Source organism: Solanum verrucosum, unplaced genomic scaffold (genome assembly GCF_900185275.1).
Source record: "Solanum verrucosum unplaced genomic scaffold, falcon-dt-bn FXZP01000147.1, whole genome shotgun sequence".
Lineage (NCBI taxonomy): Eukaryota > Viridiplantae > Streptophyta > Magnoliopsida > Solanales > Solanaceae > Solanum > Solanum verrucosum.
In genome coordinates, this window is record NW_026020343.1 from 1,670,703 (window position 1) to 1,742,791 (window position 72,089).

The 72,089-nt window shown below is 33.6% G+C and overlaps 1 protein-coding gene across 1 annotated transcript; it reads right to left on the reverse strand.

Annotated features, from left to right (window-relative positions):
• Window positions 1-24,869: 24,869 nt before the first annotated feature.
• Window positions 24,870-28,511, reverse strand: LOC125837359 (tubby-like F-box protein 8). Its single transcript, XM_049516494.1, has 5 exons — window positions 28,226-28,511; window positions 27,372-27,841; window positions 27,188-27,275; window positions 26,706-26,838; window positions 24,870-25,796 (listed from the first exon to the last, which is right to left on the reverse strand). Exons 2-5 carry the CDS (start codon window positions 27,717-27,719, stop codon window positions 25,085-25,087), a joined length of 1,281 nt encoding a protein of 426 aa, XP_049372451.1. The 5' UTR covers window positions 27,720-27,841; window positions 28,226-28,511; the 3' UTR covers window positions 24,870-25,084.
• Between the last annotated feature and the right edge of the window lie 43,578 nt (window positions 28,512-72,089).

The following is a 72,089-nucleotide window of genomic DNA, read 5'->3' on the forward strand; positions in this document are numbered from 1 at the left end:
TTTCCCAATTCTAGTTAGGTTTTCTTCCATTGTTACGGGTTATGATGAATGGATTATGATTGGTTATGATTGAATTGAGAGAATTTCATGTATTTAGGATGAAATTACATGTACGCATGCCTATCCTATGATTTTAGGGTTGAATTGATATAGTGGGTTTGATGCCCTGTGAAGGAAACTCTATGGGTTAGATATATATCCTTATAGGGTTGATGAATTATGAATATAATTGCTCTAGATTGAAGCATATCTGATGAATATGATGTTAATTTCTTGAGAGTAAAGCATGGATGATGATCATGAGATGTAGTGCTTTGAGAGTAAAGCCTAGACTATGCATTGTTGATTGTAAATGTTATGATGTGGAAGAGATACTTCCTATAATGAATTGATAAACATGATTGAATGAATGTGAAAAGTTTACTCACATGAATGGGTCTAGGTTGAAAGGATTGCTCACCTAAAATGAATCTAGACTAAAATGCTTAATCTATGATGAGGCTAGAGGCGATTACCCTTGACCTCCATATGAAACGATAAGAGGTGATTCCCCTACTCCTTAGACTTGAACAAGAGGTGAGTCCCCACATTCTTACTATGATGAATGGACATGGAGGCCAGTACCCATGCTCCTTATGAAATGATGTGGAGGCGAGTACCCGCATCATATGATGAGGTTGTGGAAGCGAGTACCCGCAATCTAAAAGTAAGTAAGGCAAGAGTCAAATACCCATTAGGCTTTATGAACTAGGCATTGAGGTGAATCCCCATGTATTTAAAAGTAAGTATGATTAATGAGATTATGTTATGAAATTGACTTGTGTGGAGTGTTGTTAAATATGCCTTCCATGATGTAAGCTTGACTAGAGGTGGATGACCCATGTCTTGGCTAAGCTTAAGTGAGGTTTCTTAAAGGAGTATTCTTTTTTCATTATGATGTTTTATATATATTGATTATGTTTATGTCTTATGTCTTATGTTGACTAATGCTTATGTTTATGTTGTTCATGCTAGCCATCATATTTAGTACTTGATTGTACTAACGGATACTCTTGCCTACATTCAATGTAGGGTCCGATGTTCCCGATTCACACACTTGTGGCTAGGTTCCTAGAGGATTGTGAAGTGGAGCTTTGGTGAGTCTTCATTGTATTCGAGGATTGGATCACCCTATCTCTTTTATGTCTTTTCTTTACTTCTGAGACTATTGTATGGGCTGTGTCCCAAGATTTCTATTTCTTATGTTTAGATGGTTTGAGACAATGTCATGTTAGACTTCCGCTCGGTTTTACAAAATACTTGATGGTATTCGAAAAGTTTCAATGCCCGCACCTTTTCTATTACTTTATGTTATGATATGTTAAGTGGCTTGTATGAGGCCTCTCGGGGTCTTATACGCCTTGTTACATCTAGGGGGTACCCCTGGGTCGTGACACCAAATTTCTCAAGAGGGCTCGGAATTAGCTTAGAAGCCTCGAGATCTGCACGAAAGGTCGTTCTAGACCAAACTCAACATTCCAGAGTTATCAAAATCGTAAGTATTGCATTCTAAGGCCATTCTCTTAAATTTTTGACCGAAGTCAGCCGTTCAAATTTCAGAAGCTTCAATTTGCACATAATCTAAATGAACGACCAGATAACTGAGCTATCAGTCCCAGCAAGTCATAAATGACTTGGGATCACTATGTGAATGCTCTAAATGATGAAAGAGAATGCTTTTACACATAAATGACCATAAGGGTCATTACATAAGGTCTATAACCACAAGAAGAAGGGTGAAAATAAGGTTTAAATGTAACTATTTTATTTATTAATTATTAGGTATATGTAATTCTAGTAGTTACCTAGCAGTTTAGGTATTTATTTTGTTGTAAATTGTACTGGGAGGAAGAAGGTCAGTTTTTGGGGTAGGATTTTTTCTAGCAAATTTGGATTTTAAGGTTCTTCGAAATACCTTGATTGTTAGAAGTATTCTCTATTTACTATCAGTAAAACTTATGCTATTTGTTGGTAATAGTAAATTACAGTTGAAGTTGTTCCTATTTCAATATGGCATTTCGTAGTGTACAGATTTGTTGTCAGGAGAGTTATGGGTTCCTAACAAGTTTGCATACCTATTGAGAAATACTATTAATATGAGTATTTTATCAATTACCATAATATCCACATTAAGTAATATAAAGTTTTAAATTTTGAATAATAAGTGATTAATGTTGAGCATAATATATGAAAATATATATTTTCTCTTGACATACTAAATATGATAAATAAAAAGAAAAATATATTTTTAATATAATGAACTACTAAAATTAAATAGAGAGAGTGTTATTGATGGACTTCTTAGAACTATATTTCAACAAAATAGCTCAACATCAGATTACGTATTTCAAGATTATCCTCTTGATATATAAAAGAAATATTGTCAACGTGCCAGCCAAGTTATTTATCCCTTTTAACATCTTATTTTGATGATAATTAAATGTAAGTATGGTAATAATGTGACTATGATAATTTGTATATCATGATAATCTGGCCTAATAGGTCATGGTTAATATTGTGGACCTAGTAAATTAAAACTGATAGTAAAACTGATCATTCTCTTATAAAAAAATATATATATTATATTTGTAATTTGATAATGATGTGTGTGTGTAACGACTTGGAAAAAAATGATAGGTTAAGCAAGAGCCTATGACTTTGTGTTGACTTTATAATGAGGTTCTATGAGGGGTTTATATGTAATTTCGTTTTAATTGTGTAACTCCGACAATTTAAAATGAATAAGAAGAAGCTTGAAATTGGAAGTAGTCATTTTTGGAAAAAAATTCAGAATCTGGAAATTCGGCCAAGTGTGGAAATCAGTGAGTTTTTGTCCAACTTTGAGCAGTCATAACTCCTCGCTCAGGATGATCCAGGAGTAGTTCCAGTTATGTTTGGAAAGCCCTTGGAACTATCTTTCCAACGCCACCGAGTTTGCTCGATTCCGAGTTCGTATGAGCGAGTTATGCCCTTTGAAAGTTGGGCAGTTGGCAGGGAGTCCGTCCGGAAATTTAAGGGCATTTCGGTCTTTTCACAAATCTTTTCTTTTGAGGTTATATTGTTGTGTTAGGCTGTTTGTGGATCATTTTTGTTCCATTTTAAAAGAATAAGAGTTAGGGTTCTTGAGTGAAGAAGAGAAAAAGAGAGGAAGAAGAGGAGTTGGAGCTAGGGTTGAAGATTTCTTGGTGTTTCTTCTTCAAATTTCGTGGGGAATTCATCTTTAAGGTATGGGGATCCTTTATCCTTGATCATTCTTTCTTTCAAGGAGCCCAATCAAAAGGTTTTCAAGGTCTTTCAAATACACCAAAATCCTATTTCGAATTCTAAGCATGGGTCCTTGCATTAAATGATTTCCAATGATGTTTTATGTTGTTATTAATGATTATTGATGGTTTTAGGAAAGAAATCTTCATGAACCCATGCCTTTACAAATTCTCTAAATTTGGCCTAAAGTGGGTGTATTGATTTTGTGTAATTTGATGGACGATTATTGTGTAAATTGTTGTGGGCTGTTCATGTATGTATTTATCTATGTTGAATTGTTAAGAATTGTTATTGAATTGAAGGACGTGGGATGTTAGCCTTGAATGGGCAAAATTGTGAATTGGTCTTCATGTTGATTATGGGCTTATGCTTAGCTTTGTTTGTATAGTTGAATGTTGTTATTATCATTGTTATTGTATTGTTAATTGTTGAAATATGAGGATGATGAAGATTGTCATGGAAAGAGGGTAAGTTGATCAAACTTGATAAATATTGTATAATTGGCATGAAATTGAGTATTGTGGCTTATGGCCTTTGAAAAGGGTGGTAAGATGCCTTGATCTCTTAGTATTAATATAATTGTTATTGGTTGGTTTGATCCACCTTTGGTGGAGGTGGTTATTTGTTGTATTATTGTGAATTGAGGCCATGAAGGGCATTATGTGAATGTTATTATATTGTTGTATTATTATACACATATGAGGCTATATGTAAAGTCCTATATGAAGCTATATGTAGAGTTTGATGTGAAGCTATATGTGAAGGTATGATGTGAATGAGTTTTATATGAAGCTATATGTGAAGGTATGATGTGAATGAGTTTTATATGAAGCTATATGTGAAGGTATGATGTGAATGAGTTTTATGTGATCTTGTGATGATCCTATGTAAAGTGGATAGCATTGTGAGTTAAAGTATGATTTCTTATGATGTATATATGAAATAATGTTGGATTATGAAGTATCCTTAAATGAAAATGTTGTGACTTGGTTGGTAGACTAAAGTGTCCCTCCTTGTTACTTAAAGTCTTGAATGCATGAATGTGTGAAATGGGCAGAACTAAGAAATGGTACCCTTTCTATAAATGCTAAAAGAGGAATTCTAGGCCAAGACTTGAATCGGCAAAACTAAGAAATGGTGCCCTTTCATAAGTCTAGCTTTCCCAAGTAAATGTAAAACCATGAAATCGGTAGACCTAATGGTAGTAGCCCTTCTCATGTGTGAAATGATGAACCTTGGACCGGCAGGCTTAAGGCACCCTTAATGAAAAATCGGTAGGCCTAAGGCACCCTTCCAGGGGGATTTAATGAGCTATCCTTATGAACCTTGATTGGCCATGACTAAGAAATGGGGCATTTCTTGGGAAGAGGTACTATGAGTTGGTTGAACTAGAAAAGGAACCTTCTCTAAGTACATATGTGATTGAATACTCTATGGGAAACAAGGCTAGCACCGAGTGGATGTGGTTAGGAAGGTGGCCTAGTTGAGTATGAGATTAGGCACAATGAACTTCCTTGGACATCCCCTAAACCATGTGCCTACATGGGTTGCTTACTAGTTCTACCTTTGTCAAGTAGAACAACCTCCACGGAGTAGGATAGACTCCGGATTCCATACCTAGCTAGTATGGTCTATGTCGGTTACGCCTATTCCCATCATGTGGGATGTGCACTCTAGTTATCGGATAGGTTCTACAACGTGTAGGTAGTAGTATGGGATGCTATCTACACATGGCACGAGTAGGCTTTGAAGATACTAAAGTGAGTTCCCTAAGTCTAACGACTATTATGTGAAAGTCCCCTTATGTGCTTGAATGTCTCCAAAATGGTTTCTTAAAGAATGTTGGCCTATTGATGTTATGTTGTAAAGGAAATGTCCTTATCTAAGGTAATCTTGAGGAACACTTAAGTGTGCTTGAAGAGGTTGTATGGGCGGTCACTTCTTGTCTTACTCAAGTGTGTCTTAAGATTATATTAGGTAGAGGTCCTATGGTAATGAAATGACATGTGTTCTTTTAAAGTTAAGCATGAGTTGTATATGGACATATGTTGATTATATGTATGGTGGGCTATGGTCTTATATGTTAATGATGAGTTGTATATGGACATATGTTGATTATATGTATGGTGGGCTATGGTCTTATATGTTAATGTTGACTTGTATTATGTCTCTTATACTTGTAAAGGAAAGGTTTTATCAAATTGATATGAAAGCATTTATTCTTTGAAAATGTCCTTTTTGACATGTTTTTGCATGGTCTCCATACTTAGTACTTAATTGTGCTAACCCCTTTCTTTCCCTTTTTTGAACTAAAGTGTAGGGATTTGGAGAAGATGACATGTCATGGCTTTGATAGGTTTCTAAGTGTTAAAGATGAAGACTTGGTGAGTCCTCATAGATTCGAGGACAATACCCAATACGTTCTTTTATGTCTTTTAGTATTGTTTAAGTTGTGTACGGGATTACTCCCGAAATTTGTACTCTAAAGTATTAGATGGTTTTGAGACATCATGTATAAAGTCTAGAAAGTCTTCCGCTTGCTATTGTTTTTTTTAATGAAATGTTTTCTTGGTAAAGAAAGTTTTTAATTCCTTATGGTTTTAGTGTCTATGCGATGAATGAATGCTAAGAGGCTTGTATTAGACCTCTTCGAGGTCGAGTACGCCGGTTACGACTAGGGGGTGATCCCGGGTCGTGACAAACTTGGTATCAGAGCATAAGTTTCCGGGATGGTCTTAGGTTGTCTCAAAACCACATCTAGTAGAGTCTTGTTCATAATGTGAAGCGCGCCACATTATGAATAGGAGGCTATTGGGTGCTAAGAAAGTTTCACTTCTACATTCTTTTAGTCGTGCCATGGAGTTTCTCTCTATAATGTCTTCCCTTTTTCCGTAGGTGATGGTCATTTGAGTGTAACCTTTGAGGAAGTTTAATGTTGCAAGGATTGAGGGAGAGAGAATGTTGGTTGTGATGCCAACTATGACTTGGTGACTTAGTAGGTGTGAGGTGAAAGATTGTGGTGATGACTTTAGTATGAATGGGATTCCTTTGGTTATGCGTGTTGTTGGTAGTATCCGGCTTAGTCATGAGGAAGTTTTGTGATGTGTTGAAGGAATTTGTGAAATGTGTGGTGATTTAGAAATGCTAGGTGTAATGAGTATAAAAGCCTAGTGTTGTTTTGATCCGACCTTAGGATGGAAGGAGGTGAATTTGAAAGAACTAGTAAGAGTTTCTCCTAAGTGGGGGAAATATGTGGTTAGATGATAAGGTCTTTAAGTGTGGTTGATGTTTATGAGTTAGGCTTGAAGGATGTTTTCATTACAAGAGGTTTAGTGAATTAAAGAGTTGGGTAAAAAAAATGGTTTTGGTATGTTGAGTAGTGAAGTTGTTGAGAAGTGTTGATATCCTTACCTACTTCTTTATGTGCTTACTCAAGCCTAAAACAAAGAGTTCCTAGAAGCTTGGTTCATGTTTTGGAGTCTTATGTGAAAAAGAGTTTTCCATGGTTTCCTTATGTCATGCATGTTTTAAATGAATTCTTATTAAATGAGAAAATGAGTTTTCATAAATTTATGTTCCTCATGTTGATGTGCATCTATAATGATTTGCCTAAATGTTGCATGAGTTGACTTATGAGCATGTTTAAAAGTGTTTTGATGATGTTGCCTAAAGTGCTTTTATGAGAAAGTTGCATAATGTTCATTTAGCATAAGTTGTCTATTTGCTTTATGAGGTGATAATGTGAGCATGCTTACTTGAGTTTTGGAGAAGGTTGCATGATGTGCTTTAATGAGAAAATTGCATATTGTGTCCTTTGATGTTATGATGAGCATGAGATGATTTGGAGAAGGAAGTACCTCCAATGAAATGAAATGAGAAATAAGAAAAGGTAAAGATGATGCATAAGGAGTTAGTAGATGTTGTGCCTACTTTCTTGAATTGCATGAAGTTGTGTGGGACTTTTTATGTGGAGTTGATGTTTCCTCCAATATTTATGCATTTGTATTGATGTTGTAGGCATGTTGATGGGCTGTTTACTTGAGTCGTTACCCCTTATGTGTTTAAAGTGTCATTCGAGGACGAATGTTCCCAAGTGGGGGATAATGTAACGACTTGGAAAAAAATGATAGGTTAAGCAAGAGCCTATGACTTTGTGTTGACTTTATAATGAGGTTCTATGAGGGGTTTATATGTAATTTCGTTTTAATTGTGTAACTCCGACAATTTAAAATGAATAAGAAGAAGCTTGAAATTGGAAGTAGTCATTTTTGGAAAAAAATTCAGAATCTGGAAATTCGGCCAAGTGTGGAAATCAGTGAGTTTTTGTCCAACTTTGAGCAGTCATAACTCCTCGCTCAGGATGATCCAGGAGTAGTTCCAGTTATGTTTGGAAAGCCCTTGGAACTATCTTTCCAACGCCACCGAGTTTGCTCGATTCCGAGTTCGTATGAGCGAGTTATGCCCTTTGAAAGTTGGGCAGTTGGCAGGGAGTCCGTCCGGAAATTTAAGGGCATTTCGGTCTTTTCACAAATCTTTTCTTTTGAGGTTATATTGTTGTGTTAGGCTGTTTGTGGATCATTTTTGTTCCATTTTAAAAGAATAAGAGTTAGGGTTCTTGAGTGAAGAAGAGAAAAAGAGAGGAAGAAGAGGAGTTGGAGCTAGGGTTGAAGATTTCTTGGTGTTTCTTCTTCAAATTTCGTGGGGAATTCATCTTTAAGGTATGGGGATCCTTTATCCTTGATCATTCTTTCTTTCAAGGAGCCCAATCAAAAGGTTTTCAAGGTCTTTCAAATACACCAAAATCCTATTTCGAATTCTAAGCATGGGTCCTTGCATTAAATGATTTCCAATGATGTTTTATGTTGTTATTAATGATTATTGATGGTTTTAGGAAAGAAATCTTCATGAACCCATGCCTTTACAAATTCTCTAAATTTGGCCTAAAGTGGGTGTATTGATTTTGTGTAATTTGATGGACGATTATTGTGTAAATTGTTGTGGGCTGTTCATGTATGTATTTATCTATGTTGAATTGTTAAGAATTGTTATTGAATTGAAGGACGTGGGATGTTAGCCTTGAATGGGCAAAATTGTGAATTGGTCTTCATGTTGATTATGGGCTTATGCTTAGCTTTGTTTGTATAGTTGAATGTTGTTATTATCATTGTTATTGTATTGTTAATTGTTGAAATATGAGGATGATGAAGATTGTCATGGAAAGAGGGTAAGTTGATCAAACTTGATAAATATTGTATAATTGGCATGAAATTGAGTATTGTGGCTTATGGCCTTTGAAAAGGGTGGTAAGATGCCTTGATCTCTTAGTATTAATATAATTGTTATTGGTTGGTTTGATCCACCTTTGGTGGAGGTGGTTATTTGTTGTATTATTGTGAATTGAGGCCATGAAGGGCATTATGTGAATGTTATTATATTGTTGTATTATTATACACATATGAGGCTATATGTAAAGTCCTATATGAAGCTATATGTAGAGTTTGATGTGAAGCTATATGTGAAGGTATGATGTGAATGAGTTTTATATGAAGCTATATGTGAAGGTATGATGTGAATGAGTTTTATATGAAGCTATATGTGAAGGTATGATGTGAATGAGTTTTATGTGATCTTGTGATGATCCTATGTAAAGTGGATAGCATTGTGAGTTAAAGTATGATTTCTTATGATGTATATATGAAATAATGTTGGATTATGAAGTATCCTTAAATGAAAATGTTGTGACTTGGTTGGTAGACTAAAGTGTCCCTCCTTGTTACTTAAAGTCTTGAATGCATGAATGTGTGAAATGGGCAGAACTAAGAAATGGTACCCTTTCTATAAATGCTAAAAGAGGAATTCTAGGCCAAGACTTGAATCGGCAAAACTAAGAAATGGTGCCCTTTCATAAGTCTAGCTTTCCCAAGTAAATGTAAAACCATGAAATCGGTAGACCTAATGGTAGTAGCCCTTCTCATGTGTGAAATGATGAACCTTGGACCGGCAGGCTTAAGGCACCCTTAATGAAAAATCGGTAGGCCTAAGGCACCCTTCCAGGGGGATTTAATGAGCTATCCTTATGAACCTTGATTGGCCATGACTAAGAAATGGGGCATTTCTTGGGAAGAGGTACTATGAGTTGGTTGAACTAGAAAAGGAACCTTCTCTAAGTACATATGTGATTGAATACTCTATGGGAAACAAGGCTAGCACCGAGTGGATGTGGTTAGGAAGGTGGCCTAGTTGAGTATGAGATTAGGCACAATGAACTTCCTTGGACATCCCCTAAACCATGTGCCTACATGGGTTGCTTACTAGTTCTACCTTTGTCAAGTAGAACAACCTCCACGGAGTAGGATAGACTCCGGATTCCATACCTAGCTAGTATGGTCTATGTCGGTTACGCCTATTCCCATCATGTGGGATGTGCACTCTAGTTATCGGATAGGTTCTACAACGTGTAGGTAGTAGTATGGGATGCTATCTACACATGGCACGAGTAGGCTTTGAAGATACTAAAGTGAGTTCCCTAAGTCTAACGACTATTATGTGAAAGTCCCCTTATGTGCTTGAATGTCTCCAAAATGGTTTCTTAAAGAATGTTGGCCTATTGATGTTATGTTGTAAAGGAAATGTCCTTATCTAAGGTAATCTTGAGGAACACTTAAGTGTGCTTGAAGAGGTTGTATGGGCGGTCACTTCTTGTCTTACTCAAGTGTGTCTTAAGATTATATTAGGTAGAGGTCCTATGGTAATGAAATGACATGTGTTCTTTTAAAGTTAAGCATGAGTTGTATATGGACATATGTTGATTATATGTATGGTGGGCTATGGTCTTATATGTTAATGATGAGTTGTATTATGCCTCTTATACTTGTAAAGGAAAGGTTTTATCAAATTGATATGAAAGCATTTATTCTTTGAAAATGTCCTTTTTGACATGTTTTTGCATGGTCTCCATACTTAGTACTTAATTGTGCTAACCCCTTTCTTTCCCTTTTTTGAACTAAAGTGTAGGGATTTGGAGAAGATGACATGTCATGGCTTTGATAGGTTTCTAAGTGTTGAAGATGAAGACTTGGTGAGTCCTCATAGATTCGAGGACAATACCCAATACGTTCTTTTATGTCTTTTAGTATTGTTTAAGTTGTGTACGGGATTAGTCCCGAAATTTGTACTCTAAAGTATTAGATGGTTTTGAGACATCATGTATAAAGTCTAGAAAGTTTTCCGCTTGCTATTGTTTTTTTTAATGAAATGTTTTCTTGGTAAAGAAAGTTTTTAATTCCTTATGGTTTTAGTGTCTATGAGATGAATGAATGCTAAGAGGCTTGTATTAGACCTCTTCGAGGTCGAGTACGCCGGTTACGACTAGGGGGTGATCCCGCGTCGTGACAGTGTGTTATAGAAACTGAAAAGTACAAGGGGTGAATTTTCTCCAATGATTTTGTTGGCATTCCTTTTCTAGCACAATTATAATGTATACCATATTTGAATTCTGTAAGAATTAGAATGATTGAATAAAATTTACTTGTTTGAATTTATTCTTCTTGATTCCTTATGTTAAACTAAACTTTAATCCTTTTGATAGTTTTCCCTGTGATCACGTAGTGATATAGATCCAATCTTTGAATGCAGATTCTTTCCAATATATAGATTGTAATAAAGATCATGACAATAATTTGAGCTACCTTGGATCCTCCTTTTTTTTATTTTGGGAAATGGTAATCTCTTTTCATATATATATATATATATATATATATATATATATATACTAGTTTTCGGATATGTGTGTTGCACGTGTAATCACACAAGTAGTGCATGCGGTATGAATCATTTTAAAACTACAATATAATAAGTAACCAAAAATATAATTGAAAAAGTACAAACTGAAAAAGATGAATAGTCAGTATGTTCATGTGACCAACGAGGGTTGTAGTGGAGTGGTAAGTACTCCTTCATCCTTAACCAAGAGGTCTCGAGTTCGAGTCCCCTTCACTACTAAAAAGTTGCCAATAAACGACGGACGGCGTCGCTCCGAAAAGCAACACCAATTGCCACACTGTCCGTCTCTTTTGAATAAAAATAATTTTAAAAGTCCGTCGCTTTATTTCGCAGATTTTTGCGCCAAATAGATAGATATATATATTTAATATTTAATTATAAAAAATAGTTAGAGATGTTGTCCATCACTTTTTATTAAAAATAATTATTTATAAAATAAAAAATAACAACGCCGTCCGTCACTTTTTTTTAATTTAAATTGATTAATTATTTTTTAAAGAAGCGACGGACAACATCTCTTAGTCCGTCGCTTTGTGGTCAAAATACTGGTCAAATCATTAATAAAAGTGACAGACAGTGTCTCTTAGTCCGTCGCTTTTTGGTCAAAATGTTGGTCAAATATTTTTTTAAAAGCGATGGACAAAGAGACGTTGTCCGTCGCTTTTGTTAAAATATCTTAACAGCAGACGCGAAATTCCCCATTTTTCCATCTCTCTTCCTTCTCTCTTCTCTTCCTTCTCTTTTCCTCTCTCTAAACGCCGACGCTGCCCGTCACCGCTTTCCACTGCGCCGCTGCCCACCCCCGACCCCGACCCCACTATCCTTCTCCTTTAATTCATGGTTAGGGTTTCATGAAATTATTTTTAATTTCTTTCAATTTGAGTATTGAATTTGTTAATTAGTGTATTGAATTAGTTTTTTATTATTGATTGTTAGTTAGTAAGTGAATGATTTAGGGTTTTTGATTTTGTTAATTAGTATTGAATTTGTTTTTTATTGATTGTTAGTTAGTTAGTGAATGATTTAGGGTTTTTTATTTTAGTTAGGATTGATTTATTGTTATAAGTTAGTGGAGTGTTGAAATTTGATGAATTGAAGTTAGATTTAGAACTTAATTTAGAAATTTGAATATAACTAATTAATTCTTGAGTTAGAATTTTATGTATAGCTAATTTCAGAAATTGGATATATATGATGAATTTAATTAGAACTTGAAGTTGTTGAACTTAATTAGAACTTGAATATAACTAACTATTCTTGACTTAAAATTTTATATACGGAAAAGGGTCAAAATTGCCCCCGAACTATATGAAATAGACCATTTATACCCTTCGTTACATTTTGGGATCAAAAATGCCCCTATTGTTATCCTAAGAGACCACAAATACCCTCAAGAGTTAACACTCCAAATTTTTGTTGACGTGGCAAGTCACGTGGGACTAATCCTTCCACCTAAGCGTTGCCAACTAGGATTCACTACAAAAGAACTAGACCTTTAGCGGCAACAACAGTCGCCACAAAAGCCCAGAAAATCGTCACTAAAAGTTTTTAACATTAAATTCTAATTTTGTGTTTTTTTCTTCATTGTTTTTAAAAAACCAAATATGATATCGATTAAGTAGGAGTTTGAAGACACTATATGTTTTATTTTTATGTCATATGTAAACGTATAAAATGTACAATGATGCATTATATATATATAGTAGGAGATTTGAATCGAGAAGTAATTTTGATTATTTTTCGTAATAATATTGGATGTTTTTAATATGGATATTCCAAGTTATTTATTTTAGAAAATTAGGTCGCAATCGAAAATTAATTATCATATTTTTTGTTGAAAAAATAGGTTTTACTAGCGAATGGTTGTTGGAGCCTTAATCGCCACTAAAAATCACTCATAACCTTTAGTGGCAATATTTTGGGATTTTGTGGCGACGCCACTAAAAGTCAAGTTCTTTTGTAGTGAATCTTAGTTGGCAATGCTTAGGTGGAGAGATTAGTCTCATGTGGCTTGCCACGTCACTAAAAAATTGGGGTGTTAACTCTTGAGGGTATTTGTGGTCTCCTGGGATAACTGCGGGGGTATTTTTGATCCCAAAATGTAATGGAGGGTATAAGTGGTCTATTTCACATAGTTCAGGGGCAATTTTGACCCTTTCCGTTTTATATATAACTAATTTTAGAGATTATATGAACTTGAATTTAGAAATTGATTTGAACTTAGAATTTGAATATAACTAATTTTTGGATTGGAAGTTTATATATAACTAAGTTTAGAAATTATATATGAACTTGAATTTAGTTATTGAACTTAAAATTGAATATAATAACTAGCTAATTTTTGAATTTGAAATTTATGTATAACTAATTTTAGAACTTTGATATGAACTTGAATTTAGAACTTGAACATTGAACTTAGAACTTAATAACTAATTCTTGATGACCTCAATTAATTAGAACTTAATAATAGAACTTTGAAGTACTTATTAAAATCTTATTGACCTTAATATATTTGAACTTAATTATAACTTTCAATTTAATTTATAATAAGTTAAACTTAATTAGAAATATAATTAACTATTTAATAGCTTAAACTTAATTAAAATTTATGAATTAATTAAGCTTGAACTTTGTAGATCTTGAAATGTAGTATTTATGAACTAATTAATTAGGTATATAAGTAATAATAAATATAATTATTAAGTAATTATTATAAATATATATTAACAATTAATTAATGTAGTAAAATTATTATTAAATTTAATTTATAATATAATTGAATATCTATATTTTGTAGATGGATCATCGTTTGTGGATGTATAATATGCATTATGAAACTGGTGCTAGTTTGAAACGTGAGTTTATTGACGGTGTTAGAGGTTTTATTGAACATACAATGACACTTGACATTTTCAAGAATAATGGATTGGTTAGGTATCCTTGTAGCGCATGTAAGTGCTTAAAATTTCTTACCCCAGATACAGTCATGGTTCATTTGTACCGTAATGGATTTAAGCCTAGATATTTTGTATGGGTTGATCATGGAGAAAGAGATGGATTGAATGGTATGTTTTATAATTCAATGCCTGTGAATGAATATAATATGTTTGCACCACATGGCCAAATTAGGGTTGAACGTGATGATAGGGTTGAACATGATAGGGTTCATGAAATGATCAATAATGCTTTCGGGGTTCAAGGTGGGATGGATCCCGAACAATATTTTTATGAAGCTCCTAATGAAGAAGCAAGACGCTTCTATGATCAATTAGAAGAGTCTAGTCATCCATTGTGTGAAGGGAGTCCGCATTTTGCCTTGTCAGTTGCAGTTAGATTAATAAATATTAAATCAGATTGGAATGTTCCTAATGTGGCTATGGACTCAATGGTTGATCTTTTGGGTGAACTAGTTAATCCGGAGTTTAACCTACCTAAGAACTTCTATCAGGCAAAGCGTTTGGTGTCGAAGTTAGGATTGATGTATGATAGAATTCATTGTTGTGCTAACGGTTGCATGTTGTTTTACAAGACTGATAGTGAATTAGAAAATGGTAAGTTTTGTGGACATTCTCGTTATAAGAAGACTCCGGCTAGAAAGATGGTCCCAGTTAAGGCGATGCATTATCTACCTCTCATTCCTAGGTTAAAGAGGTTGTATGCATCGATGAGGTCTGCCCCACATATGAGATGGCATCGTGAATATAGAAGGTTGTCGGGTGTCTTGTCTCATCCATCTGATGGTGAAGCATTGAAGAATTTTGATAATGTATATCCTGATTTTGCTAGTGAACGAAGAAATGTTAGATTGGGGTTGTGTGCAGATGGCTTCACACCATTCTCAAATGTTGTTTCACCTTATTCATGTTGGCCGGTATTTCTTACTCCATATAATATTTCTCCTGAAATGTGCATGACCAGTCCCTACATCTTTCTAAGTTGTGTTATTTCAGGTCCCCGTAATTCAAAAAAGTTTGATTGATGTCTATCTACAACCATTGATAGATGAGATTAAACAATTGTGGTTTGAAGGCATTTTGACTTATGATATATCAACAAAGCAGAATTTCGTTATACGTGCTTCTTAAATATGGACTATTAATAATTTTCCTGCATACGGGATGTTGTCTGGTTGGATGGCAACTGGAAAGCTAGCATATCCGTATTGCATGGAAAATAGTAAGGCATTCACTTTAAAGCATGGCAAAAAAAATACATGGTTTGATTGTCATCGCAAGTTCTTGCCAATGGACCATGAGTTTAGAAAGATAAAAAATGCATTTAGGAAAAATAAGGTTGAAAGTGACCCCCCACCTCCATTACTCACAGGGCATCAAATTTGGGAGAGAGTTTCTCAATTACCTAAAGTTACAGAAGCTTCACCTTCTAGACTTCCTGGATATGGTGTTGAACATAATTGGACCAAACAAAGCATATTTTGGGAATTGTCGTATTGGAAGGACAATCTGTTACGACATAATCTTGATGTGATACACATTGAAAAAAATTATTTTGACAATTTATTTAATACAGTGATGGATGTTAAGGGTAAGACAAAAGACAATCTAAAAGCAAGAATGGACATAAAGGAATATTGTAGGAGAAAAGAGTTATGGCAGTAGGAATTACAGAATGGTAAAATAGTTAACCCAAAGCCAGTTTTTCATTCACATTGGATGAGAAACGTGAAATTATTGAGTGGGTTAAAAATTTGAGGAAGTCGAAGGGCTATGCTTCGAATTTAGGAAAGCGAGAAGATATGAATGAAGGAAAATTGATAGGTATGAAAAGTCATGATTGTCATGTGTTCATGGAAACTTTAATTCCTATTGGTTTTAGCCATCTACCCGAAAGGATATGGAAATCAGTCACAGAGATAAGTCTTTTTTTAAAAGATTTGTGTTCTGGAAAGTTGTAGGAGAGTAGTTTAGACAAGATGGAGGAAAATATTATTGTTACTTCTACTAAGTTGGAGAAGATATTTCCATGTGGTTTCTTTGATGTGATGGAGCATCTTCCAATTCACCTTGTACAAGAGGTCCACCTTGGAGGTCCGGTTCAAACAAGATGGATGTATCCATTTGAGAGGTATCCATTTGAAATATTCACTAAGTTATATTTATTAATCAAGTCTTTTATTAACAAGCAAATGATTAAGCAAAGGGGAAGGATCGAAGGATCAGTTGTTCAAGGTCATATTGGGAGAGAAACTGGTGATTTTATTCTTATTACTTTGGTGATGATGTGACATGTAGGAGAAACAAGCCCAATCTCAATGATGAAGGCGATATTGATCCTTTATTTCCATCGATATTAATTTTTAATCAAAATGGTCGAGAATCTAAAAAGCGTGAAAAGAGAGGCTTCACTGATATGGAAATGCAATCAGTTGTGACACACATTTTGCTTAATTGTCCAGAGATTCAACCATATGTCAAGTAAGTGTTAAAAATATGTTATCAAATTACATACTAATAAGTGTTCATTAACTAACGAAATACTTGAATGTAAACTGATCAGCTTGTTCGTAAACACATGGGGTAATGAAGCCATCTATACAGAATTTTCCAAATGGTTGAGGAAATATGTAAGTGTGCAATCACTAAGTATTTAATAATATATTCATGTTATACTAAATAATATTACTTGAAATAACAATCACGTAGGTTTACGATGAATACTCAAGTGTTCAATATTTGCAATTAGTGAAAGAAGTAGCACTTGGACCTGAATCTCAAGTACTGACAATGAATAAGCATTGTGTCAATGGTTTTAAGTTTCAAACTGAAGAAGTTTCTAGGAACAAGAAAACAAATAATAGCGGTGTCTACATACAAGGTGATGTTGATGGTACTGGTCAAACTATTGAATATTATGGGGTCATTCATAAGATTATTGAAGTGACGTATTCAGGTTGACCTAAGAATAAGATTGTATTCTTTCGGTGTGAGTGGTTTGACCCATCACATAGAGGCACAAAGGTGGACCATCAACATAATATAATTGAAGTTAAGCACACCAGAAAATATAGAAGTTATGATCTTTTTATCATTGCACAAAATGCTAAACAAGTGTATTACGCTCCATATCCATTGCGTAGAGACAAAGCTAATTGGTGGGTTGTTATAAAAAGTAAGTTTGTGGGAAGAATTGAAATTAACAATGTCTTAAATGTGGCGTATCAAAATGATGTTGCAATTGTTCAACAACAAGTTGATGTTGAATTTGAAATCACACTACAACATCCTCAACACATATTAGAAGAAGTATCTGATGATGAGATACTGAATGTTGAGGAAGAAATATCCTAAAATGAGGAAAATGAATCATTTGATGACGAAGAATGGGACAATAATGAAAATGAAACAACTGAGGAGGAAGAATGGGAGAATGATGGAATAGAAACAAGCGAGGAGGAATAGTGTAGAATGAAAGCTAGCTAGTATATATGTAAGTTAGTGTATTTTACTAATTTTATTTAATTTATGATTTTTATATATATTATACATGTAAATTTGCATACATATGTCATCAGGCGGTGACGGTGATAGACATCGCGAGCATCTGGGAGTTAGTCAGACTAAACAGGCTAAAAAGAAGTCTAGGAGACCCATAGATTTTGAGGATATTGCAAGATCTATTTCTTCTACGCCAGAGCGCATCAACCATGATACTCATATATTTACTATTTTGTTTGGTACAGTGGATCCTCGGCAATATTATCCTAATTATTGTCGACCAGTCGGTGCTTCCTCTACTTCACAAGCATTGCCTCCACGATGCTAAGAGGACCTACCTTTGCAGGCTATTCGTCGAGAACGACCCTTATCGGAAGGTACTCCATCTCCCACAAGTACATCTCATCAGTTATCTGCCATGAGGATTGGAGATTCTAGTAGCGAGCAGTCAGATGCTATGGCCAGTATGCCTCCATTGACTCAGTATTTTGTGCATCATGATGTATCACCTTCATCTACATCTGGACCTAGTGCTACACCAGATGATGAGATGCCTGCTCTAGCTCCTGGCCAGAAGGACAGACTTGATAGAGTCATGATTGAGCCAGATGGATCATCGTATGTTTGTTTTGTTATCTATTTGTTAGTTTATTTTATTTATTTCTTATACTTTAGTATATTATTCATGAACTAACATATTTATTATGTGTTTTGCAGGTGGCGTCCTGCAAAGGAAGCTGCCCAGGCTTTAAAAGACTGTGTTAGAAGACTTCATACAGGCTTATCAATCTTGGAGTGAGATTCCAAACAGTATACGCCAGGCGATGTTTAATGAATTTAAGGTATATATTTTTTAGTTAAGTTTAGTATACTTTACTTCTTTTTACTATCGATCTAATTAACGTTATTCAAATTTTTTTCAGACTATGTGTACTTGGGAGGCGAGGTATAATTTGGCCATTACGACCACATTTGAGAGAAGGGCATCCACCAGACTGTCTAGCAGGCTAAAGAAAGTTTGGGATAGTGGTGAACGTTCGGATTGGATGTTGCCTCATGTTTTTGATGAATTTGGTCTGTATTAGAACACAGACAAGTTTAAGGAAATGTCAGAACAAGCCAAAAAGGCTAGAGGCAGTCTTAAAGGTGGCTCATTGCACACCGAAGGTGCAAAGACCATTGAAACAATTGCAAGAGAGATGGTAGGTTCTAATTCAAACTTTTAAATAAATAATTAGTTGATTCATATATATCATTATAAATTTCAGTTTTTATTTATAAGAAAAAGAATTGGGATGCACTCCCATGGGATCGGAGGTTTTCAAGAAGACTCATGTCAGGTTAAAAGAAAATGAGTCGGGTCCGGATGTGTGGGTGGAGGAAAGGGCTGAATAAACTTTTGTAAGTTATTTAATATGAATAATATATATTAATAGTGAATATATTTATGATATGTATATATATTGTTGTCAATTTTTATATTTAATATGTAGAATGAATTTCATCATTACATCGCTGAGAATCATAATAGTTCGGTCGAAATGACACCAGAACTGTCCACCCAGATTTGGAAAGAAAAAGTGGTAGAGGGACACACAAGGGTAGAGTCTATGGTCTAGGCTCTCGAAACGATGAGACGACTCCAGTTAGGCTTAGAAGGTATTGGATCGTCACGTCAAGGCGAGGCACTTGACGGTGTTTAGATTGTTGTTATGTCGGCTCAAATAGCACAACTTATATCGGCACTAATAGAGTCGGAGCGGAGAAGAGTAGCTGAACAACAAAGCATGAGTGAGACCGTTCAGCAAATCAAAGAATAAGTGATGAACCTTGCTCGTCGACCTACTACTTCGGCTCTCGAGGACACCGACGACGATAATGATGAGGATGATTATGTAGATCCCACTCCATAATTTAGATCACTGGACATTTATGAACTTTCTGAAATTTTGAAACGAATTTTGAAAGATTTTATAAGTCTTTAAATTGTGATTTAGATACTTTTGACTGTTATTTTAAGTTTGTTGTTTTATGTTTTGTGTAGATTGTTTATAATTGTGTGTGTTTGATTGGGCTAAATAGTGTAGAATTGAATTGAATTGCATTTGCAGGTGGGCAGCAGAAACTGTCAAAAAAATTGTAGAAAAAGCGACGGACAGTGTGGTTTTGTCTGTTGGTTTTCTGGGTTTTATTTCTTTTAAAAACCCAGAAAAGCGACGAACAGCGTGGTTTTGTCCGTCGCTTTTCTGGATTTTCCAAAAAAATAATTTCCAGAAAAGTGACGGACAGTGTCCTTTTGTCCGTCGCTTTTCTAGGATTTTCAAAAATAAAATTTCCAGAAAAGCAACGGACTCCGTCGCTTTTGTTTAAAAAAATTCTAAAAAATATAGTCAAAGAGCGGCACAGTCCGTCGCTTTTTGAAAAGCGTCAACCTAAAAAGCAACGGAAGTGACTACGTCGCTTTTCCGTCGATATTGACTAAAACAGCGACGCAGTCCGTCGCTTTTGGCCGTCGTTTTTTAGCAGCTTTCAATTAGTAGTGCTTGGGTACGAAGTCGCCTTTGTTTGGGAGCGATTTATCCCCCAATGTGGGACTTCCCGGCGCGAATCCGGATTTAGTCGGGCTCCAATGTAGATACCGGACACCGGATGGGAAACCAAAAAAGAAAAAAGTATGTTCATATGACTTCTTTGTTGAGTGATAATGAGTAAATAGTTTTTTGAACATGCAAAATTGAATAATCAAATATAGTTAGATAGTTAAAATGTACCATAAGTTACATTTGACGTAATTAGGTGTATATATGTAATATTTCCGTATGTTACCTAATATTTTTTTTGTTAGAGACGATGTTTTGGTATTCCACTTTATTATTTGATTATTAACTTTTTCTATTTATTTCATTATCCACAACTTTTATCCACTTATAGTTATGTATAAAAAAAACATTAACACAAATCATCAAAATACTATAAAATAAAACCTTACTAAATTAATATAGGTGGGATCATGAAATATTATTATTTTATAGAGATATTATTTAATCAATAAATTAATATTTATTAATTTAAAGAATGTTTCGACACCACAAATTCGTTTGAGGATGAAATTCAGAGAATTTAAATAAATTCACTTGTGAAAACGTCATTCATGAACTTGAAGTCATGATTAATGATCTCGATTACCACAATAAAATAGACGTTAATAACTTGTTGAATGGGTGAAAATGATACATGTTCATAGGTCCAGAGCTTAGAAGAAATTGTGGATACCATTGAAAAAGATAATGTTGATGATAAAGTAGAAGATGATACAATACATTTGAAATCAGATACGGTCAGGAAACACTTATTACATTTAGAAATCTTCACAATTATACGGTGCGGTTCAAAAAGACAACACTGAAACTTTTAGATGCAATAAGAAAAGTTAGAGATGAGCTTCAACAAGATTTAAATTTTAACACAAAAAAAAGAACACAATAGAATCATGTTTCACTAAATTGTCTTAGATATATTTGTACTTTTAACGAATTATTAATTTATAATATTAATGGGACCATATATTTATCTAGGGATCTTCAAAAAATATATTATTTTATTATCTTATCAAAATGAGCGATTTTTTTTCATTGACCCGAATCGGATCGGAGAAAAATAATATCTTAGAGAGGTTATTAATTAATCTAATATTAATTTAGTGAGGTTTTACCTTATATGAATACTTCTCTTGTTCATTTATCCACTGATCTTACCAACTTCGAATTTAAGACATTAAACATTAAAGTTCTTATTAGAAACTCCAAACAAAGACTTAAACTAATGTCGAGGGCTTGAGGCATGAAATATAAGAGGATTAAATGTTAAATCTCTTAACACTTCTCTGTAGATCTATCGATAAGTTTAATGTGTGAACTATGTGCTTGTGTTGATAAGATATATATAAAAAAATAAAAAAATAAAACGTTGGGGCCTAAAGCTCATTGCCTCTATTGTGGATGCATAGTAAGACTTCTTAAATTTTGTGTGCATTTATCTAGTGAAATAGTGCAATTGCGGTGGTTAATATATATTGCCAATATATTTAAAATCCCCTCCTATGATCTGTATTTGTCGTAGCAGCGGACCCACACCCTTAGGAGAACTTCCGAAATTTATATATATATATATATATATATATATATATATATATATATATATATATTTATTTTAAGAAACTGGCAGAAACTAAGATAAAGTGAATAATGCACTCATAAAAGGGATAGGAGTATCATTGTGTTGTTGGTATAAGCTAGAAAAATCACCTGAGATCAGGGTTCAAATCCAGCTTAAATCATTTTCATTACTTTTATTGGTCATATTGGTGCACCCGAAGTTTTCAAATCCTGGGTTCGTCTCTGGTACCAGATAATATATACTCCCTCCGTCCCATTTTATGTGAGGTAGTTTGACTCAGCACGGAGTTTAAGAAAGAAAGAAAGACTTTTAAAACTTGTGGTCCAAAATTAATGATAGAAATTTGTGTGTCTATAAATCATTTCATTAAAGGCAAAATAGGCATTTTATAGTTAAATTGTTACTTAATGTAGAAATGTGTCATTCTTTTTGAGATTAACTAAAAAGGAAAGTAAGTCACATAAATTGGGACAGAGGGATTATATATCAAATTCACTTTTTAAGAAAGCTTATTGGTAAATATCTCTTTGATAACCTAATAATGTAAATTTTTGGGATAAGGCACAAGTACCCTAGATTATAACCGAAATCTCAGCTATACATTTATATTTAACTAAGGTTCTATTACTCCCCTCCCCTAAACTAATTTAAAATGGAATAAATACACCATAAATGTTGACATGGCATAGATAGTGTGCACTCTCTCTTGAAGGCAAGCGATAAGTGCACAAATTGGATGCATGTCAATTTTTGATTGTTAACTTTATAATTAGTTAGTACACATATTTATTGATATTAAAACTTATATATATATATATACAATTATTTTTATTTCTTGGCTTTGTAAAATATTTATTTTAATTTCTTTTCACTTTAAAATTAATTTATTATCTTTTCACTTTTACACATATTAAAAAAATTATGTGTATTTTTTAAAAAAATATTAAAAGTGTCCTTTAATTTTGACGCTTTAATTTTTTTATGTTTTATTTGATTTTCTTCACTTATTTTAATATCCGTTCAAAATTAACTTATTTTAAATAGAAGACAATTGAAATTAAATTTGAAATCAAATCAAAACGAAAGACAAAGAAAATAAAATCAACAGAAAAATAAAAGAGAAAAAACAATGAATGAAGGTAAAAAAAAAAGTTCCAATACAAGGTAAAAAAAAATGTGTATTGCCTTAATTTAAATACAAGATAAAGAAAATAAGAATATTTTTTTAAAAAAATAAAAATAAAATATTTTAAAATATGTGTACAAACACAACCAATTTGGGTGGTTGAAGGTGTCACATCAGCACAAAATGTGCACAAAAATACGAAGAAAAAATGAGTTCATGGGGTAATAAGGCCCTAGTTAACCTTAAGTATACCTTTGTGATTTCAATTATAGTCTAGAGGGTACTTATGTCTTATCCCTAAAATTTTATTTACATTTACGAATGTTATCACTGTGTCAAGATTTTCACTGAAACATGACCTTATAAAAAATACATTTTTATGAAATCTTATAGAAATAAAGAACAAAAGGAAAATGAACTTACCGGTGAATTTGTAGCTTCCCTCTATTATTTCTTATAATGGTGAGAATTATACATATTTTTCAATTTTTTCTTTCTAATCCGGCAAAAATGGCCGTTTATTGTAGAAACAAAACTGAAATATCAAAAAGCCAAAAAGAATTAGCAGAAGATGAAAAGCTCTTTCCATTTAAGTAGTATAGAAAATATTAAGTAGCATATAAAATTATTTAATAAAAAGTAATTACTTTTAGCTAAGAGATAATTTGAACCGTTAATTTTTAAGGGGTATTTTTGTAATCCAATTTTTAACTTGGAGGCTTTTCACTTATAATATAGTAAGTATAAGTATGATGATATATGATGTTGATATATATATATATATATATATATATAAAAAATTAATGTGATACACACGTGCAAACCCTTGCACTTAACTAATTTAAACAAATTTGGTTATAAAAAATCCAAAACAAGGGAGGTGTGTGTATTATTCGAAACCACGAGGGAGGTGAGTTTATAAGGTTAAACCTAAAGGAAAGTCCCTTTTTTTAGTCTACGCAAAAGGGTCAAAATTGCCTTTGAATTATGCAAAATAAATCACTTATACCCTCCGTTACATTTTGGGATAAAAAATAACCCGTCGATATTTCAAGAAACCACAGATACCCTCAAGAGTTAACATGTAGCAGCCATGTAACACTAATTCCTCCACCCAACCTTGTTTACTGGGATACCCACTTATTAATTTTGACCCAATCTATGATCCAAACACAAAATTCTTGCTAGACCCGACCCACTTAATTGAAGAGGCAAATATCTATCTTTTCACCTCGGCTTTGTTGAGCTTGAGACGTCCTTCCTCAACTCAACAAAGATGAAGTTAAAAAATGATGTTCGCCTCTTAATTTTAGTGGATCGAGTCTAGCAAAATTGGGTTAGGATTTGGGTCAAAATTAATGAATGGGTATCGTAGTCGGCTAGCTTAGGTGGAGAAATTAGAGCCATGTGGCAAGCTGTTAACTCTTGAGGGTATTACCAACAAAGGATGTGTAGATTGGTAAGTACTCCTTTATCCTTAACCAGGAGGTCTCGGGTTTGAGCTCCCTTGGGTACGGAGTCGCCTTTGTTAAGGAGCCCTATACCCTCCAATGTGGGACTTTTCGGCGCAAATCCAAATTTAATCAGGCTCCAATGTGGGTACCGGACACCGGGTGGAAAACCAAAAAAAAACTCTTGAGGGTATTTGTGGTATCTTAGGATAACATTTTACATCTCACAATGTAACAGAGGATATAAGTGACCTATACCGCATAGTTCAAGGACAATTTTAACCCTTTTTCATTTAATCTATTTGGTTCTGTTCCGATCTGCATAGTCTTTTACCAAACTATGAACGCCCCTATAACCGATACGTACACATAGGAGGAGCAAACTAATCTCATGCTCATTATAAATTCACTTTGTTTATTGATCTTCAATACCACAACTTATGGTCCATAAGACATTCCTCATCTAAGGCGTCTGAAAATAAGGAATTCCAGTAATATGCATGATGCTTTAAATTAAGGCATTTTATTGGAACTTTTGAAGAAGTTAATACAAACAAGATTGATTGTAAAATGTTTAAGTAGATTCTAGAACCCAAATAGAAAGTCCAGTGGCTTTAAATAAATGTCAAGATGCACCGCCACCATTATAATGAGGTGTTTTTACAAGATAATGAAAGATTAGGGACCACCCTAATTCTATTAGTGCGAAAAGGAAAACAAAGTAGGCATAATATATCCAGAACAAAGTCAATTGCAGTTGTTAATTTGTTTTAGTATCCCATCCTAATCTTCTATTCACATGCCAATTTGGTGTCAAAGCTACTCAAGCATATAGCAAAAGCCTGAACCGCAGATAGCGGATACCTGTAATCCATAGTAAACATATCTTTCCCTATCTTGCCAAATTGCAGGATGACTTTGTCATGATCTGATTGACTTGACCGAGACGTTGTCGGTCCCCCAGCAGCTGGTTGGTGGGCCGCTATCAACTGAAAATTCTTTACAGATGCAACTGTCACCCGTCCTCTAAAATTCAGGCACCAACACTGCAGTTGTTCATGCCAACGCGGTGACTTGTTCTTTAGAACCAAGGGTTTCACCTTACTATCATCTTCTGCACTGGATGATGCTCTGACAATATCAGAAAACCGTGAGCTACTGAACTCAGCAGAATGATCGAGCAACTTTGAGAAAGAGATACTTCGGAATGAATCCTCAAGGGACCTTGGGAGAAGTTCCGGTTGGCCAGGCACTGAGCCACCCACATCAACTGCTGAGGCAGGAATTGAGTGCATGACGCAGTGCATTTTCCTCGGACCCCGTGTTCCAAGAACATTTAGCTCGTATTTGATCTGGGCTATGCTGTAGCTTCCAGTTGGAACTTTCGGAGAGACTTTCTTGGAATAGAATCTGCGGCTTGAGCGGCCTGGAGGCGGAATGTTTGCAGAGGTGTATGGAGGCTGGGTGTCATATATAACAAATTTTGTACCCAGAAAATTTGACCTGCAATGAACAGCAGTATTAGATACATCAGAAAACACGTTCTCATTAATAATAAATACTTGAGGAACATTGATTTCACGCTCCACTAAGTGCATATAAGCACAAAAGAGCTGTGTCAGATGAAATATAAATCACATGATCCGTTATTTAGAGCAGTTTAGTAGACGTCGATGTATCATTCAAACCTACAGCAGAAGGGTACATATATAGTCAGATACTCAGATTATGCACTAAATTTACATTTCTTCCCTTTCTACTTGAAGGGAACTTAATTTTTTCGGTCTTAAACACCCTCCAAGAAATTCCTCGGTTCCCTCTTCTGTGGATAATTTAGTTTCCTGCACGTCTTCTTTTTTTCTAAAATACCCAGAGGTATATTTAGCTAGCATAACTTTCTGCCTAATCTGCATCAGCATCAGCCATCCTCAAATAGACTTCCTCTGGCTGAATAGAATGTAGAGAGGATCCTGTACTATTTGGAATACATCAGCATCAGCCATCCTTGAGGAAAAATTCGTCAAAATTGATCTAGATTGAATAGAATGGAGAGAGGATCTTGTACCCTAGACCAATAATGTGTAATCCCTGACGGAACTTGAGACACAAAGTTTGTCTAAGACGTCTGGAATGGAATGTTATGGTGCCAGGTAGACACCCACACCCACCCCCACCCCAGCTGGACATAACTTCTGTTCCTGGTGTATGTACTAATGCACAAACTAATTTCAAGCCTTTTTGAATGCTCGTGCTAGTATTTGATGCAACTTGCAAGGCTAACTTGGGAGAAACCTTTTCTCTTTGATATAAGTGTAAGGGGGTAAAGATAGTCTTCATCTTACATTAGTATTTCGTGAAACATCTCGCAAGAAAGATACAGAAAATAGAAAATGAATAGCTCCTCTGCTATACCTTAATTTTCCAATGTAAGTGTTGCTTGATCTTGAGATGTTTTCTGCATCCATTGAGATAACATACTCCGTACAAGTAGTCCGCCTTGTTCTCTTTGCAGAGAGAAGGAATTTTCCATTTTCAACTAGTAAAGCTACAAATGAAGCAGGGATTTTTTATCAAACTCTGAAAAACTTTGTACGCAACAAAGCAAAATAATCTCAAATTGCAACTGGAAATATAAGTACTTAGGAAATCACTCATCGCAGTTGTGCCCTAAAAATTCTTAGTAACATGAGTTTTTTTCTTTTCGGATCATCTTTTTCAGGGGAGTGCAGAAGGAAGGGAGATTACAGCTAACGAGAGAATAGTGAAAAAGACATTAATGCCATCATTTAACCACATGTTTCTGAATCGCCATTACCTTTTATGCCTCATCTATGTTTGGAAGACATCAACCCCCTATCAGCCCCCAAAATAGCAAAATTACAACGAATTCTTACCAGGACTGAGACACAAGAAAAGATGGTAAGTCAAATTAGATTTATCCCTCTTGATGAAGCATTGAATCATTCCATCACGAGGCCCAGGCTGCAAAAGGAAATAAACAAACTCGTCAATTCTCCTCCAAAAGATTACTAGTCGTAAATACTCTTCTCCACTATGTAAGGTGGGGGTGTTCCTAACCTGCTTTAACGATACTGGAAAAGTAAGCTTTCCACAAACTTCAGGACTTGTCACAATTTCCTGGCACATAATCCTCCATGACCTGCAAACTGAAGCACATGCTACGACATGCTTACGGGCAGGCCATGAGTTCTCGCTCTCTTCTAATCTTCTAATTACATCAAAAAGTAGTTCGGGTGGGAGATTAGCCCAACAACTGTTCTGGTTGACAGGAGGCTGGTCACTTAAGTCATGAAATGAACCAAGTGATTTACCCCTTTGATGACCAGAGAGCCTTACATCAAAGCTTCTCCTGGATAAACTGCCAAAACTATCTCTTACATCTCGAACTATACTGCGGAACGACATTTAATAGAAAAACTTATAGACAGATGGTCAAACACCAGAATAAATGATACTTGTCTCTCTGCCCTTCCTTAAAATATAAGGTCTTTTCCAGTTAGCAGAAGCAAACTTGTCAAAGGACACAGCTGCAAAGGAGCAAAAACTAAATCATGTTTCACGAAAGAATAAGTTGCTAAAAGAAAAGCAAAACAATAGAAGCACGAAAGGCATACAAAGATAAAAGAAAAAAGAAAGAGAGCAGAAAAAGGATACCTTCACAAGGATATCAAAGTACAAGTAATCACATGAGATTTATCAGATACAACTTTTTAAGATTGTTTCACTAAACATGCCAAGAACTGATGGAACATATGCTTTTCTGATGTTCCAGGCGAAGAAGGAAAACCAAACAATCTCCACCAAAATTAGGTCTAAATTTTTCAGTGTACACAGCATAGATTCATGAGATTTACTAATTAAAACATTACAATAACCAAACTGATACAAATCTATGAAGAATTAGAACAAACCTGTTAAAAGTGTTATAAGCAAATTCTAGCACTCCTGCAGAGAATAACTTTGGCAAAAGGGATCCAGATAAAAACCCAAGAGTTGCTACAAAATTTAGAATAGAGAAAGATCACATGCCTAAAATACAAGATCTGAAGGTAAAATAGAAGAATCAGAATCAGAATCAGAGATCTGTGAAGTATTGAGAGATGTTTAGCAAATGATGAAAAAGGAAAAGTGGGTCAACCTCAAAGAAACGCTTGTGTTTGGGTTTGGAATACTGTAACATCAAAAGGGAGAGAGAAGATGAAGACAAAGTAAACAAAATAAAAGCTGTATATGCATACTTTTCAGTGGAGTAGTGTATGTATTCTTTAGTTGAATAGTACAAATACTATTAAATTGATCACTACGTGAGCAGAATACACCAACTACCATCGACAATTAAAATGCACCTTTTGACTTTGCTTTCTCACTTTCAACAACTCTATCATCTTTTTATTTTCTATTTCTAATTTGCCGTCTTGAATCATCCGATGAAATCAACATTTATACATGTAATTTCAAGCTGATTTTATTTTATAATTTTATATTATGAAATAAATTTTAACTTCTTTAAAATGTGATTGACCCACAAATTTATATTTTATAAAAAAAAAAATAGATTTATATCTATTCATTATTTATTTATGTAAATAGAATTTATAGTTCATATTACTAATTCTTAAACCATATTATATCTTATATAATAATTACTTTTTCACCAATATAAAATTTGGTATTACTTCAAATCAATTCTTACTTTACTATTTATATTCATCAAATTCATTAGTTTTTATCAAATTTATTTACCAACCAATGTTCAATTTTAATTTTTTTATTGAATTAAAGTTTGGTCAATAAATGTTGTATTTCTTAGAATAGTTTTGTCATAGTGTATTATACAATTTTATAAAATTTTGCTTGTTTGGTAAGGTTGTATAAAGAATTGAGACAATTTTAATAGTTTTACAACTAATTAAATTTTAGATTTATGAGAAAATATACGTCCAAATTGCATGTCCAAACAAAACTTAATTGTATATCATAATTTCAAATCGTGATTTCATATCGCATAGTCAAACGGATCCTAAGAAATACTACCTCACTTAAGAGTTGTTTGCCTATTGTGAGATGAATCAAGATATGAAATCATATGAGATAAAGTTAAAGTTTTTGGACATGTAATTTAATACACCATTACACCTCCAAATAGAAGTATAAAACGATTTGTTCAAATATAGATCTCATAGGTAATATGGGTTAGACCCAAGATAAATCATAGTTATTTGCGCTCTTAGTCTAATTATGTACACAAATGGTCACCACAGATGCAAAGATTAATAACGCAAGGATTAGTTATGCAGGGATTAGTAGTGCAGGGATTAGTTATGCAGGGATTAGTAGTGCAGGGATTAGTAATGCAGGGTTTATTTTTATAAAGTGTTTGGTTCATTGTTTTCCATCTCATCTTGTATTTGGATTAAAACTCTATAAAAAGCTTCTTTCCAATTATACCCTTGAATTATTTTTTAATTAGGTCAAGGTAGATAATTGTCGGACAATATTATTTTTTAATGGCCTTCTAACTAGCTATGAGAAGAAAATTTTTATTGTCATGTTTGCTACTTTTTCACTTGAATTATTTGAGGATAAATAATTGTCATCTTACTAAATTGATCACTCACAAAATGTCATTTTTTCAATTTAAAAAAGATAGTTTTATTTAATTAATAAAATTTCCTCTCTTTTTTGTTTTGTTTGTCCATCAATTCATATATTATATGTAAGGGGGTAGGTGTAGGGTTTCTGATACATCTGGAAAAATTGAAACCAAGACTAGGAATTTTTAACAATCAGGATCAAGAATCATTGCTCTTTCGTTTCGACACAAGAAAAAAGGATTTTTTCTACACCCCTTTCTTGTGTCGAAGACGTAACAATAATGACATTTGTCGATACGCTACCGCCTGTTTACTAAGATCGTCATAGATTATTAATGCATGCATTCCATTATCGCGGAAATATTCCCCCATGGCACACCCAGAATATGGGGCCAAAAATTGTAGAGGAGCAGGATCCGAAGCGGTGGCTGCTAAACCATCTACTTTTATAATCGAGAAGACGGTCAACAATGGTAAAATTGAATAAACCATCTACATTTACACATAAAAAATGCAAGTTGTAGTTTTAATATGTATGTAATTTTTTTAATTGTATTATAAATATATATATATATATATATATATATATATATATATATATATATATATATATATATTCAATTAAGATCACAAACGTCATATACAAATAAACAACTCGCATTTCAAATTTGTATTGATTTGTATTGGAGTTATTTAGTAACAAACAACTCTCTCTAAATAATTTGTAAGCTAATTTATTTAAATAAATTTACTAGTACAAATATAAATCATAAAATCAAGAAAATAAACAAAATAATTAAAATGATTTGAGGGATATTTTTGTCTTTACATAAACTTATCCCATGGTATTATATCCTATGTATTACTAATACCTTCAAATGGAAGGTATTAGTAATACCATGTAGGAGGTATGACTAATTCATGGATTAGTTATACATAGGCCCAAATTCCTACCAAACATAGTACTAAATAATACCTTACATAATACATAGACTCTTTCTTCTAATGCGGCTTACCAAACGACCCTAGTTTCAAACTTAGTTACCTAAGACTCCAATATTTACAACTACCTAAGAGAGTACATGTCCTGCAATACCAACCACTATTGAAAAGATAATGTACAAAGTGCAATATTGGACATCTAGGTTCTTTTCCTATGCAGGAAGGGCTCAATTGATCAAAAGGGGTCTTGTTCTCCATTCAGGTGTTCATCATCCCAAAAAAGGATGTCAAATATATATCAAAACACTATACAAGACCTGTTTATGGACAGGGGGAGAAGATGTATCCAGGAAGGCATTGATTGCATGAAAATATTTATGGAGTCTTAGAACTGTAGAAAGGCTCAATTTGCTGGATGTACAGACATGGAACAAGGCTGCCATAAGCAAGTTTATGTGGATTTTGAGTATGAAGAAAGATAGGTTATGAATGAAATGGATACACATGTACTATGAAAAATAGGGGACCTTATGGGGAGTTCTAGCACCTCAAGCTTCGTGGATGGTGAGGAAAATTCTCCAAGCGCACAAAGATCTTGAGACTATTGGCTTGATTGAGGAATACGTCAAACAGATAGATAAGTTCTCTATAAAACAGCTCTATAAAGCTCTCAGAGGAGACTACCGGAAAGTGGAGGGGAGAAGATTGATTTGCTACGATGCAACCTGTCCCAACTGAATTTTCATACTATACTTAACACTACAGAATACGCTGCTCACAAGAGATAAATTAGTTGCATGGGGATGTGTGGAAGATGTACATTGCATCCTTTGTGAAACTATGGATGAGAATCATAATCATCTATTCTTTCGTTATATGTTCTTATTTCTAGTGGCGGACCTATGTACTCACTTATGGGTGCTTAAGCACCCACTACCTTTTGTGTCAACATTCTTATTTATGTACAAAATTTATTGAAATATATTAACTGAACACCCATTATATGTAGCAATTTCCGAGCTAAAAATAGTTAAGCACCCATGATACAAAATTTCTGGATCCGCAACTGCTTATTTCAAGTGTGGTGAAAGGTCTTGAGTTGGCAAAATATGCATAGGGAGGCACGAGGATGGGAGGAGGAAACAATTTTGGTAAATACCTACTACAAAGGCAAGCAATCAAGAGCTGTCGTGTATAGGATGACAATGATCGTACGTGTCTGCCTTATTTTTCCAGAGAGGAACCAACAAATTTTTCAAAAGACAATCAGAACTCCTTCAATACTAGCAAAGCAGGTTGTTCAAGAGGTGCATGTACAGTGCTTGTGGTTGCAAAGATAGTAACAACAAAATAATTCAACATATATAAGATAAAGAGAACTCCATTAAATATGGAAAAAAATAAAGATATTTTCTAAAACAATATCCACCAAAAAAGCCGAGAATGTAGCTACTTTTCTTATACCATTAAAGAATGTAATTATTTGATTAAGAGGCTTCTGCTGCATTTGATACCGGAAGTTCCTCACCCTTTGCTTCTTTGGTGTCTGAGCTCTTCTCATCTTTAGCTGATTCCTTGGCTACTTCACTCTGTTCCAAAAGTGTAATTATAAAATCAGTAACGTCAACATAAAATCAAACAATTCTTGTAGTATATATATCTATAATGGTGTTTGTCTGATGTTGTATGAATGGGTATGACAGAAATTTGTATGCATCATTCACTGACTTAAAATCGTGTATTATGTTTTGTTGTTATATTATTGGGACAGGGTGATCAAGGGGAGATTGTTCGTTGGATATGGTTTTTTCAATATTTCTCATAATTAAAGTTACGGGTAAGATACCTCATTGAGCAAAGATCCGAGAGATTGGTGCTTGTCATCACCATCTTGTGTCACCTCGATGACCTCAGGGGCAGTGGTTGTGGTTTCCTCCTCCTTCCGTTGCTCCGGTGGAGGGGCTGCCATTTCCTCAGCCCTCATGCCTTTTGGTACACTTGCACAAGCTCCCATTTTCTTTAGACTGAAAACTAATTCTCTCTCTCTCTATCCTCTCACAAACTCAAATATATGTTTGTGAGAGAGAGAAAAGATGAATGAATGCCAGAAACAGAAAACAATATGACTTTTCAAGGTAATTTTTTGTTTGCCTTTCTCATTCCTAATATATACATGGAATTTAAAATCCGATTTTCTATCTATAACACAGAATATTTTAAGGGAAGTCAATGGTCTCAATCCATGTTAAGGGTGTGTTCAGTACCAAGGAAAATATTTTCTAGTTTCTTATTTATTTTCTTATATTTTAAATATAAACAAAAACTACTATTTGAATATAATCTAGACAAATATTATGGAAGGTGAAGGTGGGAAGCAGGCGTGTAGGATGGTGAAGTTGAGCATTATGGGAGAGGGGGGATCATGAAGATGAGGTGTTGAATAGGGGCAGATTTACTAATAAGACCCAAGGAGTGTCACGGGACACTATTTCGTCGAAAAAGTTTATGAAATATATATATTTATTAAATTAATAAAACAATAAACGCACTCTTTGACAAAAAAAGAGTGTGTATAGATGGATATGTGCGTCAATTTTGCTAGATGGGTCGCGAGTTTGAATCCAGATGGTATCATTTTGATATTTTGATACATTTTAATTTTGGATAAATTAGCAAACTAGTCAAAATTTCTAACATAATTATTAAAAACAACCATATTTTATAAATATTAGTAAAGATATCAAAATGTCAATATTTTAGAAAATATTGTGTATCCTAATTTAATTCCTATTTTATCTCACCTTAATTATACCTTTTCCAACTCATTCTCTCTCATATGTTTTAAAAAATATATTTTCTCTCTCAGTGAGTTCTCTCTCCAATTATTCTCCATCTTTCAACTCTCACTTTTCTCTCTTTCGATCTTTTCGTTTTTTTTCTTCAAAAATTGAAAAATATATCTCTAAAGATATTCACAACAATCCCTTTGATAAAGGTATGCATCTTTATCCGATTTTTAGGTTTGTTTACTATTTTTTTTTGTTTAAATTTTTCAAAATAATTGTTTGTAGTTGAGTATTAAATTGACCAATTTTCGTTTAGGGTTTGAAATCACAAAATCATTCTCTAATGGCCGAATCTAAAAGGATTACAAGAGGTATACAACTTAATCAACAATTTTCTAGAGAATTTTCATCTTTTAATCTATGTATTACTCAAGAAATAGCGGATAATGTAGGATCCGCTGCTATAATGGCGGAAGAGAGACGGTCGAAGAGTTGCTATTTGCATCTTTTTGTATTCTTAATCTTTTGAGAGGTTTCTTAATTTTTGTATTTGTTGTAGTTTTTTGAGTGGCCTGAAGTTTTTTTGTATTCTGAATTCGTTTGTTATGTTGTATTTGGTATTCATTACATAATCTGAGTGGTTGTTGTTTATTGTATTCTATATCTGATTGGGTAGTTACACTTTTGTATTCATTAAAGAAACTGAGTGGTCTGATATATTTTGTATTCTGAATTTGTGTGGTATGTTGTATTTTGTATTCTGAATATGTTTGGTATTCTATTTTTTTGTATTGTTTAGAGAATCTAAGTGGTTATTTTTTTATTGTATTCTGAATTTGAGTGGGCAGTTACACTTTTGAATTAATTACATAAATTGAGTTGTCTGTTATATTATGTATACTGAATTGAAGTGGTATGTTGTATTTTGGTATTCAATATCAAATTCAGTTTACATCTTTGTTGTTTATAGGTTTAACCTTATATTCATTCTGAATTGTTTATTTGTTTCATTTTGTATTGTATTATAGGCAGCATGATCAAGAGCTTGATGCCCGACTCATTAGTGATAGTGAGACACCTCTGAGGCCTAAACAGACCTCACATAGTTCGGAATAATAATGAAACAATTTGAAATACAATAATGGTTTATTTGTAGTTTTTGCTAATCTTGCTTGATTCTAAACTATTTTGTCTAATATACATTAATCTTTTTGTAGCAATTTATTTTGCAAAGTCATCGTTTTTAATCTTATGAAGTTTTGATTTATCATTAAAAAGGTTTGACATATATTATAGTATTTCATTAATTGCATATTTTGTATCTCTTCACAGAATACTAATTACAAATGATTATGGTTTGAAATAAACTAAAACTACTTGGATTCGTTAGTGATGTTTCAAATACGGATACAATTTGAGTTGACACGATTATTCCTATACAATTTAATTAAATTTGAATTCATAATGTAAGACCTAAATTACCAAATTGTAGTCTATATTTGTATTCATTCCATCTATATTCATCAACAGTTTTTTGTATTTTATTTTGCTCATCTTGTATTTAGGTTTTACTTTATATGCCAGAAATGTTTCCAGTTATTTAAAATTTTGTGTGCCAAATGGTATACCAGCAAGGTTTGTATTAAATGTATTTGATTATTTTGGAATTCAATTTCAAATCATATAACTTTAAAAATGCGTATACAATTTGAGTTAACATCATTATATTCTAAACAATTTAATAAATATTTGAAATTCATAATATAAGACCTAAATTACCATTTTTTTTAGTTTATTTTTGTACTCATTCTATCTTTATTGACATTATGGAAAATTTCCCAATTATATATGAACAGTTTTCGTATATCAGTTTGCTCATTTTGTATTTAAATTTAACTTTATATACCAAAAAATGTTTCCAATTCTTTTAATACTTGTGTGCCAAATGGTATACCAACAAGGTTTGTATTTAATGTATTTCACTTTACAACTTTATATTTCTTATAAATTAATTAGTCTTCATAATTATATACTTTGTATTTTATATTCTACACATCATTAAAGACTAATCAGATAAATATGTTCCTTTTTAAAAATTGATAATGAAACTATGCAGACGCTGCTCTGTGGTTTATTTTTTATTTTGTAACTAAGGAGAATTTTAAGTGATATATTCCTTTTTGAAAATATTCTCTCCCCTAAATTTCTCCTTTGTGTTATTATACAATTGTATTCTTTCAATTAAAACAACTAATAAAAACATAAATAAGATACCTAACAAACTAAAATTTTGACAATTTTAATAAATATTGAAAGTGTGGCTAAGGGATCCTATTAAATGCTAAAATATTGACATTTTGAAAAAATTTCCTTTAATTTTTAGGTTCACTTTACCCTTCATCATGAAAGTTGAAAGGTAGGCTTATTTTTAATGTTTTTTTTTTCCTTTCACCTTCTTTTTCACCAATAAAATTGATTAAGAATAATTTATAAAATTAATTAAATAATAAGTTGTTTAGTGATTTTGTGTTCTATATTAAAAAAAGCATATTTTTAATATATATTTTTCACCTTCTTTCTCACCAATAAAATTGATTAAGAATATGAAATCAATTGAATAATAAGTTGTTTAATGATTTTTGTGTTCTTCATTAAAAATGGCATTATTATTTTTAACGAGGCAATTTTGAAAACATTTTTTTTTTAAAAAACTCACGAAGGCAAAGTTGTAAGATTTTTGTTAATTTTTTTCATTAGAAAGGTATAGTAGTTTATGTCAATTGTATTTTATTTATTATTTTGTCATTTTATTAATATGATATTATATTACTTAATTTATTATTTCTCATATTAAAAGGTGACACCGCTTACAAAAAGTTATGTGTACGCCACTGGGTGCTATTACCCCCTACACATTTTTAAAATGGAATATATAGTCTCTTAAAAAGTCACATCCAGATTTGTGTTAGATAGTGAATGCATGCAACTTCTACTTTATTCTTTTGCATAAATAGTTTTAGCTCTGAGTTTGTTTATGGATCCTTCTACAAAACTATTATGGATCCTTCTACTTAACTCTTTACCAACTGAATCCCTGAAACTCAGTAAAACACAATACATCAAACTTCACTGACCATTGACCAAGTATATGTGACATTAAAATGATTGAATTGATGGGACTGTGTGACTTCATGCATGTTAAAGGCAAGTGCACATCATATTTGAATTAAAAAAGAGTTATTAAAATTATAAAAGAATAAAATAAAAGATATATTGGTCTTTCCTACTCCACCTTCTTTTTTCAAATAACCCTATCACTGGCCTAAGCCTTTTTTTCTTTCTTCCCTACACTCTAGAGGATCTTGGTGCTGGTCCCTTTTTCGTCAAAATGGAAGGCAGCAAGGAGGTATGTTGGGCATGTTGGTTGTCGGAGAAGATGGAGACGAGAGGCGGTCTTCGTTCACAAGGGGTCTTCAGTGGTGCGAAGAAAGAAAGACAATGGAGAGGAGAGCGAGGCGGCCGGGTGAGGGTGCGAGGAGTTGGTCACGACGACGAAGAGGTTTGCTAGCCGAAACTGGTAGTGCGGTGACCTAGGTTGCTGGTTTTGTAGAGATCAGAGAAGGAGGAAAGAAAAATGGTAAGGGTGTGCGGTGGAGATGGAGACGAGTGAGGGAGAGAGAATAAGATGTCTTGACGATAAGAAGAGTAGTGGCGGCAACATTCTAATTTGGTGGGTTCACGCTATTTCACGATGGAAATAAGGAGAGGAGAAGAGGAGGAGTGGTTATTTGGTCTGTGGAGTCTCAAATTTTACTTTAAAGAATAAATTATTTTTTTATTATTTTTCCTTTTATTTAATATTTTTGATTAATAATTTTAAAAAATAGTTAATGAAGATACTTATGACATGTTATTGATTTATGTGACATAGATATGAAATGTCATCTATTTATGTGCGAGTGAACTACACACATGGTAGAAAAGGTTTAAAATCTTCTTTTAATTGAATTTAGGGTTCAGTTGGTAAGGAATTAAGTAGAAGGTACATAATAAAAACTTGGACAAGTACATGAGTCTATCAGACCATTTCGCTTTAAGATAATAACTGAGGGAGATGAGATCCCCCAGGGTCTCCATTCTGAGTGGTGTCCTCTTCCTACAGAGAATCATAACTATTTGCAACCTTCACACAAGCATATGTATACAAACCATTCATTGGTTTAGCTCAATAACTAAGTAGAGAGCATTTTCCCCCCACACTAAGACCTTCCTTCCTTTCTATTTCCCCATACCTTGCCAAGATATAGAACCTATATATCTAATATGGATCCACTACTGAGCCTCTTGGACTAAATAAGGTGATCGATTTTTGGTGTGCGCAAATGGTGGCACATAGGTTAATCTGATATAGTGCCCTAATTAGTGCTATAGCATCGTTGATTAGGCTTAGGAAGATAAGAAAAAAGATAAATATACCCCTGAAAAAACACATTCAAAGTTCTAACCCCAGAAAAACACTTTCAAAGTTCTAACCCCCAGAAAAACACTTTCAAAGTTCTAACCCCCAGAAAAACACTTTCAAAGTTCTAACCCCCAGAAAAACACTTTTAAATTTCTAACCCCCGGAGAAACACTTATAAGTTTCTAACAACAACGCCCCACGAGTTATTGTACAACTCATACTTTTATACCATGAGTCATGGTTCAACTCGTGGTTGCCTGAGTGGATTTTGTAACTCTATGAACCTCTTCATTGCTCGAAAATATGGGTTGTACTATCAAACCACAATCTATACTATAATTATTCATAGAACTTGGGTTGGTTTATGTCACACCCCGAGCCTACACCCTGGGTTAGACTGGCACTCGAGAACCATTGCTGGCCCCAAACGAACCCTTGGCCTGACTTACTTACTCAGCAGAAGACTTTACTCAAGATAAATATACTTTAAAAGAATAACTGAACTGCTCAATAAATAACTTAGAATGTAACAAATAACATTCACTACTAAAGTGACAACTCAAGTCTCAACTTAACTGAAAAGGGAAAGTAAAGACTCACGAACTAACATCAACTAACACTGTCTATGAAGCCTCTAAACAACTGAGATGGACGTCGGGACAAGACCCACGACGTCCTAATGAACTAAAATACTGAAAGCAATAAAAAGGATCCTCCAAAAAGCTAGAAGGCTCACCAACTGACTCTAAGTGCTCAAATGGATCAACGATGTGCTGGATGCTGACCCTGGTTACCTGTGTCTGCATCATAAAACGATGCAGGCCAACTGGCATCAGTACATTGAATGTATGAGTATGCGAGTTGGAATACTAAACATAATATAGGCTTGAAAAGAATTTGAAAGAAACACTTACCTTGACTTTTCTCAACTCATGAATAACTTTAACTTAATATAAAGCAATAAAGCACATGCAATATATAAGAAAAGCTTTTTAAAACAGTAGAAAGCAACTTAGTTCGTTAAAGAAATGCAATAACAAACACAAGTTTACTCATATAATAAATAATATAATTTCTGTTGGAGTTTCTCTAACCGACAACCACCACTATGAGCCTAAGTGGTGATACATCGTCTTGCCCACGCTACCAGAACTATCCTATACTTTGCCGTCATATAGCACTCTTAACTAAGTGGATCTACTAGTCTATGCTAAAAAGAACTTCAGGATTCATCTAAAAAAGTATGATCCTTTACTACCCATGATGGCTACATGGTTTATGAATACGTGAGTTATCTGAACTCAAACTCGTCCCCATATCGGTGCTCAATACTACTCCCAAAATATTTAGCTCATATGTTTAAAAACATAAATTATTTCTTTGGTTTGTGATAATTACTCAAAACTTAGCTTACAAGTTGTCTTGGAATTGATGTTTCCTTTCTTGCTCAAATGTGAAAACATTTACTTTTTAACTGAAAACTAGCTCAAAGGCTCTTTTGGAAATCAATGTTTCCTTTCTTCTTTAAATGTGAAAACATTTACTCTTTAACTAAAAACTAGCTCAAAGGATCTTTTGGAAATCAAGGTTTCTTTTCTTTTTTAAATGTGAAAACATTTTACTCTTTGGGAATACATAGTCTCGATATATTCTTTCGAAGAAATGAACTTCAAACTTTACTCTTTACTCAACTCAAAACTCAAGTCTTAAAACAAAGTTAAAACATTTATAAAAGACTTTTGGAAGACTCTATGAACTTCTCTTAACTTGACTCTTAACTTTCCTTGAATTGAATTATGGATTTAAGGATTGTGATTTGTGATAGGATAGATCTCATGATGTTTATGAATATTTTTAGATAGTTAATCATGAGAAAAGATCAAGAAATCACTGTCTGGAAGCAAGTCCGTGACGCAGAGATGCACTTAAATATTTGATCGCAAAATTTATTTTTGAAACAGAGGAGTACGCAAACTCTCCGCGACGCGGAGAGAAAATTTTCACACATACCTGTTCCTTGTCCAATTTTTCTTCCTCGTTTTCTAACCCCAATTCACCTAATTCCAATTCATTTTCTCAATCCCTCTTTAGATTCAAATACCCAGTATATGTACACAGGATTCTAACTCAAACAACTCAAGGAAACAACATTATAACCTCAAGGAACTCCTTAATCTCAACTTAACTCAAGAACGAAGGCCAATTTCAAAAACACCATTCAAGATTCATCAAATTTCAAATTTCTAGAACGAATTTTGCTGAAATAAACATGATTGGTGTGTGGGTGAATGAACCCAATGCTATGAGAGTCTCACATACCTCTTTAGGGATCAACCCTTGTGGAAACCCACAAGTTAAACCTTCAAGAACGACAAACTTTGCTCTTTCTCCTCTTTTCTCCTCTTGCGTTCTTTCTCCAAAAACCCTAGCGTAAATTTCCAATTGTCTAAACTGAACCAATTCAGTTTAGACCCCAATTTAATTACAAAAAACAAATTAAATTAATTGGGTAAAAAAATACCATAATGCCCTTCAATAATCCGGATTAGACTGTCCTTATTGGAACAACACAACTTCAAATGGGCCTATCTCACTCATACAAACTCGGAATCGCAAACTCGGTGGCATTGGAGAGATTATTCCCAAATATTTCCTACGATATTTTGAAACACACCTAACTCATCCTGATCTAGGAGTTATGGTCATTTGAATTTGACCAAAAACTCAACCTAACACACTTGACAAAATTTTTCCTGATTTTCCTTTCCAAAAATGACTATTTCCAAATTTTAACTTCTTTTTAGTTCTTTCAAATAGCGAGATGTTACAATATCTCCCCCTTGGGAACATTCGTCCTTGAATGAGATTACTCTTACCAGGCTAAGGGTGTAACATGTAACATTCAACTCAAACACCCAACAAGCAATGCAATTACAACACGCTAACTTATAAATTAAAGAGTACTAAGAAGAGAATTAGTACCTTGGTCTGAAATTTCTCCGGTTTTAAAGAGATGTGGATATCTCTTCTTTATATCTTCCTCAGCTTCCCAAGTAGCTTTCTTAACAAACTGGTTCCTCCAAAGAACTTTGACTTATGTTACTTCCTTAGTCCTCAACTTGCGAACTTGGCGATCTAGAATCTGAACCAGAATATCTTTATAAGATAAGTTATCCTTGATACCAATATCTTCAGTAGGTAATATAAGTGAAGGATCTCTCATGCACTTCTTCAATATGGAAATACGAAATACCAGATGAACCGCTGCTATCTCTTGTGGTAGCTCCAACTCATAAGCTACATTACCAACCCTTTTGGATATCCGATAAGGACCAATATACCGGGGACTAAACTTCTCTTTCTTACCAAATCTCATAACACCCCTCATTGTTGAAACTTTCAATTAAACCCAATCATTAATTCGAACTCTAACTCCCTTCTCCTAACATCAGTGTAGGATTTCTGACGACTCTGCATTGTTTTCAACCTATCTTGAATCACTTTCACTTTCTCTATAGCTTGATGAACTAAGTCTGGTCCTATCAATCCAGCGTCACAAAGTTTAAACCATCCAATAGGAGATCTGCATCTTTTCCCATAAATAGCTTTATAAGAAGCCATTTGGATGCTAGAGTGGTAACTATTGTTGAAAGCGAACTCAACGAGAGGTAGGTGATCATCCCAATTACCTTTGAAATCAATCACATAATCTACCTTGATACCTCAAAACACCATCTCCCCCTTGTTCAAAAGCCATCACTTTTTCCTTATGAACACGTGCCTTTAATTCAAGCAAAATAGGGTCTTGGTCTTGCTTTTGTTTCACTTCTGACACTAATGATGATTCAGCCCCATTCATCACCACTACTCATCCTTCTGTGGAATTCATTAATCGAACTCCCAATCGTGCAAGTCTATTCACATCTCTTGCTAGCTCTTTCTTATCTTCCTTAAAATGGGCGGTACTACCCACAAACAACCTGCTCAAGGCAACAACAAAAACATTAGCCTTACCTGGGTGATAAAGAATACTCATGTCATGATCCTTGAGTAATTCTAACCACTTCCTTTGTATGAGATTAAGCTCTTTCTGACTAAACACATACCGAAGACTCTTGTGATCGTTAAACACATCCACATGAATGCCATAAAGATAATGGCGCCATATTTTCAAAGCAAATACCATAACAACCAACTCTAAGTCATGGGTTGGGTAATTCTTCTCATGAACTTTCAATTGTCTGGAGGCATAAGCTATAACATTTCCATTCTGCATCAATACACAACCCAAACCAACTCGAGATGCATCACAATTCACAACAAAACCTTGAGTACCTTCTGGTAAGGTCAATACTGGGGCAGTAGTCAACCTTTTTTTTTCAATTCTTGAAAGCTTTCCTCACAAACTTCAGACCATTGAAACTTAGCTGTCTTCTGAGTCAACTTGGTCAAAGGGGATGAAATAGATGAGAACCCCTCTACGAACCTTCTATAATAGCTAGCCAAACCTAAGAAACTCCTAATATCAATTAGAGATGTGGGTCTAGGCCAATTCTGCACTGCCTCTATTTTCTGAGTATCAACTTTAATTCCCTCTCCAGACACAATGTGGCCTAAGAATGCCACAGACACAAGCCAAAACTCATACTTAGAGAACTTGGCATACAATTCTCTATCCTTTAGAGTTTGGAGAACTATTCTAAGATGACTAGGATTATCTTCTTCATTCCTCGAATAGACTAGTATATCATCAATGAAGACAATAACAAACATATCTAAATAAGGGTTTGAATACTCTATTTATAAGGTCCATGAATGTTGCAGGAGCATTGGTCAAATCAAAGGACATAACCAGGAACTCATAATGACCATAACGGGTCCTGAAAGATGTCTTTGGAATATCACATTCCCTTACTCTTAACTGATGGTAGCCTGATCTGAGGTCTATCTTAGAGAAACAGGTGGCACCCTAAAGTTGATCGAAAAGATCATCAATCTTTGGAAGAGGATACTTATTCTTGATGGTAACCTTGTTCAATTGACGGTAATCTATACACATCCTAAGAGAACCATCTTTCTTTCTTACAAATAAGACCGGAGCGCCCCAAGGTGAGACACTTGGTTGAATGAAACCTTTCTCTAGGAGATCTTTCAACTGCTCTTTAAGCTCTTTCAACTCTGCTGGTGTCATTCTATATGGCGGAATAGATATAGGACGAGTATCTAGAAGTGTGTTTATACCAAAGTCTATTTCTCTCTCAGGAGGGACTTCGGGAAGATCATCAGGAAAGACTTCTGGAAACTCTCTTACTACTGAAATTGACTGAATAAGAGGTATCTCAACACTAGAGTCATTAACTCGGACTAAGTGATAGACACACCCCTTAGAAACTAACTTTCTTGCCTTAAGGTACGAAATGAAATGACTGGCTCATTTGGAAACTGGAACTTGACAACTCGAGTTCTACAATCAACTGAGGCATAACATACATGAAGCCAGTCCATACCAAGAATGACATCAAAATTGACCATGTCTAACTCAACTAAATCAGCCAAGGTGCTCTTGTGATTGATGGAAACAGGACAATCACGATAGACTCTCTCTGCTAGAATAGACTCATCGACAAGTGTAGAAACACTGAAGGGTTCACTAAGTTGCTCAGGAGTAACATCAAAATTCATAGAAACATAAGAAGTTACAAAGGATAAACTCTCTCCTGGGTCTAGCAAAGCATAAATATTAGAGTTAAAGACTTGGATCATACCAGTGACAACATCTGGAGAGTTCTCTTGCTCTTGGCGACTAGTGATCGCATAAATACGGTTTGTTCCTCCACTAGTACTGGATGTAGATCCTCTAGGTGCAGCCCTGTTTGGTGGAGCAACTGATGAAGATTGGGCTCTATTGCCCTGGTTTCCACTACCTTCCCGGTTCTTAAGGAACTCTTTCATGAAGTGACCTTCTTGTCCACACTTAAAACTACCTGACTGGCCATCATGACACTTACCTGGGTGGGTTCTACCACACTTAGCACATGCAGGAGCCCAGTTACCTCCTTGTGCCACACTACCTTGAGATTGGGCAGGTCTAGTCCTGATATGCTGGGAATTCTGACTATTATACTCACATTTGTTTCTAGGTGCAGGTGCACTAGCAAATGATGGAGCAGGTCTCTTTTCCTTATGTTGGAAAGAAGACCGGTTCACACTACTCTTTTGCTGCCCGGCATCATTCCCTGATGTCTTAGCCCTCTTATTCTTAAACTTTTCTCTATCCCTCAACTTGTTGCTCATGGATCATTAGCCTTCTCCTTTTAACATCACTTCACTACTAAAGACTTCTGAAAAGATATCTCCCATACTTTTTGGGACTTATTACTATCTTATTCTCAAACACTTGACTTGATTTCTCATATCGTCATATCCTCCTTAGGTCTAAAGTTGACACTTGAACCTGTGAAGCTTGGAGGATTCATCCTTAAGAACTCATGAACTCTAAAAGTATCAGCCACTTCCTGACGATTCTCTCTCTGTTGCCCAGCTTGGTTGGTCACAACTTGGATCAACATCCGAATGGCCTCACGGAACTCAACATTGGTGACATCTCCTTAGGGTTGCACTTCTGGTGCATTAGGTACCCTTTGTTCTTGTGGTTCAACATTCCTTCTAGCCGGACGATCTCTGACAGCTCTTCGTGGAGGCATGATCTGAAAGACATGCGCAACCACGGATTGGAAGAAACTTTATAGAGATTAACTCTATCGCACAAAATGAATGTGAAAGAAGTGAGAACATTCCTAAGTGTTGCAAACTCCTAATTATAGATGTGGCGTGCTTCACACCGATAAATAGGACTCTACAGACACGACTTCATAAACTCCTTAGGACTCTTGAACTCTGTGTTCTGATACCAAGTTTGTCACATCTCGAGCCTACACCCTGGGCGGGACTGGCACCAAGAACCATTGATTGCCCCAAGCGAACCCTTGGTCTGACTTACTTACTCAGTGGAAGACTTTACTCAAGATAAATATACTTTAAAAGAATAACTGAACTGCTCAATAAATAACTTAGAATGTAACAAATAACATTCACTGCCAAAGTGGCAACTCAAGTCTTAACTTAACTGAAAAGGGAAAGTAAAGACTCACGAACTAACATCAACTAACTCTGTCTATGAAGCCTCTAAACAACTGAGATGGACGTTGGGACAAGACCCGCGACGTCCTAATGAACTAAAATACTGAAAGAAATAAAAAGAATCCTCCGAAAAGCTAGGAGGCTCACCAACTGACTCTGAGTGCTCAACTAGATCAACGATGCGTTGGATGCTGACCCTAGTTACCTGTGTTTGCATCATAAAACGATGCAGGCCAACTGGCATCAATACATTGAATGTACGAGTATGCGAGTTGGAATGCTAAACATAACATAGGCTTGAAAAGAATCTAAAAGAAATACTTACCTTGACTTTACTCAACCCATGAATAACTTAACTTAATATAAATTAATAAAACAAATGCAATATATAAGAAAGCTTTTTAAAACAGTAGAAAGCAACTTAGTTCATTAAATAAATGCAATAAGAAACTCAACTTTACTCATATAATAAAGTAATATAATTTCTGTGGGAGTTTCTCTAACCGAAAACCACCACTATGAGCCTAAGTAGCGATACAACGACGTCTTGCCAACGCTGCCAGAACTGTCCTATACTTTGCCATCATATAGTACGCTTAACTAAGTGGATCCAATAGTCTATGCTAAAAAGCACTTAAGGATTCATCTAAAAAGTATGATCCTTTACTACCCATAATGGCTACATGGTTTATGGAGACGTGAGTTATCTGAACTCAAACTCGTCCCCATATCGGTGCTCAATACTACTCCCAAAATATTTAGCTCATATGTTTAAAAACATAACTTCTTTCTTTGGTTTGAGATAATGACTCAAAACTTAGCTTAAAAACTCTCTTGGAATCGATGTTCCCTTTCTTGATCAAATGTGAAAACATTTACTCTTTAACTGAAAACTAGCTCAAAGGCTCATTTGGAAATCAAGGTTTCCTTTCTTCTTTAAATGTGAAAACATTTACTCTTTAACTGAAAACTAGCTCAAAGGATCTTTTGGAAATCAAGGTTTCCTTTCTTCTTTAAATGTGAAAACATTTTACTCTTTGGGGATACATAGTCCCGATATACTCTTTTCAAGAAATGAACTTCACACTTTACTCTTTACTCAACTCAAAATTCAAGTCTTAAAACAAAGTTAAAACATTTATAACAGACTTTTGGAAGACTCTATGAACTTCTCTTGACTTGGATCTTAACTTCTCTTGACTTGACTCTTAACTTTTCTTGAATTGAATTATGGATTCAAGGATTGTGATTTGTGATAGGAAAGATCTCATGATGTTTATGAGTGTTTTTAGATAGTTAATCATGAGAAAAGATCAAGAAATCACTGTCTGGAAGCAAGTTCGCGACACGAAGATGCACTTAAATATTTGATCGCGAAATTTATTTTTGAAACAGAGGAGTCCGCGACCTCTCCACGACGCGGAGAGAAAATTTTCACATAGAAGGAACAGGTCGCGGACCTGGTACCTGTTCCTTGTCCGATTTTTCTTCCTTGTTTTCTAACCCCAATTCACCTAATTCCGATTCTTTTCCTCAATCCCTCTTTAGATTCAAATACCCAGTATATGTACACAAGATTCTAACTCAAACAACTCAAGGAAACAACATTATAACCTCAAGGAAATCCTTAATTTCAACTTAACTCAAGAACGAAGGCCAATTTCAAGAACACCATTCAAGATTCATCAACTTTCAACTTTCTAGAACGAATTTCGCTGAAATAAACATGATTGACGCATGGGTGAATGAACCCAACGCTATGAGAATCTCACATACCTCTTTAGGGATCAACCCTTGTCGAAATCCACAAGCTAAACCTTCAAGAACGACAAACTTTGCTCTTTCTCCTCTTTTCTCCTCTTGTGCTCTTTCTCCAAAAATCCTAGCATAAATTTCCAATTGTCTAAACTGAACCAATTCAGTTTAGACCTCAATTTAATTTCTAAAAACGAATTAACTTAATTGGGTATTAAAAAGACCATAATGCCCTTCAATAATCCGGATTAGACTTTCCTTATTGGAACAACCCAACTTCAAATGGGCCTATCTCACTCATACAAACTCGGAATCCCGCAAACTCGGCGGCATTGGAGCGATTATTCCAAGATATTTCCTACAATATTTGGAAACACACCTAACTCATCCTGAGTTAGGAGTTATGGTCGTTTGAAGTTGACCAAAAACTCAACTTAACACTCTTAACAAATATTTTTCAGATTTTTATATCCTTTCCAAAAATGACTATTTCCAAATTTTAACTTCTTTCTAGTTCTTTCAAATAGTGAGATATTACAGTTTAGTACTATTTGAACCTCTTACATGTCCAAAGTATGAGTAGTACTATCAAACTACGACTTGTACTGATAACTCGTAGTACCTGAGAATGAAAATTTCATTTTGGAGCATCTTTGATAAAACGATCATAACATTTTACTATGGACTCAGATTTATGAAAGGTTGGTGGCATTGGAAAGAGACTCAAATACCTTAAATATGGTGGGTGCATAACTATTTATATTCTAGGAGATATGCTTGTTTAAAGTTGACCTAAGTAAAAACTTATAGTAAAACTCAATCGGTAATGAAGCTTTCAGTACAACTCTGTCCTAGAAGGTTCTTCTAAACTTAATTAATATCCAAATATACACATACACCAAATAATTGAACTTAACATATATATATACAGTATGAAATCATCAGGTTTGGGCATATACACATTCAAATAATTGTTTAAATTTTTGCTTAGAAGTTGCGGGGTGTTACAAAATATCTTAAGCAAAAAGCATAAGAACTTTGAGTTCCCTCTCGATGCACCATTTTTGAATTCTAGATAGTAAGTGGGTGATCATACACATTGCTATAATTCTAGGGAGACCAGAGGCAGAGGCCTGAAATAAAGTTATCACGGGTAATGTTGCAACATGTCATTGACTTGATACAATTTTATTTGATCTTGGTTCCACTTATTCCTATGAGGCTTCATACTTCGCACTAGGTCTTAACATGATATTGATGTTAGTAAATTTACACTCTTTTAGCTGACATTTATACTCTGTTTTGAGGATAACATTGGTAAATACGTACTCTTACTCTTAGTCCATTACATGATTTAGAGCTTATGAAAGATGCTTTGTGCAATGTAGGTTAAAAGACCTTGATATAAACTAAGTGTGGAGTGAAAATGGCACGAGGCCAAAGGAAAGTAGTGGTGCTCGCTGCACAAGGTAAAAGGATAAGCGGGTTTAAAATAACCCCCTGGTATTGTTTAGCTGATAAAAGGACTAAGACATGATATTTGAATTGCTATCATGGAACATAAGATTGGGATCTAGTTGTCTAATGGTTCGGTAATTGATTATTTTTTTTAATCATTGCTATCATTGCATCTTATTAGTGAAGGAGATTAATATGCCTAAATGGGATCAAATTCGAAAAGAGATCTATTTAATAGATTAAAAGAGAGTTCTAAGACTAAGGGTTCTCATAGAATACCAATATGCTCAATTGATCACATGGGATCCTCAAAATTAATTTTTAAAAGTAAATTCATTGTTCAAAGAGACTTGTAGCACTCACTATTTGTGTTGAGAAATGCATTCTTATATTATTGTTGTATTCGAAACTTGTTTGTTTGATGCGATCATGCATACTCATTCATAATCAAGTATTATAAGATTGGTAACAATAAAAACAAAATTTTAAAAAATAAATATGCATACACGAGGGAAATAGGTTCAGATAATTAACTATTGATGATATCAAGGAATAAAAAAAAACAATTTACATTTTCAAGGAAAATAGTTTGGGGGAGTATATGGACCGCACGTCCCACATCTCAGCATATTCTGAGCAGAGAAGGTACACTGATAGAATCATTAGACATTGCATTAAAGTAAGAGAAAATACATAAAGTGACACCTGAAGTTGTTCCAGATTTTCAAAAAAGACACCTTAAATATGTGGGCGTCCTATTACCACCCTAAACAATCTTGAACTAATATTATTACATCATTTTTTGTCCACTTGGCATATAGAATGTATGCACTATCTTAAAGAGCGTGAGCAACCTAAAATAACGAATATAATTTTATTTGTACAAGTATTTTGTTATAAAATATATTTTCTTGTTTTTCTTATTATTTTAACTTTTTGTCCTTATCATCTTTTCTTTTTCTTTCTTGTTTCTTCTTCAAAAATTCATTGTCATCTCCATTGAAGTTTCTCACTTTCAATGTCACCATTTTTACCACAACTCCACCTTCCTTTTTTACTAGTATTAGTTGAACTCTCTTCAATTTTAAAACTATATCTATTTTTTTTAACGTTTCTAACAATTTGATACACCCATTAGATTTTAAGATGATTAGTAGGTATCATTTAGTTTCTTTTATCCGAATTTCAATCGAGCTCTTTCAATTTTCGAGGAATTCATTGATTTCAAATGTATCATTTCTAATTTTGAAGTTATATGAAAAGGAGATAAATTAATTGATGTACCTTCAAAATTTTGATTTTTCTTAGAAAAATAATTTGTTATGTTATCAATAACTTAAAAAAAATCACTAGAAAAAGGAAATTTGTCTTAAGAAGAAAAAGAAAATAAAGAAAATGAAGGAGGGGCTCCACTTGTCATGAGGTTGGGGGTGAGGTGGGAGGTGAAGAAAGAAAGAAAGAGAGAGAGAAAATGGTGGGAGGGGTAGCTTGAAGATCAGTAGAATTTAAGATGAAATCAAAATAAGTCAAAAAGTAAGAGAGAGAGAGAGAGAGAGGAGAGGGAGAGAGAGAGAAATAAAAAAAAGAATAAAAAAAACTTAAAATGAAAAAAATATTTTAAATTAAATTAACACGTGTCACGTAATGATTGGTGTGTAATAACACTTGCTTTTTAAAATCTGGGACTGATCAAAAAATGATACGATAATATCAGTTTGAAAATATTTAGTGGTGTAATAGGACGTTTGCATAGTTAAAGTGTCTTTAGGAAAATCCGGAACAACTTCATGTGCCACTTTATGTCTTTTCTCTTAAAGTAAATTGCACTTCTATAATATTATTATTATGCCTCATATTTCCTTAATTAATTGTGTCACGATCCAAGTCTATCCCGTAGATGTGACATGGTGCCTAGATTCATGAGTGACCCTAAGCTAACCACATAGCATAACATGACACTAAGATAACATTTATGACTGAACAAACATGGAAAGCAGAAGAAAGTCTCAAATGACTAGCATAACATAAAAGAGAAGTATAATATGAAGGTATCATACATGAAATACTAATGTATAAAAAACCCGTACACATAAGTGAGTTGTTAGGAAAAATCTCTAGCTCACTCGAACAATCTGAAAACTAAACATAAAGTCTGAAATGGACATAGGAAGGTGCATCTCCGAACCAGAAGGACTCACCGAAATAGTATAATGTTGATGTGAATCTGTACTAACCACGACTTGAAGGATGTGCATCAAAACCTATATATCAATAATATTATAAAATAATATAGTTAAAAAAAGTATATGGTCAATACTCGGAGTATACTGTGTATGGGGAAAATACTAAACATAACATGATAAGTCTATAAAATATGCTAATGCAATGACCAAGTAAATATGTTATATAAAATTGATGATTTGATCTGGATACACAGTACAAGATCATAAAAAATTATGAAAATTATATCATATTATGGGAGACATCGTTACCATAAATCATATGAGCTACAATATAGAGTTCAGTGTACTGTTGCCACATGGAAAAGTGAGTGTCTTATTTGTCAAGGTAAAGACCATGAGATCTGAGCTAAGGTGAATCTACTAGCTAATGTATATCTAAGACAAATTCTACCGGGGGGGGGGGGGGGGGTGGTTCTGAAAAAAAAGGATTTCTATTAGTAACATCCCCGCTATTTGAAAGAACTAGAATTAGAAAGAACCATTTTTGGAAATAATGAGATTCTGAAATTTGGCAAAGTTATGTTAAGTATGAGTTTGGGTCAACTTCAAACAATCATAACTCTCAGTATAGGAAAATTTAGGTGGTCCATAATATATCAAACGAAAGGTCTTTGAATTATCTTTCCAACGCCACCGAGTTTGCTAATTTTTGAGCTCATATGAGGGAGATATGCCCGTTTGAAGTCGGGCTGTCTAGATATGGAAAGTTACCCGGATTTAAGAGGGGTATTTTGGTTTTTTCCTTACCCTATCAGATTTAATTCGCTTTTGGTAATTAATTAGGGTTCTAAACTGAATTGATTCAGTTTATGCACTCAAAGTTCACGCTAGAAAAGAACTCAAGAGGACAAAAGGTCAAGATTTCGTCGCGTTCTTGAGATTTGGTTGCGGATTTCGCCAAGGGTTGATCCCTAAATAGGTAGGTGAGTTGACATAGCATTGGATTCGTTCACCCACGCGCCAATAATGTTTATTTCAGCGTAATTTTCATCCCTAAAGATTGAAGATTTGATGTTGTGTTCTTGAATTGCTGTCATTCTTGAACTTTAATGGGATTGATGAGTTTCTTGAGATAGTATTATAGATCTTAAGAGTTGTTTTGAGTTACATTCTTGTGTACATGTATTGGGTATCTGAATCTAAAGAGAAATTGAGAAAAAGAATCGAATTTAATCGAATTAAGATCAGAAAACGAGTTGAAAAATTCGTCGGGGTCACCTAGGGAGGGGCTGGGGTGGCGCGCCCCAGATTCGCCAGAGAGGCTGGGGCGGTGCGCCAGCAGTGCACCCAAAACCAGTCTTTGAACTTTGGGGCTGGCGCAGGGCGCCAACAGTGCACACGGGACATCTGCCCCCACCCTTTTTTAGTCGTTTATTCCATCTTAGTCCTTCTAAAGTGTACTAACACTTCCTATCGATTCTAACTACTCTAAATAACTTCTTAACATCTATAAATCATCTATAAACCATCCATAAACATGAATCATAATCTTGAATCCATAAATTAAATTCAAGGAAAGTTAAGAGCCAAGTTTAGAGAGTTCTTAGAGTCTTTTCAAGAAGTCTTTTATAAATGTTTTAAACTTTTTTAAGACTTGAGCTTTGAGTTGAGTAAGAGTATAAAGTGAAGTTCATTTTCTTCAAAAGAGTATATGGGAGCTAAGTATTCCCAAAGAGTAAATGTTTTCACATTTAATCAAGAAAGGAAACACCGATTTCCAAGAGAGCCTTTGAGCTAGTTTTTGAGTAATTATCTCAAACCATAGAAAGAATTATGTTTTTAAACATATGAGCTAGTTACATTTTGGGAGAAGTATTGAGCACCGATTTGGAGACGAGCTTGAGTTCAAATAATTCAAAGTCCCCATAAACCGTGTGGCCAGCATGGGTAGAAAAGGGTCATACTTTTTAGATGATTCCTTAGTGCTTTTTAGCATAGATTAGTGGATCAACTTAGTAGTTAGGTTCTATACCCCCGGCAAGGTATAGGACGGCCCTGGCAGCGTGAGGCAAGACGTTGTATCATCACATAGCTCATAGTGGTGGTTTTCGGTTAGAGAAACTCCCACAGAGATATTTTGTATTCTTATAAACACAGAGTTATTTTTATTTTCTTATACAAACTGAGTTATTGTTGTATTTTTCAATACACAGAGTTGTTATCCGCATGTTTTAAAAGCTTTTCTTTATATTGTATTTATATTACTGCTTTATATTGAAATGAGTTGAGTTGAGTTGAGTTGAATTGAGACCATGTAGATTCTTTCAATTCCCTTTCAAGCTTATATCTTGTTTTAGAATTCCCCTCACATGCTCGTACATTCCATGTACTGATGTCGTTTGGCCTACATCTTTTATGATGCAGATACAGGTAACCAGGATCAGCATCCAGCGCTTCGTTGATCCAGTTGAGCTTCAGAGTTGTTAGTGAGCCTCATTGCTTCTGAAGGATCCCTTTTATTGCTTATTCATTTTATTTTATTAGGATGTCGTGAGTCTTGTCCCGACGTCTATCTCAGTTATTAGAGGCTTCATAGACAGTTAGATATTGTTAGTTCATGAGTCTTATCCATTTTCAGTTTTAAATGTTTAAAGACTTGAGTTGCCCTTTTTGGCCAGTTGAATGTTTCTTTTAAGACATTCTAAGCTTATTGCATGAGTTTATCTTTTGAGATTGTTTCATGTTATTTAAGTCTTTCGCTAAGTGTTAAGCCAGGCCAAGGGTTCACTTGGGGCCAACAATGGTTCTCGAGTGCCAGTCTTCCCCAGGGTGTAGGCTCGGAGCGTGACATATTAAAGGTCTCATGCCTCTACTAATGGGTGAACCTTCATATCTTGGTCCACTCGGTACTAAGTACACTCCTAACGGAAAACATGCATAAATCTAGAAATAATATTAATTTGATAATATTGAGTCATTCCTGAAAAATATGATAATTTGAATTGCTCATTACATCATGATAACATAACATAATCTGAGAAACAATTTATTTGAATGCTTCTAAATCATGATAATCATATAAACTGAATGGTACTTTATGTGAAAGCATCCTTATTCACAAAAATATGAGTCCCTGAAGCTTGCATGTGAAAATTACATAATTACGATCATGAAAATGCTTGTATGTCATGGGTTCATAAAAATATCATTGAAAATATTGAATTATAATCAACTCATGCATAATAAGATCAATCATGAAGAAGAAATCAAAATTCAACAAGAACCCATAAGAAATCATAAAACTCTAAATTTAGGAAAATCGTAAATTGAGAAATTAGGGTTCTTTGGGACTCAATGGGTGAAGAAGGACCCATTGATGAAGTTTCCACATACCTTGATAGAAATTCAAGGTGAAATCCTTCAATATAGACTTGAGATCTTGGATCCCTAGATTGCTTGAGAGAGAAGAATTAAGAGAGGGAGTTGGAATTTGAGAGAATGAGAGTGAATTTGGTGGTTAAGGGTCTAAGGAATCAGTTAAATTACCCTAAATAAGCCTAAAATGATATAGTATAGGTATTAAAAGAGTAAAAAAGACTCAATTAACCTTGATTAAAAACTATCAAACAGGTACCACGAGACAGTCTACAAACCATAGATCCATTTACGGGCTGTACAAACCTATCCTTAGAAATCAGCTGAAATTCCTGAGTTTTAGAATTTGAACCATGAAACCTTTTTTATGACCCCAATGTCCTCCACGACCCATATTGTCCATTCGTGGAATCCAACTACTGAAATTCATCAAGTTATAACACCCCAGAAATTTTTTGAGCTAAGACTTGAACCATCCTTCGTTGTAAGTATGATTTTACTGAGGAATTAAAATGTCTTAAGTGTTAAGTTCACTAGATGTAGCACCTTGAGTTCGAAAAGAACTAAATTGGAAATAGCAATATCTGAAATTTTGCAAGTTATGCTTAAGTTATGAGTTTATGTGAAAGCATCCTTATTCACAAATATCTGAGTTCATGAAGCTTGCATGTGAAAATTACATAATTGCGATCATGAAAATGCTTGCATGTCACGGGTTCATAAAAATATCATTGAAAATATTGAATTATAATCAATTCATGCATAATAAGATCAATCATGAAGAAGAAATCAAAATTCAACAAGAACCCATAAGAAATCATAAAACTCTAAATTTAGGAAAATCATAAATTGAGAAATTGGAGTTCTTTGGGACTCAATGGGTGAAGAAAGACCCATTGATGAAGTTTCCACATACCTTGATAGAAATCCAAGGTGAAATCCTTCAATATAGACTTGAGATCTTGGATCCCTAGATTGCTTGAGAGAGAAGAATTGAGAGAGGGAATTGGAATTTGAGAGAATGAGAGTGAATTTGGTGGTTAAGGGTCTTAGGAATCAGTTAAATTACCCTAAATAATCCTAAAATGATATAGTATAGGTATTAAATTAGTAAAAAAGACTCAATTAACCTTGATTAAAAATTATCAAACAGGTACCACGAGACGGTCTACAAACTATAGATCCCTTTACGGGCCGTAGAAACCTATCCTTAGAAATCAACTGAAATTCCTGAGTTTTAGAATTTGAACCATGAAACCTTTTTTATGACCCACAATGTCCTCCACGACCCATATTGTCCATTCGTGGAACCCAACTACTGAAATTCATCAAGTTGTAACACCCTAGAAATTTTTTGAGCTAAGACTTGAACCATCCTTCGTTGTGAGTATGATTTTACCGAGGAATTAAAATTTCTTAAGTGTTAAGTTCACTAGATGTAGCACCTTGAGTTCGAAAAAGAACTAAATTGGAAATAGCAAAATCTGAAATTTTGCAAGTTATGCTTAAGTTATGAGTTTTGGGTCAACTTTAAATGATTATAACTCCTAGAATAGGATGATTTAGATGTGATACAAGATACCGTAGGAAATACCTTTGAATTATCTTTCCAACACCACTGAGTTTGCTAAGTTTCGAGGTTGGATGAGTGAGCTATGGCCTTTTGAAGTTAGGATGTCCAGTTAAGGAAAGTTAGCCAAAAATAGTAAGGGGTATTTTGGTCTTTTCCTTACCAAATCAGATTTGATTCACTTTTAGTAAGGTTTTAAGGGTATAATCCTATTGGGTTCAGTTTTATACTCCTAAAATACGCCTAGGGTTTTAGTTGATAATTCAAGAAGAGAAAAAATGAGAGGATCAAGCGTTCGTCGAGATTCTTGCGTGTTGTAGCGGATTTTCGCCATGGTTTTGATCCCTAAGAGGTATGTAAGCTTTCATAGTGTTGAGTTAGTTCACCCACACGCCAATCACGTTATTTTCAGCGAAATTTCATTCTTGAAGTTGAAAGATTAGAGTTCTTGATAAATTCTTGATAGGTGTTCTTGAAGTTCATTCTAAATCTTGTTGTGTTGGGGTTTTGATGATTTATTTAGATGAAATTTAGATATTTAAGTGTTGTTTTGAATAGATTAGAGTGTAATTATGTTAAGTAATCGAATACAAGTGATTGGGGAAGAAACCGTTCGATTCTAGGCGAGTTAGGATGGGAAAACGAGCAAAGAAATTCGTCGAGTTTTTTGGGTTGGGGCCTGGCGTGTCGCACTAGACAGAGCGCTGCAAAGTAGGCTCTGAATTTTAGGGGCTGGCGCTCCGCACCACCCATAGCCCCAGGGTCGCCTGCCCCGTCCAGTTTGCAATTGGTTGCTCCGTTTGAGTTCTTTCTAAGGGTACCTTCACTTTTTTTTTATTCTAACTACTCTAAGATACTTAAACACCTAAAATCATTCCTAACATGATCATAACCTTAATTCATAATTCATAATTCATAATTCAAATTCAAAGTAGAGTTAAGAGTTACGTTTTGAGAATTCTTTCGAACATTCTAAGAAAGTCCTTCTGAGTCATTTTGTGGAGTCTTCTACAACTTCTAGTAACTTGTTTCAAGACTCGAGTAAGTGAGCATGAGAGTGAGGAGAATTTATTCATGAGTCTATTTTGTCATTATGAGATCTTTCATAGCATGAACCAGAACTCTTGAATTCATAATTCACATTCAAGAGAGAGTTAAGAATAGAGTTCAAGAAAGTTTTGAGTTCAATTGTGAATCCTTGGAGATCCATAATCGATTTGAGTTAAATTTTGAGAAAATAAGTATGAGCATGAGAAGAGTTGTATACATGAGTTCCATAATGTTATGTAGACCTACGAGTAAAGTCGTTCATGCCCATAAATTCCGCATGAACTCCAGAAGTTGAGTATCTATGAGAGGAGTAATATCTTCATGTCCTAAGTCTTAAGTATTGAGTTTCTAACCCATTTGAGATTACATTCCTAATCATGGGACTATTACATGTTACCCATCAAGTCCTTGAGGTGGGTTATTCATGTCCATAATCCCGCATGAACCCTATAATTCGAGTAGCCTTGATACGAGAAGTATCTTTGAGTCCTTGAGTTGAGTAGTTCATGTTCATAAATTCCGCATGAACCTTCTGAGTTGAGCATTCTTGAAGTGAGTAGTATTATGGAAGTTCTTGAGTTCCAGGTATTGAGTTCTATCTACGGTTATTGAAAACCTTACATTGACTCGTTCACGACCATTATTCGGCATGAACCATATTTTAAGAAGTCTTTTACAAACGTTTTAACTTTGTTGTAAGACTTAAGTTTTGAGTTAAGCAAAGAGTAAAGAGTAAAGAGTTGAGTTCATTTTTTCAAAAGAGTATATCGGGACTATGTGTTCCCAAAGAGTAAATGTTTTCACATTTAAACAAGAAAGGAAACTGAGATTTCAAAAGAGCCTTTGAGCTAGTTTTTTAGTAAAGAGGAAACTATGATTTCCAAAAGGGCTTTTAAGCTAAATTTTGAGTAATTATCTCAAACCAAAGAAAGAGTATTGTTTTTACAAACATATGAGCTAAGTATATTTTGGGAGTAGTATTGAGCACCGATATGGGGATGCAAGTTCAGATAACTCAAGTCTCCATAAACCATGCAGCCATCATGGGTAGTAAAGGATCATACTTTTTAGATGACTCCTTAAGATGCTTTTAGCATAGACTAGTGGATCCACTTAGTGAGTTAGGTTATATACCCCCGGCAAGGTATAGGACGGTCCTTGGCAGCGTGAGGTAAAACGGTGTATCACCACTTAGGCTCATAGTGGTGGTTGTCGATAAGAGAATCTCCCACAGAGTTATATTGTATTTTTATATACATACTGAGTATTATTGTATTTTTTAATACATTGAGTTGCTATTTACATTTTTACAGCTTTTCATATATATTGCATCTTTTACTGTTGCATTATCCTTGAGTATTTCGAGTTAAATATCTTATACTTGAGTACTTCTGAGTTGAGTAAGTTTGAGTATCCTTGAGGATACCTCTGAGTTGAATATCTTATCATTGAATTGAACTATGTTTCTTTGAGTTGAGTGAGTTGAGAAAAGGTAAGTATGTTTCCTTTTTATCAAAGTTCAAGCTTATGTTTATGCTTTAGAATTCCTCTTACATGCTCGTACATTCCACGTACTGAGCCATTTGGCCTGCATCTTCTCATGATGCAGACACAGGTATTCAGGGTCATCAACAGGAGCTTCGTTGATACATCTGGAAGTTCGAGTTAGCTATGTTGAGCCTCCTTGTTTTCGGAGGATTTCATTTACTTTTTAGTTTATTCAGGATGTCGTGGGTCTTGTCCAGACTTCCATATTTAACAGTTAGATGCTTCATAGATAGTCGGTATAGTTGAGAAGTCTGTATCATTTATTTTGTTAAATGTTTAAAGACTTACGTTGCCTATTTTATGGCGAGTTGAATATTATTTTTATATTCAAAGTTTTTCATTTGAGTTAAAGTTTTGTATTTCAGCTTTATGAATTTTTGTTAAGTTTTTAAGCTTTTGTATGCTTAAGTTAGTCTTCCGCTTGTAGTCAGCCAGGATGAGGGTTCACTTGGGGACCAACAATGGTTCTCGACTGCCGGTCACGTCCAGGGTGTAGGCTCGGGTCGTGACACAAGTCTTAGAAGAATGAACTATTTCCACGACTTGTAGGCATTATTACAAGTTATAGTAACCTCTCAAAGAAGTCAATATACTGAAAATTCCCAAAAGTCTGAATTCATGAGACTAACTACGATTCATAGTTCCTTGTACGAGTCATACTGGTTGCTTGTACTTAACATCCCGAAGTTCATGACTTGTTTCTACGAGCCTCTCCACAACCCGTAGATTCAACCACGACCCGTATAGACTCCTCGTAGTCACAGAACCAAAATTCTGAAATCCTAAGTATCAATTACGAATCCCTTCCATGAGCGATAAAAACTTATACAACCTGTAACACACACTTGCAAACCACAAAAAATCTGCAGACTTTCGATCTTTTCTACTGCACTTTTCCTTGATATGCACTAAAGGACTTTCGAGGTGTTGCAAATAGGTTGTCATATACTGAATTACTAGGACATTTTTAAAGTGCATGTTTTATATTATTCTTTGTATTTTATGGTTATTACTTTTGCTCGGTTGGTTTATTTATACCTACTGAGTATGTCTGGTTGTACTTATACTACTTTTCTGCATAATTTATGATGCAGATCCTGGCATTAGCTAGCCACAGATATCCTAATCTGGCAAATGCCGACATTTATTCGGAGTTATAGGGAGCTCCTTGTGTTTGAAGGTTGGTCGATCTTCGTCTATATTTCAAGTATATCTTTCTACTTGTTAGACAATTGAATTTACTATACATGGTATTTTGTTTTGTTTTGAAAAGATCTTGTAAGAGTAACACTGAGTCTTGGGATAGTTATATTTTAATATTTTTGCTTTATTATGAAAGATTCGGGCTTTTGAGGATTATTTATATTGTTATTTAATTATTTTCGCATTTAATTTATGTTTCTGTTTATTTTTGGAAGGATTGACTTATCTGCATAGGTGTTGAGGTAGGTGACATATAGATCATAGATTTTGATTTGCAAAAAGGATAAGTAATTCATATAAAAAAAATCATTAATAGATAACTTAAGTTCCTGGGAGGGTCAAGCACTGTAAAAGATATTAAATTCACAAAATGACTATGAGTGTTACAACATCACCCAAAAATCTCTATCTGTTATATTTTTGGCTTTTAGTTTTTCTATATAGTATAGTAATTTTAGGATCACTTCTCTATATCTAAGAAGGTTGTACTCATATTAATAAGTCTTTGGTGTTATAGTTGTTTTCCACATTCTAATTGAATTTAGTGATAAGTATTGTATAAGACTTATTTTCACTTCTTATTTAATTTATATTTTATAATGTTTGTTAAATGATTGGTAAGTGAATAATTACCTTGCCAATCTGTGGTATTAGGATTTATGTAATCACGACCTCAATTTTTTGTTTATGAGAAAAATGTAATTCCTAATTGAACAAGCATGTCACTAGAATATTTTTGTTCCTATTTATTTTATTGATTTTAAAAATTGGCAATCTAATCAATAGATGAAGATTTAGGTAATCCATTGTATATCTACTTTGAAAATGAAGATTAAGGCAATATATACAAGTTATGCATAATTGCACTCACCTCCAATCTAGCTTTAAAATTATGTTGGTATCCCTCTTATGAAAGTTTTATTGCAATGATACCTCTTTAAAAGATGATTGATGGAAAAGGGAGAAACAAATCCCTTAATTAATTAAAATTTCTTTTTAAAATAAAGAACACTAAAATTTACTAAAAAAATAAAAGAAATTGACAATCATTTATATTAAAAACAAAAACTTTATAATTATTTTGTAATTCAATTATATATGATGAAATTGCCTTTTAGTTTAGTGTGTTTTTCCTCTTATTTCATACAAGAACTCCTTTATTAGAATAGTTTTCATTGAAAGTATTTTTTTTCCATGTTTCTTTTTCTATTATTTTTATTAGATTTAAAAGGCATAAATAAATTTAAAAACTAATAAAATATGTAGTGAGTATGTTTGATGATTTATATTTGTGACGATAAGTTTGAGTAATTTGTATACTTTTTCAATACTTCAATATTTTTGATAATTTTTCATTTGAAAAAAGTAGAGAGGAGGTAATTTTATGCCATCAAACTATAAGGGAGGCTTTCATAAATTGTATATCTTGAATCCGTCGGGAAATAAATTCTAGAATTTAGAAGTCAAATAACGAAAGAAATTTTCTATAAATTTGAAGATTTGAGTTGAGCATGTACTCATTCTGATTTGAGTTTCTTGTATACATTGAGCAACAAATTATTGTATCTTTTCATTTTCTTTTGTTGTAGACATGGAATCAAAGAATTTCAATGTTGATTTAGCACCTGCAAAAGAAAAACGTGTTGAGGGTGTTAAAAGCTCTCAGATGCAAAAATCTATATTTAAGAAAGAAAATGAGCTTTCCATTTTCTGTGGAATCTATCTAGCTGTAATTATTTTCTCAATCGGCCGTCAACCAATTTTATTTGGAACTCCCGATGTGGAAACGATTGTCCAACAATTTGTTGAGGCTAACCATCCAATCGCACCTCGATTTTATATGAAGATGAAAAAGAATGAAGAAGAAAAGAAGGAGAAAGGAAAATCAATTGAAGATAATATCACACATTGACTACCAGATTTATGTCATTAATGATGTAATCAAAAGGTTCAACAATTCTATAAATAGAATAGTAATTGAACACGAGACACACCAAAAATAGAGAATCAATAGAGAGTAGAGGGAGTAATCCACAAACTATTTCTTAGTTTGTGTGAAAGTAGTGTGGAATTAATATTATTGTGAGTTGTAAGAAATAAAAGAGTGTTGAGTAGTAGTCTTTTGACACTACCAAGATTTTCATCAATATTATTCCATTACTTATTCGGGTATCATATTTACCCCCATTATAATATTTGGTGTTGTTGTTACTCTCTTCCTGTTGCTATTTAATTTGGACATTATTATGGGTGTGATTATCATTTTGTCCAACAACATGGTATCAGAGCCATGACAATTAATAGTCCGTTGTCCTTTCAGTACCCCCGTCTCACAAGAGAAAATTATGAAAAATGGTGTCTACGAATGAAAGTCATTCTTGGCTCTCAAGATGTTTGGGACATTGTAGACAAAGGGTATACAAAGCCCGTTAATGAGAAAACTTTGCCCTCAAATTAAAAGGAGGTCTTGTTAAAGACAAGAAAGAAAGATCAACAGACCCTAACTTTTATCCATCAATATTTGGATGATGGCATGTTTGAGAAGGTCGCTGATGCCACCACCTCAAAAGAAGCTTGGGAGATTTTACAAAATTCTCTTCAAGGAGTTGATATAGTAAAGAATATAAAACTTCAAACTCTAAGGGCTGACTTTGAAGTTTTAAAAATGAAAGAATCTGAATCCATTTCGGATTCCTGTTCAAGATTGATGGATGTTGTAAATCAACTAAGAAGATACGGGGAGGAAGTAGATGATGTGTGTGTGGTAGAAAAAATCCTTCATTCTTTAACACCTAAATTTGATTATGTGGTGTGTGTTATTGAGGAGTCTAAAGACTTAGACTCTATGACGGTAGAACAATTGAAAGGTGCTTTACTAGCCCACGAAGAGAAAATGAAAAGAGGAAAAGAAGAGCCACTAGAGCAACTTCTTAAAACCCAAGCATCCTTCAAAGGATTTGAAGGTGAGAAAATTTACAAAGGAAATGGACACTGGCGAGGCTGTAGAGGCCTTGGAAGAGGAAGAAGTTACACCAACAAATTCAACAATGAAGATAAAAGTCACTAGTCATTCAGAGGTCGTGGTCGTGGTCAACGAGGAGGTAAAGGACGTGGATCCTATCAAGGTACAAATGAAATGAGGTATGACAAATCTAAAATTGAGTGTTATAACTGTCATAAAATTGGACATTACTCTTGGGAATATCGTAGTAATGTTGAAGAGACGGTTAATCGTGTTGACAACAACAAACACGAAGATGAGTCAACGCTGTTATTAACACTCAAAGAAGAAGATACAGATGATTACAGTTCATGGTATCTTGACAATGGAGCAAGCAACCATATGTGTGACCACAAAGATAAGTTTGTGGAGATAAAGAAGACGGTGAAAGGTAACGTGTCTTTTGGAGATACCTCATAGATCCAAATTAAAGGGATAGGTACGATTCTGGTAAAGACGGTGGCCATAAATTGATTAACAATGTTTATTATGTGACAAAATTGAAAAGTAATATTTTGAGTTTGGGTCAACTTCTTAAAAAAGGATATGATATTCATACGAAAAATATGCATCTTTGTCTTAGAGATTCAAGTAACAACTTAATTGCTAAAGTGCACATGGCAAAGAATAGGTTGTTCCCCTTTGAATCTTAAAACCATCGATGCAAAGTGTTTGAAGGCTAATGTGCAAGATGACTCATGGTGTTGGCAGATGAGATTTGGGCACTTGAACTTTGAAGCGCTCAAATCAATGGGAGACAAGAACATGGTTGATGGGATACCGTCAATCAACCATCCAAATCAATTGTGTGAAGCTTGTCTTCTTGGAAAACATGCAAGGAGGAGTTTTCCAAACAAGACTACATCAAAAACAAGTAAGCTACTTCAACTTCTACACACCGATGTGTGTGGTCCAATCGATCCACCTTATTTTGGTAAAAGAAAATACTTATTGCTCTTTATTGATGATTTCAGTAGAAAAACTTAGGTATACTTCTTGAAGCAAAAATTTGAAGTTTTTGTTGCCTTTAACAATTTCAAAGCACTTGTAGAAAAAAAAAAGTGGCTATTAAATAAAAGCATTAAGGTCTGATAGAGGAGGCAAATTCACATAAAAAGAATTTAATGACTTTTGTCAATCTCATGGAATTTGTCGCCCTCTAACGGTACCTTACTCTCCCCAACAAAATGGAGTTGCAGAAAGAAAGAACAGAACAATTCTTAATATGACTATATGTATGTTGAAAGCTAAACATCTACCAAAAGAATTTTGGGCTGAGGCTGTTTCTTGTGCAGTTTATTTGAGCAATACATCTCCAACAAAAAATGTACGGGATCAAACGCCTCAAGAAGCATGGAGCGAAAGAAAGCCAAATGTCAAGCACTTGAGAATCTTTGGGAGCATAGCATATGCTCATGTTCCACATCAAGGGAGAGCTAAACTTGACAATCGGAGTGTCAAGTATGTGCTTATTGGCTATGACGCTAGTTCAAAAGGCTACAAATTGTACAATCCAAGCAATAACAAGGTGGGAGTGAGTCGTGATGTTGAATTTGATGAAGAAGTATCATGGAATTGGGAGACTCCGAAAGAAAGAATATATGATTTGCTTCCATACTTTAGAGATGAAGAAGAACAGGAGACCATGACACCTGCACAGGATGCAACCCTGCCTCCTTCACCAGCAAATGTTGCATCTCCGTCTACTCAAGAGAGTTCAAGTGAAAGACCACATAGGATGAGGAGCATCCAAGAACTCAATGATAACATAGAAGAAATTACTAATTTAAATTTTTTGTGTTATCTCTTTGCTGATAGTGAACCAATGAATTTTGATGAAGCTGTTATTGACAAAAGGTGGAGACAAATCATGGAGGAGGAGATCCAGTCAATAGAGAAGAACAACACTTTGGAGTTAACGACTCTTCCCAAGAACCATCAAGTAATTGGAGTCAAATGGGTATACAAGACGAAGAAAAATACCCATGGAGAGGTAGAGAGATATAAGGCAAGACTTGTGGCTAAAGGCTACAAACAAAGGCATGGCATCGACTATGAGGAAGTCTATGCGCCTGTTGTCCGCATGGAGACAATCCGTCGGTGCAAGCACTTGCAAAAAATCTAGTGTATCATCATCAGACCAAGCACATAGACACAATGTATCACTTTATCCGAGAATGCATTTCCAAGAAAGAGGTAGAACTCAAGTATGTGAAATCTCATGATCAAGTTGCGGAAATCTTTACAAAGTCTCTCAAGTTTGATGATTTTCAGAGATTGAGATCAAGCCTTGGAGTAAAGAAGAAAAATCAAAATTAAGGGAGAGATTTGTGGGAATAAAATCTTGGCAGCAACTAGTTTGGCAGCAACTAGTTTGGCAGCCACATTTGTTGAACTTAGTTTCCACAAATGTGAAAGTTGGCAAGCCACAAATGTGAAAGTTGGCCAGCCACATTTGTGGAAGTAGGTAATCAAAGTTTGGTAAAATTTTGGTAGAGTTTGGCAGCCAAATTTTGTGAAAATTGGCTACCACATTTATGTCATTAATGATGTAATCGAGAGGTTCAAAAAACTCTATGAATAGAGTAGTAATTGAACACTTGAAGACACACCAAAATAGAGAAGCAATAGAGAGTAGAGAGAGTAATCCACAAACTATTTCTTAATTTGTGAGAAAGTAGTGTGAAATTAATATTATTGTGAGTTGTAAGAAATAAAAGAGTGTTGACTAGTAGTCTTTTGACACTACCAAGTTTTTCATCAATATTATTGCATTACTTATTTGGGTGTCATAGTTACCCCATTATAATATTTGGTGTCGTTGTTACTCTCTTCCTATTGCTATTTAGTTTGGACATTATTCTGAGTGTAATTATCATTTTGTCCAACACTACATAGACAATCTTTCTAGGTCCTTATGGCATACCACTCACTGTTTTCTTGCAAATTTTATTCTGGGGAACTGAACCTAAGTGGCAAATATTTTTTTGTGCAATATTGCGAAAAATTTTATGGTGGTAAAGGCACAAGTATGACATGGTGTGTGAGGGATTATTTTTCAATAAAAAATGTGTGGGTGCTACTTTTTTATTTGCATTGTTATTTCTCTCTCCTACCTTTACTTAATTTTTATGAATAAAAAATTATCATGTTTGAATGATAGTGGAGGCCTTTCTCTCTCCTACTTTGCTTCTCACTCTTCTTTTTCTCAATATCTTCCCTTTAACCTTTTTCTTCCTTTCTAATTCTTTGTTGATTTCAGATCACTGTTTTTCAATCATGAATTTAATTTACTCAATTCTTCTTATATTATATATCTTTCTCCATTTGATAATTGGCTTGTAGATTTTATTTTATTTTTTAAAAAAAATAATCAAGAATATGAAAAGGAAAAATCTAGGAGAAAATTATAAAATGAAGACTGAAATTTTAACCTACGAGATGACGCCTAGGTAGTCAATTAACTAAGCTATGAAAATTCCTCATTTGATACATATATACACGTTGGATTGATTGATTTTTTCACTTATCAAACCAACCGAATCTATAAAATTAAGTTTTTTGATTTTCTCAAATTTTTAAAAAGTTTAATTGCGTATTACACTAAAATTAATTTAATTTTTACAAATATTGATGTAAATGCCACACTTCCATACAATTATATCTAATTCAATTTATTAAAAAAGGAAAAAAATATTTTGTATATACAAATATTTATCATATAATATATTTTTCCTTTTTTTGCGCATTACAAATTGATATTTTTGTATATATATAATTTTTTACCAACAAGGGTTTTGGTGGAGTGGTAAGTACTCCTTCATCCTTAACCAAGAGGTCTCAGGTTTGAGTCTCCTTGGGTACGGAGTCGCATTTGTTAGGGAGAGCTTTACCCCCAATGTGAGACTTTTCGACGCGAATTCGAATTTAGTCAGGCTCCAATGTGGGTATCAGACACCGGGTGGGAACAAATATATATATATATATATATATATATAAATATAAATAATTAAATAATTGTATAAAATAGTGTGGGTATTTACACCATATGTCATAAAAAATCAAATACACGTATAATATGATTCAAATCAAACTCAAAAAATTGAGAAGATAAAAAAATCTATTAAAAAAATATTTGGTGTGGTTTATTAATATTCAAATTGATAAAATAGTTCAATTTAATAAGTCAAAAAATTGATCAATCAGACTTAAATACACATACCAAATAGGAATATTAATAGTATAGTTGATTGTCTATCTAAACTTTTAGTTCGTAGGTATAAAATTTATTCTCATTTTCTTCCATATTTTTTATATAATTTAAAAATTAAAAAATAATATACCTGCTAATTATCAATATAATTTTAAAAATAAAAAATAATATACCTGCTAATTATCAAATGAAAAAGATAAATATATGAATGATATAAAAAGAAAGAGTAGATAAAATTCATTAGTCAAAGTTGATCTAAAAATTTAGAGTAAAGAAGAATTATTATTTATTTTTTTAAAAGGGAAAGAAAAACAAATGAAGAATAGAACGTCTGTGGAGTAAAATGTAAGAGAAAGAATATCAATATAAAATAAGAAGAATAGGACTCACACAATTTTTTATCCATAAAATATAAGTAAAGATAGGAGAGAGAAATAATAATATAAATAAAAAAGTAGAACCTACACTTTTTTTAAATTAAAAAGTAATTCCTCACACACCATGTCATATTTGTGCCTTTATCATCATAAATTTTTCCAAATATTGCCGCTAAGCTACTACTCCATCTACATTCAAAGTACATCAGCTACTACTCTATCTACATCAAAGTACCTCATTTTTTTAATTACTTGAGCTACTATTCATTATTTTTTTGAGGGTATCCAAAATGCTAAATACATTAATATAAAATTAGATTTGATATACATATAATGTAATTTTTTTATGAAGAATTAGACACCCTGAAACGATCGTAGATTCACCCTGATTATGACAATTTAGCTCTCTCGAATTCATGCTTGTAGATTTACGTGTCATTAGAAGAAGAAATTGCGATCCTTTCATTTTCCTATTTGGGACACGTGTTGACGTAACTTTAAAATCTCCTTTATTTGACATTCTTCAATGCTATTTTTGTTTTTCCCTCTCTCTTGCATCTTCCATGGCATCTTCCTGTCTTCTCTACTGCAAATTCCAAGGCATCTTCCTGTCTTCTCTACTGCAAATTCCATGGCTTCCCCCTTCATCTTTTAGATCCCTTCCTTGGTTCGAGTGAGTTTTTATTTGGGAAATTAATGTACTTTCTTTGTCTCAATTTATATGTCATGTTTCGTTTTTCAAGATTTAAACAGTTTAAGTTTGACTGAAAATTTGCGTATGAGATTTTCAATTTTTTTAATTCAATTTATATATTTGTAAACTATTTATAAAAAAGTATTATAAATCACAATAATTGACAATTCAAAATACTTAAAATATATATGAAAAATTAACGGTTAAAGATAAACTTGTTTGAATCTCAAAATTCAAAATGTGTCACATAAATTGGGACGAATGGAATATTTAGGTACGTGGCTTGATAATGTTTTGATAGAAGATATATGACAAAAAGATATGAGAGTATTTTTGGTTCTTCTCTCATTGATGATTTTCTCACTTGTTTTGGATATTCATCTTGATTTGATTAGCCATTCTCTAAAATATTCCTCAAATTAACCATACCTTTAATTCTGTTTCTTTCTTTGGATAGTTTTTGAGCTGCATGTTCACTTCTTTAGTGATATACATGTCTTGGTTGAAAAATTATATCCACCCTTTTTGAAATTTAGTTGGTCCATGGATTTTGTAAAATGTTTACAAGTGAAAAGATAAAAATAGTTAACAAACGAAAAATATTTACTATGTCACAGGAGAAAGTAAAACTTTTTTTATGTTATAGTACTCTCTTTGTCCCAATTTATGTGAACATTTTGGATTTCGAGATTCAAATAAATTTATTTTTGATCGTAAATTTTTCATATATCTTTTAAATATTTTAAATTATCTTATAGTACTTTTTATGTAGTTTACAAATATATAAATTTCATTTTTTAAGAAATTGAAGATTCTATTAGCAAATTTTCGGTCAAATTTAAACTGTTTGAATCTCGAAACTGTCCCAATTTATGTGACACATTTCGGATTTTGAGATCAAACAAATCTATTTTTTTACCATAAATTTTTCATAAATATTTTTTAATATTTTAAAGTATCAATTATTGTAACTTATTGTACTTTTTACGTAGTTTACAAATATATAAATTTCATTTTTAAAAAAATGAATATTTTATGAGCAAATTTTCGATCAAATTTAAATTGTTTGACTCTTAAAAAATGAAATATGTCACATAAATTGAAATAGAGAGAGTAATACATTATGTATCTATTACGATAATTAAAATTGACGTCAACAGATTATTTAGCTTCTCCTTTCTTTTTATGTTTGAATCTCCTGGTTGATCTCTTTTATCTACATTTAAAAATATAATTTTTAATTTTTGACATGACAATGTTCCACTTTATAGTACTTTTGGCATAAATTATGAATATGACTACAAAATATTAAGTTGAACTAATCTAATTTAATTTAAAATTAGTTAAATTAATTTTTATAAAATGAAACATGACAATTAATTTGAGATGCAGAATACATATACACATAAGGTGTATTTGATATGCAGGAAAATATTTTTTTTAAAATGTTTTTAAATTTTCTCTTGTTTGGTTGACTTAAATTTTTTGGAAAATGTTTTTTCAAATTAACTATTTTCCTCTAATTTGAGGAAAATGATTTTTCTTCAAAAAATTAAGAAAAACATTTTTCAAAACTCTATTTCATCCTTAAATATATTTTTTTTCTTACCCTATCCCGTACCTGACCCTTCCCATCAAAAAACATAATAATTTTTTGAAATTTTATTATTTTTTAAATTTCAAATATTTTTTTACCCCTACCCCTAAGCCAGTCCCCCTCCACCAAACTAAAATAATAATAAAAAATATTTTCTAAAAACATTCAAATTTTAAGATTTTCTTTACTTCACCCAACACCTACGACCCCTACCCTCTCCCCCCACAAAAAAAATGGTTAAATATTTCAAATTTTTTTTAAAAAAAAAAAAACATTTTTTACACAATCCCTGCCCCCACTCCCCACTCCCCCACCTAGGTCACCTTCTGTCAATTTTTTTAAATTTTGTTTTGAAAAATATTTCAAATTTAATTTTTTTTCATTTTTTACATCACCCCCAACCCTACCCCCCCTATCCCCCTGTCAATATTTTTAAAAAAACAAGTTGTTTTTGAAAAATATTTCAAATTTAATTTTTTTTCATTTTTTATGCCACCCCCATCCCTATCCCCGATCCCTCCTCTCCCTGGCCAACCCCCACCCAAGCCACCCGCCGTCAATTTTTATTTTATAAAAAAAATCTGTTTTTGAAATTATTATTCTTTATCCTAGTAAATCTAGTGACCCCCAAGGAAATAAGTAAATTAAGCTAGCATTTGGCCTCAATTTCTCAAATATTCTTGACAAATTATATTTGGATGAAGTTTCACCATGTATTTGGCCTCAATTTTTTCCAAAAGTATTTGTATTTTAAAAATATGATTTATACCGATAAATTCTAAAAATTATTTAAAATACCCATAAATTTATATTATCATTTATAATGAATATGCTCTATTCAGAAATAACCTCATAATTGATAACAATCAACAACAACAAAATAACAATATCGGCAAGCCAATACATTAATCGCATATTCAAACTTGTCACTGATTTAATTATAATCATAACCCATTAAATACAAATTATTCTTTTTTCTCAATCTTATCACTTAAATTATAACTCAAACTTTCCTGGAGGAGGTAGTAACAATTATTAGTTGAAATTAATAAATGATGAGTATTTTTTATAAAATATAAAAGTTTAGGATAATTTTTAAAATTTTAAATTTCCAAATATTAGAACTTGGCCCAAATACTAATTTTTTCTACTATTTGAGAACTTGGGATACTTGACAAATATATTTGCCAAGTTATATGACCAAACACCACTCCCAATTTTTTTCCTAAGTTTTCTCATGTTTTTTTGGGCCAAACGGGTACTAAATTTCTCTAAATTCCTCCTTCCTTGTTTTATTTCTCACAGTACTGGCACGTGTACATAACACTACGAAAAAAGGTGCAAATATATACTGCCTCTAAGCTTAATTACTTATCCACTTTTTCCTTTTTAGTTGTCCTTAATTACTTGTTCATTTTGACAAATCAAGAAAGGACAAATTTTTTTATCTATTATACTCAATTAATTACTTTTAAAAAGGTAGAACTTCTTGAAAACCTTAAGTTTTTAATTCATCCACTTCATAATTAATAGAGGTAAAATGATAAACTCATTATGTCAATAATTATTTTCTTAATAGGTGTGTCAATTTAAAAATGGACAAGTAATTAGGGACAGAGGGAGTATAACATATAAGACGTGTGGTAACTTAATATAATGATACAAATTGTTTATTTTAAAATGTGGTTAAATTTTCTTATAATTTAGGGTGTGTTTAGTATGAAGGAAAATATTTATTTTGGTTTGATTAAATATTTTGGAAAATATTTTTCAAATTAACTCATTTTACTCAAATTTAAGAAAATGACTTCCCTTAAAAAATCAAGGAAAACATTTTCCAAAACTCTATTTCATCCTTCAATATATTATTTTCTTACCCTATCCCGTACTTGTCCCTTCCCATCCAAAATAATAATAATTTTTTGAAATTTTATTATTTTTTAAATTTCAAATATTTTTTTACCCCTACCCCTAAGCCAGCCCCCCTCCCCCAAACAAAAAAAATAATAAAAATTTATTTTTTAAAAACATTCAAATTTTAAGATTCTTTTTACCTCACCCAACACCTACGACCTCTACCCTCTCCCCCCACAAAAAAAATTTTTGGTTAAATATATATATTTTTTTAAACAAAACATTTTTACGCCATCCCCGCCCCCACTCCCCTACCTAGGCCACCCTTTGTCAATTTTATTTTAAAATTGTTTTGAAAAATATTTCAAATTTAATTTTTTTTCATTTTTTATGTCACCCCAAACCCTACCCCCCTCCCTCCCCCCCAATCAACTTTTTTTTTTACAAAAACTGTTTTTGAAAATTATTTCAAATATAATGTTTTTTTCCTTTTTTCCCCACCCCCATCCCTATCCCCCATCCCTCCTCCTTCTGGCCAACCCCCACCCAGACCACCCTCCGAACTGTTTTTGAAAAGCATTTCAAATTTAAAAGAATTTCATTTTTTACGCCACCCCCATCCCTACCCCTTCCCCCACAAGCCACCCCGACATTTTTTTATTATTCTTTTAAAAAATATTTTAAAATTTTTCATTTTTTATGTCAACCCCACCTCTACCCCCTACCCCCAGCCGCCACCCCCCTCTCCCGTCAAAAAAAATTAAAAATTTATTTTTAAAAAATATTCCAAATTTTAAAATTTTGATTTTTACACCACCCCTACCCCAGCCATTCCCCAACCACGACTCCCGTCAATTTGTTTTTTTTTAAAACTATTTTTTTTGAAAAATAATTCAAATTTTTAAATTTCATTTTTTACTCCATCGGGTCAAAAATTATTTTTCTAAAGAGTATTTTCTAGTTTCAAACCAAA

Excerpts from the sequence above, each read along its gene's own strand:
- LOC125837359 (XM_049516494.1), bottom strand. The coding sequence starts at position 27,719 with ATGTCGTTCCGCAGTATAGTTCGAGATGTAAGAGATAGTTTTGGCAGT. Across the intron at positions 26,839-27,187 it reads TTTCTTGTGTCTCAGTCCTG|CTTTACTAGTTGAAAATGGA; the intron begins GTAAGAATTCGT and ends CTTCATTTGTAG. Across the intron at positions 25,797-26,705 it reads ACTTACATTGGAAAATTAAG|GTCAAATTTTCTGGGTACAA; the intron begins GTATAGCAGAGG and ends TGTTCATTGCAG.